This window comes from Dendrobium catenatum, unplaced genomic scaffold, assembly GCF_001605985.2.
Source record: "Dendrobium catenatum unplaced genomic scaffold, ASM160598v2 fragScaff_scaffold_1220, whole genome shotgun sequence".
NCBI lineage: Eukaryota > Viridiplantae > Streptophyta > Magnoliopsida > Asparagales > Orchidaceae > Dendrobium > Dendrobium catenatum.
Genome location: NW_021319682.1, coordinates 7,490,382 through 7,555,367, shown reverse-complemented (window position 1 = coordinate 7,555,367; position 64,986 = coordinate 7,490,382). Strand labels below are relative to the sequence as shown.

The 64,986-nt window shown below is 31.3% G+C and overlaps 1 protein-coding gene across 1 annotated transcript; it reads left to right on the top strand.

Annotated features, from left to right (window-relative positions):
* The first annotated feature begins 17,897 nt into the window (after window positions 1-17,897).
* Window positions 17,898-20,562, top strand: LOC114580709. The gene is made up of 3 exons (XM_028699131.1): window positions 17,898-18,037; window positions 19,299-19,425; window positions 19,543-20,562. Exons 1-3 carry the CDS (start codon window positions 17,898-17,900, stop codon window positions 20,560-20,562), a joined length of 1,287 nt encoding a protein of 428 aa, XP_028554964.1.
* Window positions 20,563-64,986: the final 44,424 nt, after the last annotated feature.

Genomic DNA, 64,986 nt, shown 5'->3' with positions numbered 1-64,986 from the left:
CCACTCCTGAATCATTCACCTTGTTCTTAAAGACCCACTTTGTCCCAACTACACTTTGTCCCTTAGGCCTTTCTACAAGCTCCCAAACATCATTCCTTAAAAATTGATTCAATTCTTCTTGCATTGCTAAAATACAAAACTCATCAGTAAGGGCTTGGTTAATGGTGGTGGGTTCAGTCATTGAGATAAAGGCAGAGTGGTTCACCTCCTTCCTAAGTCCATGTCTAATCTTAACTCCACTAGAAGGGTCTCCTAAGATCAAATCCTTGGGGTGACTTGTAGAGTATCTCCAATATCTAGGCAAAGTGTGAGAAGGTCCAACCCTTTCATCCAAATCAAAATTTTCTACTCCTTGGGTGACTTATCCTACTCCTTCATCACTTTGGTGTTCTACCCCCTTCCCCAAATTTTCTACTCCACTAGTAATCCCTCCAACCTCATCATCATTCTCAACTTCATCTTTCTTAGGATCAGACTCATCAAATACTACATGGGTTGTCTCTTCCACCATTAAAGTTCTCTTGTTAAACACCCTAAAAGACTTCCCAACACTAGAATATCCTAAGATTACTCCATCAGATTTAGGATCATACTTTGTCTATCGTCTATATGAATGTAGATTGTACTGTATGAGTAATTCAAAAATAAATGTATTCATTCTATATGATTTGGAATGAACCTAACTTTATACTCTGTTAGTTGCTTGTATGATTTGACATCATATAATATAAATAATTAAAAAATTAAACCATGATTTGATTAAGTGCATTTTTTAGGAAACTATGTCAAATCATACAATATGATTAGATATCATACAATATGATTAGTAAAAAGAAATTAATTTATATTTTCTCTCTCTCCCTATGTGTGTGCACGATTACCTAATTATCATCACACTTGCATAGAATCAAGAAATAAAAATAGACATAGACATACTCTGTAACATGTAATCCTATTCTTTCTTATTTGGAAGTCTTCATCAATATGGAGTAGTATATGATTTACTTGAAATATTAGTACACACAAAAACAAGTAGAAATATCCAATATATGCTTGGAGAAACAATAAAATCATCAAAACAATAATATTTTATTATCATCAAAAATCATAATCTCAATCTTGATTCCTGAGTTACAATAATCTCACCCTTTTTGATGATGGTAAAAACATATTATTATTTGAATTACAATTTAATTTATTTTCTCCTAAGCTCCCCTTCAATGAGTGATAAAATAAAAATGATGGGGAAAAAGAATTTTTTCCTCCTTTTTTATTAGATTTTTATAAAAAAAACTCTTATACAAACTTGCAAAAAATACACAAAACAAACATAGAAAGTACAAACACCAAAGCAAAAACACAAGACCATAAGTCTTCAAACAAACACAAACTATCTCCCCCATTTGATACAAACTTGCAAGAAATACACAAGGCAAACACAAAAAAACACAAACACCAAAACAAAAGCATAAGACTAGAAGAGTTAAAACAAACACAAACTACCTCCCCCTTTTGATACAAACTCGTAATAATACACAAAACAAACCAGGAAAACCAAACAAAAAAAAAAACAAAAATAAAAACCCAAAACAGGAAGACTTCAAAAAAACACAAACTACCACCCCCTTTTGACTTCAGTAAAAAGAGGAGAAAAAAATGAATCTGAAAGTTGATAAGGGAAAGAATTTTAAAATTTGCAAGGACAACATTAATTTTTAGATGCAAAAACTCATATTTTTAATCAAAGAAGAAATAACGTAAGAATAGTTGACCTAGTTTAATGTTCATCCTAGAAAGCAAAAATATCAAATGGAATATTTATCACAAAAATATTTAAATAAAAACCAAATAGTTTTAAATTCAATAGCTGAAATTATTATTTAATGCTTGGATTTTTCTTGGAATTAGAGATATAGAGGAATGAACTAAATGTAGTGTAGGCTTATTTTATCCCTCTTTATCAACTAGAATTGAGAACTTTTTGTCACCACGGTCACATATCTTTTTATTATTAACTTTATTTGGAGAATAATATGCATATTTTTAGGTTGGGCTAATTTTGTGCCTCTTTTTAAATTTGTCAAACTTTACGCATCTTTTGACATTTTGTTCTTTCCACAACCTAAATAAGCAAATCTTAGCTTGTGTAATTATCTTCCAAGTAAGAGAAAAACTTTCTCATATAAGAAAGATTAAACCAAAAAAAAAAAAAAACCAAAAAAAAAAAAAAACCAAAAGATAACAATAAAATTAACACATTGAATAAGAAAATAAAAGATAAATAAGTCACCTTTTTGCAACAATTATAACTATAAGATAATAGTCTATTAGAACATGAAGATGATCTCCTTATCTAAATCTAATTATAATTTAAATTAATTTTTGAGAGAATTTGTTTTTACTATGCTAATAGCATTGTAATGAAAAAAAAATAAAATTTTCATCTTTTAGATCAACATTCTTAGATTAGTCAATAGTAACTTATAATTGATTTAGGAGGATTAAAAAAATAAGTCAATAGAAACCTTTTTTTTTTTTTTTTAAATAACACAGACTTAAACTTAAAGCAAACATAATTAACCCAAAATAGAAGCTCCTCAATGTAACATCATAAAACTAAATTATAAATACATACATTAATAAAAACAAAACAAAAACTTTGGGGATCTTTATCTGGAGGAGGCTATGGAGGACTGAACTGGGTAAAGTAGCTATTGATGGTAGCTACTTGAGTGTTAAGTGAACCAAATTATCCTCTAAACTAACTCATATCCTCATTATATCTTATGTCCTGCAAGTCCAAACGAGTCTCCATATGATTAATTTATTGATCTATATGTGACTAAAGTTAATCAAATATCTTGATGAAATATTGGTAGAGTTGATGCTCAGGTCCAAGAATAGGAGCAGGTGCAGAAACTGGAGCAAGTCCCTCTTCTTCACCAAACTCATCTACCTCATCCCCTTGATCTTGATGGAAAAGAATGTGAAATCAATCATCAGTAAAATAGATAGGCAGATTATTTTGGGGATCAGGATGAATAAGATTACATTTTTTCTCAAGGATGTAGGCAAAAAAGTATCCTAAGGCCACATTCTTCTTCCCTCTAGTGATAGGGAGTCTGATGTCAATAGGTTTATTGTAGTCCAGAATCAACTAGACTTCATCAATTGGAGTGTTTGACATTATATAGTTTGTAACAATAATAAGCAAAAGAATGATATTGATTTGATCACTAGCTTTAGGAATAAAGGAGATTCTTAAAACATGTTGGATGGTTCTAGCATTTTGATTTAAAGATTGAATAAGGGGTATGTGTTATATTGGATTACAGTAGACCAATCAAACTCATTTCTCAAAATCATAGATTGTGCCCTGACTCCTTCAGTTCTAAGATGTAAAAAATGTGCCTAAAATCTATTTAGTGATTTCTACTCATTCATGAAAGGCATGATGACATTATGGTGTGATTCTCTCTCTTTTTCATAGCAGCAAGAAAATAAAAAAAAATGTTAGATTGAAATGTGTAGATTAATGTGAGAGTGAAAGAAAACTATGTGGAGTCAAACAGAGGTATAATTGAAAATTTGATATCTTCTATAATTAGAAGAGATTATGGAGTAATTTTTGCTTGAACAAAAAGACCATAGGCTTGTTCGTTCTCTCTTAAAACATAGTAATCAACTCATTTTGTTTGAGATGAACTTCCTTTGGAGTGATGTACCTGTTTATTACTGCTTGCCATTTAAAGAGGATTAAACACAAGAGAATCTGAATGTGAAAGATATTATAAACAAATTCAAAGAACACCTTCCAATTTATAAGAATCCGATAATTTTGTATAGTATGAAATTTGTTTCTTACATATGATTTTTAACATCATATAGCATAAACAAAATTGCAATCATAAAAATATAAATCGTGAAGAATAGTTATTATAGTGGAATAACTTTTCATAAAATTACCTTCCTAGTAAGTCATTTCGTATGACCCTTGATCATAATTGATCATACATATATAAAGGTATTAATCTATGATGATTTATTAATAAAGATCATACCTATTGATTGAATTCATCCATGAGAAAACTGATAAGTGGATCATATAGATGAGTAGGTGTTTTTTCGGGATGATTATTGAACAGTAACTACTCTAAACCCTAAATGAATCTTTCATGAAGAATTTTGCAATATATTCGTACAGACAATTGTTTGATATGTAATACAAATGATGAGGTATTCATACTTTATAATTACCATGAAAAAGTTATAAAAAATTTGTCTGTCCAACTCAGAAAAGATATTATTAAAAATTTGTAGAATTAGTAAAGTCTAAAAGTGGTTTGTAAAGTATGAATGGAAATATAATTTTGGATTTGAATATGATGATCAAGATACTTTCTAAAATAAACCAAACAAGACCCATTAAACATAAAAATAAAAATAATAAAAAGATAAATCAAAGACAAAATAAAGAAGTACAAAATAAGACTAACCAAAAATAAAAAAAACAAATTACCATCATAAAAATAAAGAAAAAAAAAAACAAACACAATCACATTTTGATGACTTAAAAATTTTTCAAACATGAATATCAATAACACCCAATCAAGTTTTTAAGGTGCTAAAAGTTTTAAAAGCTAGTGGTTTTGAGAAAATATCTGCAAGTTGATTTTCAATAGCTATATATTGTAGCTCAATTTCTCATTTGGGACAAAGTCCCCAATGAAGTGATGCCTTACGTCTATATGCTTAGTCATGGAGTATTGGATTGAATTCTTTGAAATGTAAATGACACTTATATTATCACAAAAAATTATAATAGTACCAATTAAAAAACCTAAGTTAATAAGTTATTATTTTAATCAAAGAAACTGTGCCACACAACTTTTTAAGGCTATATATTCTACTTTAGCAGTAAAAAAACCTAAGTTAAAAATAGCAATCTGATGAGTATGGATCTTGGATCCATGTTAAATTTAGAGATAGAAGAATAAAAAATAATAAGAAATTTGGTGGAGCTAATAACATAAGTAAATAGGTTTTTAGACCTGTGGAACCAAAGAAGCAAATTCACAATGTGGATCAACAGGTTGAGGCAGAACTAGAAGTAAATCTGAAAAATTCTGTAAAACTGGGAGATAAGGTGAATGCTGGAAGAATACAGGACATACCAATTGGAATTAATAAATTCCAAGCATTGGAAGAAGATCTGGAAGAAGGAGAGTTAAATGAAGAAGTGGAGACAAGGCTTATAGAGAAGATGGAACCACCTGGACAAAAAGACAGTAATCCGTTACTCAGAATTCCAGATACTGTACAGAATTTTGAAGATCAATTGAAATCAATCTCAAATTCTAGTAAAGTGAAACTAGCCAAGGAATTGAGAGCTTTGGGACCTATGGAAGTTGATACAAAGAAGATAAGAGGAACTAAAATAAACAATGGAATAATGTGGGATCATTCCCCTATTATGTCTTGATGATTTCACTTATTTTTTGGAATTGTAGGGGGGTGAGGAAGAAGGAGACCTCCCTTTATCTTAGAGAAATTGTAAAAGATAATAAAGGTTTTTTGATTGGATTAACTGAAACAAAGATGACATCGCTTGATGGAAATGACATTAATCTGATTATGGTTACATATTGGGATTACTTTCATCAACCTGCAATTGGTGTCTCGGGTGGTATTCTTGTATTGTGGAAGAAGGATACAGCATCCTTTGAAGTACGGGCTAACTCCTCCCAATTGATTATGGGAATTCTCAATGTCAACAACATGGGCAAGTGGAACATTGCTACTGTTTATGGAAGTAATGATGCATATGAACATAAATCCCTTTGGCAGCAACTAGAAGAATGTATGATGGGAAATGATCCAGGAATTATTGGATGTGATTTCAATTGTATCCTCTCCAAGGAGGACAAGAGAGGTGGGAAAAGATTCCACTTTTCTTATGGTACTAAAGACATGAAGATGTTTCTTATGAATAATGACTTTCATGATATTGGATTTATAGGTCCAAAATACACTTGGTGCAATAATAAAGAGGGTAATTCCAGAATTTGGGAAAGACTTGATAGATGTTTATTAAATTCCACAGCTCTTCAATGTATCCCAATGGCTAAGGTACATCATTTGTCTAGAGTTGCTTCGGATCATGCACCTATTGCTATCAATTTGGTGGAATCCCAAAAACATAATTGTGCTGTTTTAAGGTTTGAAGATACATGGAAGTCTTATCCGGCCACTTGGAATGTCATTTCTAAAGCTTGGAAGAAAATGGATTTTGGTACTAATGCTGAAATACTTCAAAGAAAGCTGAAAAGATCCTTAAAATCTCTTTATTATTGGAACAAGAACAAATGCAAAGAACTTAATTCCTTAAAAGAGGAATTGAAGAAGGACATCCTACAACTTCAAGTTGAAGAATCCAGTTATGGTGGTTTAACGGCTGATAAATTGAAATCTTTAAGGAGTAAAGTCCATGAACTTAATGTGACTTTAAGAAGACTAGCTACTTGGTGGAATCAAAGGGCTAAGGTAAAATGGCAACAAGATGGAGATATGAATTCTAGATTCTTTCACCAATATGCTTCGGCTAAAAGGAATGGAAACAGAATTTGGCAAATCAAAGATAAGCATGGGACTATGGTTGATGATTTGGAGCAAATTGAGAATGTTTTATACATAAGATGAAAATTTCTAAGAGGAAAAAAGGTTTTATGGCGGTTAAACTGGATATGGCATAAGCTTATGATAGCATGTGTTGGGATACTTTATTTCAAGTATTAAAGATGTTTGGCTTTCCTATGAAGTTGAATATGCTAATTATGGAATGTATTAGAAATGCTAGATTTGCTTTCATTTTGAATGGTAAGAATTCCAAATGGATTGCTGCTGAGAATTGCTTTAGGCAGGGTTGCCCTCTATCGCCATTCTTGTATGTTCTTTGTTCTCAGCTTCTTTCCTTGGCTATCGCACAAAGGGGCCAAGATTTGGGAATTCAGGTTTCCTGTAGAGCAAACAATATAAGCCATTTGTTGTTTGCTGATGATGTGCTCTTATTCTCTAAAGCTACCAAGCGAATTAGTATCAAAATGAGCAAAATTGTAAAGGATTTTTGCTCTTGGACTGGACTTCAAATTAACATTCCTAAATCTCAAATTCTGTTCAGCAAAAGTATGAATAGAGTGGATAAATTTCAGATTATGAAGACTTTAAAGTTTAAAATGGTGGAGGAATTTCAATAATTGGGAATCAAACTTATGTTGAGAAGGCCTTTGAAAGCTGATTTCAAATTCTTATTAGATTCAGTCTTAACTAAATTGAATTCTTGGGGTAGCAAATGCTTATCTATGGTGGGGAGAATGACTTTTGCTATGTCATCTCTTCTTACTTTACCAAACTTTATTTCCACCCATTCTTTGGTTCCTAAGAAGATCTTGTATGAGATTGATAAATGTTGTAGGAATTTCATTTGGCATAAAAGAGATGGGAAGAAAGGCATGCATTACATTGCTTGGAAGACCTTGTGAAAAACAAATGATCAAGGTGGCCTGAACTTTCACTCAAAGCCAGACTGACTTGGATACTTATTCAAAATCAGAATTCCTTACTTCATCATATTATGGATGCTAAATATGGTGATAGTTGGTGGAAAGGCAGCTGTAATGTGGGCAAATCTATTGCTTGGAAAATCTTGAAGGAGGGAGTTGAATACTTGAAACCTTTTTTGAGGTGGAGAGTGGTCAATGGGAGAAACATAAGTGTGTTATCAAACATTTGGTTACTGGACAGATGTATAGATGAATGGCCTATTACAGCGGACTGTGGGAGTTTGGTTGGCATGATGCTGAATCAATTAATAACAGAGAATGGACATTGGAACAAGGATAAACTGCATAAGTTCTTTCCTGATGAGATTATCAATGTAATTTTGCAAATTCCGATTGAAACCAATGCAGTGGCAGAATATAGGGAGGAGATTAGTTTTCTTTCAGGGAAAACTATTACAGCCAGTGCATTTTAGAACCTTAACAAATATAGTATCTGTGATAGAGATAATGGATTTCATAAATGACTGAAAAAGCTGAAATTAGCTGTCCAATTCAATTTTTTTGGTGGAGATTGAGCAAGTCAGCTTTACCCACTATGGAATTTTTGAAACTAAGAAGACTCACTACTGAAGACAGGTGTGTGAGGGGATGTCCTGAAATTGAAAATCTGGAACATATTATAGTTTGCTGTTTAGAGCTGCGGAAAATCCTAAAACATATTCAAAATTGCGAAATTTATATTCCTGTTTTTAACACTTTGGAGGAGTGTTTGGTTGAGCTGAAAGTCATTTCTACAATTAACCCAAATTTAGCTGGAATCTATTGCAATGAAGTCTTCTATAATTGGAAAAACAGAAATGCCGTTAAACATGGGAAACCTGCTATTCCTATAGCTACCATTGCAGCTGAAGTTCTTTTCTCCGCTGTAAATACTGCTAATCCTATCATTCGTAACTAGGGTGCTAATCTCTCTAGGGAGTTCCAAGATATTTGGCACCCTCCACCGATGGACTGGATTAAGGTTAATGTGGATGCTTCTCTTCTTACTTCTTATAGTGCTGGTATTAGAGGATGTTTTCGAGACTTCAAAGGGAGATTATTACTTGCTTTTGGTGAAAAGAGAATACATTGGGATATTAATAGCCTTGAGCTTGATACTGTTATGGAACTTAGGAAGCTTATACAACCATGGATGCTTGAGAGTAAAGGAATCATTATTGAAGGTGATAACATAATTGTTATCAAATTCATACAAGATTCATTGAACAAGGCTAAATGGAAAAATAATAATGGGATGGAGGAGGACCTTCTCTTCTTAACTGACTTCAATAAGGTAATTCTTCATCAAGTGCATAGGAATTGTAATAATGTAGCCGATCTTTGTGCTTCTATGGCTAGAGATAACAATTTTTACTTTGATAGTTCTTCATTCGACAACATTCCTCCTTCACTTTGTTTGTTGTTGAAGAAGGAGTGTGAGCACTTTCTTTAGATTGTATCTTGTTTTTTTCTTATCTTAATGCAAATTGCATTCTTCAAAAAAAAAAAAAAAAGCAGTAAAAAGGGCTACTGAGTTTTGTTTTTTACTAGTCTAGAAAACTAAAGAGTTTCTTATAAATTAACAAGTTATAAAAGTACTTTTTCTATTGACCATATATCTTGCAAAGTCCGAATTAGAATGTCAAATGACTTCAAAAGAAGTGTTGTACCTAGGATACTAAATCCCTAAGTTTTAATTTCCTAAAAGATATCCAATAATTCTTTTAACAACAGTTAAATGGGATTCTTTTGGATTAGCTTGAAAGCTAGTATAAAGACAAACACTAAACATGATATCAAGTCTCCTAGTAGTTAAATGAATTAATGATCTAATTATCCCTCTAAATTTCTTTTAATCAACAATTTTTCCTTTAGAGTCCTTATCTAATTAAACTGATGAACCAATGGGAGTAATTATTGTTTTAGCTTTATCCATTTTATACATCTTAAGGATGTCTTTAACATATTTTAATTGATTAATAAAGTTGTCAACCTCTTTTAGCTTTATGCTAAAACTAGAAAGTAACTCAAGCCTCACATAAAACTAATTTCAAATTGCTTACTCATTATTTTTGAAAAGTTTTCACAAAGATTTTTATTAGAGGATGCAAACAAGATATCATCAACATAAATTTGAATAATGAGATGTCATCTCTTACTATTTTTATGAAGAGAGTGGTGTCCGTACTACCTTTAACAAAAGATATTTCTTGTAGGAATGTGCTTGGCCTTTCATACCATGCCATAGGTGCATATTTTAGTCCATCTAATATTTTCCTCAATTCAAACACATGATTAGGAAATTTTGAATTTTCAAAACTTGGAGGTTGCACAACATAACATTCTCTTTTATCAAACCATTATGAAAGGCACTTTTAATCTCCATTTGAAATAATTTAAATCCTTTAAAATAGGTAAAGGTTAGAAGCTACCTTATTGCTTCAAGTCTAGCTACAAGGGAAAAAGACTCATAAAAATCAAATCTTTCTATTTTGATTGTACCCCTTGGCCACAATTCTTTTCTTATTTCTAACCACTGCACTTTAATCATTCATTATTTTTTTGGAAATCCACTTAGTTCCAACAACACTTTGATTTTTTAGGTCATTCTATTAACTCCCAAATATCATTTCTAATGAATTAACTCAACTCTTCTTGCATAGCTAGAATCTAAAAATTATCAGAAAGTGCTTGATTTAATTAGTGGGTTCAATCATTAAAAAAATGTTGGGTGGTTCACTTCTTTGCTAAGTCCATGCCTAGTTCTAACATCTTCATTCTAATATCCTAAAATTAATTATTTAGGATGAATTTTAAAATATTTTCATTCTCTAGGCAATGTATTTTCTCTTCCAACCCTCTCTTCAAGATTTACATTTTTAATTCCTTGAATAATTTCTTCAACATCTTCTTCTTCTAACCTAGACCCTATAAAAATATTAGATTCATCAAAAACTATATGTGGTATCCTCTACTACCAGAGTCCATTTGCTAAAAATACTATAGGATTTGCCAACACTTGAATATCCTAAAAAGATTCCCTCATTAGATTTAGGATCAAATTTTCCTAAAACTATTTTGACATTATTATGAATGAAAATTTTATATCTAAAGACATGTAGATGTGAGAGTTTGGGTGTCATACCCTTAAGAAGATCATAACGTGTCTTATTCAACTTAGATCTAATGTTCACCCTTTTTAGAACATAATAAGTTGTATTAACTGCTTCAGCCTAAAAATAGTTAGGAAGTGAATATTCAGCCAACATGACTCTAGCGGCTTCTACCAAAAATCTATTCTTTTTTTTTTTAACCACCCCATTCTGTTGAGGGATCCTAGGCGCTGAAAAGTTGTGATATATCCCTTGTTCTCTATAGAAAACTTCAAAATTTTCATTTTTAAATTCTCCATCATGGGCACTATGAATTGAAAGAATTTCACAACCAAACTTTCTCTGAATCTAAGTAGTAAAATTCTAAACTCATCAAATGATTTACTCTTATATGATAAGAATCTAATCCAAATGAACCTAGAATAATCATCAATAATTACAAACCCAAAAACTTTCCCTCCTAGACTTATAGTGATAATATGTCTAAAGAGATCTATATAAAGGACTTCTAAGGGTTTACTAGTTCTAAGATATTTAATTAAATGAAAAGAGGACTTGACTTATTTTCCTAATTGACATGCATCAAGTAGTTGATCCTTAGTGAAATCAAATTTGGGTATGCTTCTAACCAAAATTTTTGGATAATCTTTCTAAGATTGTTCATGCTTGCATGGCAAAGTCTTATATGTCATAACCAAGATTCATTAGTAATAATTTTTATACAAAAGGCATTAGAACATATAACATAATTTAAATAAAGCATGTAAATATTATTTACCCTATCTCCATGTAACACATCAACTCTATTTTTATTTATAATGCAACTTGTAAGCAAGAAATTTATGTTAAAGCCTTTATCAAAGAGCTAACTATTACTAAGCAAGTTTTATTTTAAGCCTTATACTAATAAAATATTATCAATCAGAAAATTCTTTGTGTTACCAATTATACCTGAACTTACCACTCTTCTTGTGGTGTTATCTCCAAGTGTCACTTTGCCTCCAGTCCTAACTTCTAGAAATAAAAATTGATTTGCTTCTCTAGTCATTTATTGTGAACATATATTATCCAGGTACCATATGCTCTTATGAGGGCTTATATGAGAGCATTTTAACATAATTATCAAACAATAAACTTTGGAACCCAAATAAATTTGGGTTCACCTCTTGATAATGATAATCTAGTTTCATATTTGATATAATGTTATTGATGCATCTTAAGTCTCCACACTAAATGTTTTCTATTACAAATAGTGCAAGTATGGGAAATATGCCCCAATATGCCACATGAAAAACATTTAACACCAAAAAAATTATTTACTAATCTATATGAGTTAAAATATATTTTCCTAGGTTTTGACTTGTATGCTTTCGGTTAAGCTTATAAAATTGTTCAAGTGTGGGAGATGACTTATTTTCCTTAAAAGCATTCAATTTTATTTAAAGATATGAGCGCACTTTCCAAAATCAAATTTTCAATCATAAAATCATGTTCCCTTCTATTAGATTCATCCATAGATGCTTTAAAAGAATTTTTAAACTCAATATAAGATGTTTTCAATAGTTCATGCTTCTTATTCAAATCATCAAATTCATCTAGAAAAGGCATGTGATTGCTATCTATTTCTATGTAACAATTCCTAAGATTTTTATACTATTTTTGTAAATTCAAATACTTGATAATAAGATTAACATGCAAATTTTTTATGTTTCTTATATGCATTATGAATTTTCTCAGAAACTTCAAATAATTCATCATAGAACTGGATGTATACCTCCTATTGATCTGAATGATCATGTTAATCTATCATTAAGTACAAATTTATAACCTCGTCTTCTACTTTTATTTCTAAAGAGTCTGAAGTTGAGTCAGCCCAAAAAGTTATTTTCATTCTTTTCTTTCCTTTCTTACTATTAGTTTTCTCCTCAAATTTCTCCTTGATAGTTAGCTTTGAGATTTGGGCACTCAATCTTTATATGTCTAGGTTTTTTGCATTCATAACATTGACTACATTAGAAACTTTTGGATTCTTACCCTTTGTTCTAATGCTAACATCATCATTGCTTTCTCTTAAGAAAATTTTTATTTGCTTAGTCATAAGTATAATATCTTCTTCATCCTCTAGCATTAATTGATAACACTCTAAATTAGCAACTTTTAAAGATACATTTTTCTCTTACCTGTTGTCACCTACATCCATCTATCTTTGATTCACTCCTTGCTCGTAAGAAATAAGTGATCTAAGTAGATTATTGATAGAATATACATTCAAATCTTTAGACTTAGTTATGATAGTTATCTTTACATCATAAGTAGCAGGTAAAATATGTAAAATTTTATTAACTTTTTTTTTTGAATTTGTAAGTTCTTTACCTAAAATATGCAATGAGGCAACAATATGAGTAAACCTTGTATACATATCAGAAATTAACTCATTTGGTTTCATGTGAAATAGATCATAATTATGTAATAAAATGTTCAACCAAGATTATTTTACCTCATTATTTCTTCATAAGTTATACAAAGTCTAATAAAGATTTCTTTTTTAGCTTTGTAAGTATAAACAAGCATATAATCATCAAATTTAAAGCATACAAAAAAACTAATTAAATATTTTACATTTAAATGTACTAATTCTCTTTCTTCTAAAGTTCATTCAGTAAATGGTGTTTCAATTCTAATGCCATTAATAATTCTATTTGGTCTAGTATAACCTTCCTGTACTAATATCCACATGCAATAGTCACGTGATTATAGAAAAATAAACATGTGAGTTTTCCAAAAATCAAAAGGAATTTTATCAAATAAAAGAGGTCTGGTGATTTGATATCCTTCAACAGTATTTTGGTTACCAAAATTAGCCTTGAACATTTTTTAAAAAGTAGTCTAAACCTTAATTTTTGAAATTGGCTTTGGTACCACTTGAAAGTTTAAGTAGGTTGATACACCTTATAGAACTATCCCAAGGCTAACCAAGAGGGGGGATGAATTGGTTATTAAAATTTTTCCTGAATTTTGTAAAACCTTTTTAGATCTTTTAGAGAATTAAATCACTAATCTTGAAATATGTAGTTGTTTATAGAAGTAATTACCATAGAAGATTTTTTAACAACAAAAATTTTAAATGAAAAAAATAAAAATACAAGAAAAAAAAAAATAGAAGAAAACCAAATTTTATAATTGGTTGGTCTAACTTAACCAACATCCACCACCTGGAGACTCCTCCAAAAATTGTACTAAATAATATTGACTCTCCTTTTTCCCCCACAACAAGACAGAGAAGCCCTTACAAAGTCTCCTCCACCAACCTGGTGCGGTAGAGAACCGCCGCCTTTTATAGTTTTTTAGTGATGACAGTGTACCATCACATTCTTTTTCACCCTCCTGGTGAAGGCATAGTACATAGATCTAATGTTGAAAATCTTCTCTTAAGAGCCTCTAAAGAAGTTGGATAGAAACTTGAAGAAGACAAAAAAGATCACCACTTTAGGCAACCTTGTGAACCCTCACAACTCCCCACTAGATCTCTCACTCTTCACTCACAAAATTTTACCCAAAAATACTCTCAATGGTCACTCTCAAGAGAAATTCTTCGCAAAGGATTATTGAGAGAGTTTTTAGGATTCTTTAAACAAAAAACACATGAAAAGTTGTCCAAAAATTGAAAATTTTAAAGGAACCATGCTAAATTCATATTATATTATCATGGATCATCTGGTATGAATAGTTAAAAAAATTAGGGATTCATTTGGTATGAACTTGGATGAGCAATTTCGTACACTATCCATCATCTCTATGAATTCAAACCATACTGTACAAAAAATTTCAAAAATATTTGTTCGTTCAGATTGATCTGGAACAAACTTAATTTTGTACTCGATCAGTCATCTATACGAATACAGATAGTACTATATGAATAGTTTAAAAAATAAATGTATTCAATTGGTATAATCTTAAATGAACCTAATTTTTTTACTCTATTAGTCATCTGTATGACTTAACATCATACAATACAAATAGTTAACAAAATTATGAAATAATTTGATTAACTGCATTCTGAAGGAAACTATGTCAAATCATATAGTACAATTACATACCGTATAATATAATTAGTAAAAAAATCAATTTAAATTTTATCTCTCTCACCATATGTATGTGTGCACGGTTACCCAATTATAATCACACTTTCTTAGACTCAAGAAATTAAAATAGAGATATAGAGGCTATATTATATGAAATCCTACTCTTCCCTGTCTTAAAGTCTTTAGCAATCTGGAGTAGTATATAATTTTCTTGAAATATTAATAGACACAAAAACAAAGATAAATATCTAATATATGCTAGTAAAAATAATAAAATTATCAAAATAATAATATTTTGTTATCATAAAAAATCACAATTCTTGGGAATAAATTCCAGGGTTTTGTTAGATCGCTAGAGAGAGAAGCTCCATGTTTTTCTAGAGAGAAAAATTCTTGATTTTTGAATTCTTGTGTTCGCGGGCTTTGCACTGGCGGAAGATCGTGCTGCCTGAAGTTTGTGCTGCCGGCTGATCGGCGGTACATTTTTGTTTAGATCATGACAAACTTTTGTTCGGCATGTACCAACCGTGGTATTGGTAAGGTTGGAGGTGAAATTGTTATCAGGGAAGGTGTGAGGCCGCTGGTTTGTTAAGAGGCGATTGACGGTAGAGGAAAGCAAGTTGCAGTTGATCGGGAATCTGAGGATATCAATGTTTTTGTGAATGACAAAATTGTTCTTGACAATATTCCAGATGCATCTACGTCGGCGGGCGTGATTATGAAAGTTAATAAGTTTGTGTTTAATCATGAAGAACAACTTAGACGGGATTTGATTTCTGAGATTGATAATTCTGCAAAGGAAGTGGTTGATGATTTTTCTCTAAAGAAGTTGAGTTGGACAAGAATCTGGATTCCTCTGTTTCGCGGGTTTCTTATTTGAATGTTATAAAGGAAAGTTTTAAAGAAGCCTGGAAAAGGATGCAACATATTAAGATCTCTAATGACAAGGTGATAACGGAGATGTCTGAAGATGGTATGGCAATAAAACTCAATGCTGAGAAGGAAATGTTAAATTCAGAGGTACTGAAACACTCTCTGGTTGTTAAGGTATTAGGTGATAAAGTTTCATTTCCTCTGTGCAGCTTGGAGTTGAGGAAGCAGTGGAGTAAGTTCGGAAGTTTTCATATGACTTCCACTGGGTTAAATTGGATCTTATGCTCGTTTAAATCAGCAGACGCAATGGAAGAAGTTCTGAAAGGTGGCCCTTGGTTTATGGGAGGCCATATTGTCGGGATGGATAAATGGTCTCCATTTTTCAATCCTAATTCCTTTAGAGGAATTAATGCACCGGTTTGGGTTCGGTTTCCTTGCTAATCAATGTATTGTTGGGACTAGGAAAACATCATTAGGATTGCATCGAGAATTGGAGCTCCTATGCTATTGGATGGTAATTCATTTAAATGGGGAAAGCGAGAATTTTCCCGGGTATGTATCAGTCTGAATTTGGAAAATAGTCTCCCAAATGGTGTGTGGGTTGATAGGAATGCTAGTCATTTCTTCCAAAGAATTGAATACGAGAAGATTGATTTAATTTTCTACTAGTGTGGGAAGGTGGGGCATGAGAGCAAGCTGTGCCCTGAAAGTGTGAAGAAAGTCCCGGTGGAGCAACCAATTAAGAAAGCTGATCCTAAGAAGAATGTGGATGGGATGGTTGACAGGGAAGGTGCTGAGGAAGCTAATATAACTATGGGCCGTGGATACACATTAAGTTTAAAAATAAGAGGTTTTGGAATGGTAAGGCAAGGGCTGTTGATAAGCTCATGTATCTCAGTTTGATGTAGGACAAATTCAAAAGCTGGAAAAAGTGATGGAGCCATAATTTCAGTGGGATCAGACTGATATGGCTACTGTAAATAATGTTAATAAAGAAGTTTTTGATATTGAGTGTACTGGGGGTGGTTTCTGTTTCAAACAAATTTGATGCTCTATTTAATGAAATTGAAGTAGGGAAAGTGACAGATCATTCTTATATGCATCAACAATAGAAGTTGGCTGATGGTGTTGAGATGCCAGAGGATGTGGAAACAGTTGTTCCTCAGAATAACAGTCTGATGAAGGTTAAACTAGCTAAGGAACTGAAATCATTGGGCCCCTTAGAGCTAGAGCATAGGAAAAAGAGGAAGGAGACTAAAGGAAGTTTTCTAGGTGAGGATGGCTCCCTGCTGGTAAATAGATGAATTCTTTACTTTTCTAGAATTGCTGGGGAACCAAAAAAACAGGCTTCCTTGTATCTCAAGGAGATAGTTAGAGATCATGGTATTTGTTTTGTTAGATTGATGGAGACCAAGTTATCTAGTATTGATAGAATTGAAGTTGATTTTCTTATTGGGAAGGATTGGGATTACTTTCATTTCCCAGCTATGGGCACTGCGGGTGGCATTTTGGTGCTGTGGAATACGAAGATTGTTTCTTTTTATGCTGAAAGAAGTGCTTCTCAACTAGTGATTGGATCTCTTGAAACACCTTCTTTGGGTGTGTGGAAGGTGGCAATGATATACGACAGTATATTGAATAATGAGAGAAGGAGCCTTTAGAGCATACTTGAGACTAATTTGAAGGATTCGGGTCCTGCTATTGTGGGGGGGGGGGACTTCAACTGTATCTTAAATAAAGAAGAGAAGAAGGGTGGAAAGCGGTTCTTATTCTCTAGAGGGCCTAGAGAGATGAAAGAATTTTTTACTAATGCAGATTTTCAAGTTGCAGGTTTTGTTGGACCGAGTTTTACTTGGTGTAACAATAAGGAAGGCTCTTCTAGGATTTGGGAAGGGCTTGATAAGTGTTTGCTCAATTCCTTAGCTTTGCATTTGGTGCCATTTGGTAAAGTTAAACATCTTGCTCAGGTGGCATCGGATCACAGCCCAATTGTGTTCAATTTGGATGTAAGAAAGATCAACAAGAACAAGAGTATTAGATTTAAAGACACGTGGAGGTCTTACCCAGCTGCTTGGAGCATTGTTCAGAATTCTTAGAAGAAGGCTAATTTCGGGGAAGAAGAGGAGGTGCTTCATAGAAAGTTGAAGAGGACATTGAGAGAATTATTTTTCTAAAATAAGAATAAATGCCGTGATTTATATAAACTGAAGGAGGAACTAAAAAGAGAAATCATGGAATTACAAATTAAGGAGGTTGCGGGTTCTGGGCCTGCTAGTGATGATTTGCTCATGCTTAGAAGGAAGATTCATGAATTAAATATAACTCTTAGAAGACTTTCTACTTGGTGGAACCAAAGAGCTAAGGCTAGATGGTATGAGTAAGGTGACTCCAACTTAAAGTTGTTTCATAATTTTGCTTCAGCACGTAGGAATGCTAATTGGATTCGGCAAATTAAGGATGTTAATAACAATCTTGTGGACGAGGATGATCAAATTGAGCAAGTCTTCTTATAGTTCTTTGAGAAGAAGTGGGAGTATGGAGATTGTGAATTATCTGGTTGGTCGTTGCCTTCAGAAAAATAAAAGTTGAATGAATGTGGTGCTGCATTGCTAGGTGCAGATTTTACTATCGAAGAATGCAGGAGATCAGTTTTTTAGCAAGGGAATAATAAGTCTCCCGGAATTGATGGGGTGAATGCCTCCTTTTCTAAATGTTACTGGAATATAGTAGGTGAGACTACATGGAGTGCAATTAAGAAATTTCTTAATGGTAGAGAGATGCATAAAGATAGGAACACTACACTTATTATCTTAATTCGTAAGATTAAAAATCCATTGGTGCCATCTAGCTTCAGACCCATCAGCTTGAGTCAAAGTACGTATAAAATTTTGGCCACAATATTGGTAAATAGGTTGAAAAATGGCTTACCCAGTATGATATCCAAGGAACAAGTAGCCTTCATTCCGGGAAGGTTAATTCCAGAGCATTGCTTATTGGCGCAGGAAATTTTTAATAAATTCAAAGTTTCTAAAAATAAAAAGGAATGATGGTGATGAAACTGGATATGGAGCAGGCGTTTAACAGTATGGGGTGGCTAACTTTGAATCAAATTCTCCAATGGCATGGTTTTCCTGTTTTCTTTTCGAAGCATCTAATGGATTGTGTGGTAAATGCTAGATTTGCTATTGTTATGAATGAAAAGTGTACAAGATGGATTGATGCTCATTGTGGATTTAAGCAAGGTTACCCTTTCTCCCCGTATTTATTAATAATGTGCTCCCAATTGTTGTCTAGTGTTATTGAACAAAGAGGTCGGACATTGGGCATTCAAGTGACTTTAAGAGGTCAAAGTATCTCACACCTTTTGTATGCAAATGACGTACTGTTACTCTCCAGGGTTTTAGATCCCATAGCTCAGTTGATTAGTTGCATTGTGAAGGATTTCTGTAGCTGGACAGGGCAAAGAGTTAATATTAACAAATCACAAATTATGTTTGGGAAGTTTATTAATAGGTGTTAATAATCCTTGGCTTCAAGGTGGTTAAGGAATTACACTATTTAGGAATTAAGATCTCTCTACAATGGTCAGGAGTTACTGATTTTCAAGATTTATTAAGCCATGTTACTGATAGGCTTAATGTGTGGGGGAAGAAATCCTTTTCGTTGGGAGGAAAGATTACACTTACAAAAACCTCTTTGATGTCTTTTCTGAGCTTTGTTATAACTCAATCTCTTGTTCCTAAGAGTGTGATTCAGGAGGTAGAGAAATTGTATAGGAAGTTTCTTTGGCATAAGCAAGATGGGAAGTATGGATTACATTACGTTTCATGGGAAGAAATTTGTAATCCACAAAATGTTGGTGTTCTGGGTGTGTAGTCATTCACAAACAAATCAGGAGCTCTACGGGCTAGATTAACCTGGAACTTTATCCACAAACCTGAGACTATTCTACACCGAACGGCTTTGGCCAAATTTGGTAATAATGTGTTGAACGACAACTGCATAAACTGCTCCTCTAATGTCTGGAAAATTTTAAAGGATGGAGGGAAATTTTTAAAGCCTATTTTTAGATGGAAGGAGGGAAGAGGAGATCAAATTCAGGTTCTTAATGATGTTTGGTTGCTGGATAGATGCTTAAATGAGTGGCATACTTTTATTGATTGTGGTGCTTTAGAGAATTTGAAAGTTCAACAGCTTATTTCAGATACAGGACAGTGGGATGAAGGTAAACTACTCAATTGGTTCCATGAAGATCTAGCAAGTCTTATCAGGAATGTGAAACCAGATGTCCAGTGGGAAGATCAATTGGAGACAGTGTGTAAGTGCTCGGGTAAATCTATTTCGGCTTTAGCTTATGATAATGCCATTAAAGACAAAGGAATTAGTGATGTTGATGGTTTTTATAGTTGGCTTAAGAGCTTAAAGCTTAACTATAATGTGGATTTTTTTTGGTGGAGGCTTAGCAAATTTGCTATTCCTACAAACCACTTTTTAAAATTCCAAACACTAGCAACTGATGATCGTTGTGCTAGAGGATGTCTTGAAACGGAAAATTATGAGCATGTTATTGTTCAGTGTAAATATCTTCAAGAGGTGATTAATAAAACTCATGAATGGGGGTTTTATATTTCTTCATTTCGATATTTGGAGGGTTGTTTTGAAGAGCTGAAAAGGATTTCTGGTACGAATTCTGGTATGGTAAGAGTTTACTGTGTTGCTATGTTTTTAAACTGGAAAAACCGCAATTCAGTAAAACTTGGTAAGGCAGCTTTGCCAAGTTCCTCAGTGGCTGCAAATGTGCTCTCTCTTGCTGTTTTGAAGTCTTCTCCTTATCTAGTTAGCTGGGGTGCTAATCTCCCAAGGGAGTTATTTTCTACTTGGCGCTTCCACCACTAGATTGGATCAAGATAAATGTGGATGCATCTTTGTTGAGCTCAAATAGAGGTGGAATCGGTGGTATCTTTAGAGACCATAAAGGTAGACTTCTTCTTGTTTTTGAGAGGAATAAGATTCATTGGGATATTGCCCAACTGGAGATGGAGGTTATTGTCAATATTATAGATTTCATACAAAGTTGGATGCTTGAGAGCAAAGGCATTATCATTGAAAGTGATAATACTAATGTGATTACATTCTTACAAAATTCTTTGAAGAAAGTTGATTGGGAATTGGATAAGTGGCCGGTCAAGGACTTTTTCTTCTTGAAGGACTTTAACAAGGTTGTTTTTCATCATGTTAATATGAATTGTAATAAAGTAGCTGATTTTTGTGCAACTTTAGCTATTGATGGTACTTTTGTTTTTAATAGTATTTCTTTTGATAGAATTCTGAATCCTTTGATTGATATGATCAAGGATGAGATGCTATCAATTTAGCTTGTATCTAAATTTGTTGCTTTCCTTTCTCTTTTAATACCATTGCTCTTGCACTGTTTAAAAAAAAATCATGATTCTTGAGTTGCAACACTTTTCCTTTTTTTTTTATTTCTTCTATTTCAGTAAGTTCAAAATTTCTAGAGAAGATACTTTAATTATTGAAGAGATAGTATGAAGCATCTTTGTATGTACCAACTTCATGAATTGAAAATGGTTTTAAATTACCTTTAATAAAGTGTTAGAGAGTATTTAATACATTGATAAAGGGTAGAAAGCACCATTCTATATTAATGGAGTCAGTGTCTACAAAAGAGAGGTTTAAAAAAAGCCTTAAAAAATATAATATGAAATTTTTCTTCAATTTTCAAGGTTTTTAATTCTAGGAGATGTGTTATTGAAATTGAAGCTCTATCACCTTTTTCATTGAATTCTTGCAAAATTATCTTGTTAGAAATAATTTTGCGAGTATCAACTTTTAAGTATGTAAGAGCTCTAAGAGTCATGATATTAATCGATGCACCTAGATCAATAAGGACATGAGATAATTTTAAATTGTTTACATTCATGAAAAAAGTATAACGGATGATTATGATTCATAATTCCCAAAGAAAAATCTTCATAAAAATGTGATTCTTGGAACTTTCATTAAATATAACACTTCTTCTTACTATGTTGATGATATATAAGCCATACAAATGTTTAGGTTGAGAAAAGCTTTTATTAAAGCCTCCTTATTTCTTTAGAGAGAACTAGAACTTCATAAATACCTAGTTTCTTGAGCAGCTTTTTGAGATATGCTAAGACATTATAATCCACTTTTAGAACTTTTCGGATTTAGTACACTTAAATCTTTAACTAGTAGAGGTTGATTTAAAATTTCTTTATTAGTTGTAATATACTTTCCTTTATTGGCAGCTAAAGTTCATGGAGGTAGAGCCATACCATTATGAAGGTTTACTTTAACTACCCCATTAGGAGAAGAAATATCAGATTGGTAAGCTTCTTGATCATTGATTATATTTTGATTTTTACTCTGACAAATAGTTTTAATCAGATATCTCTAATTTGATATTGATAGAATCACCTAAAAGTCATAAATTGGGGAATAATTTTTAGATAGAGTTTGTAGAAACTCTTTATATTCATTTAATTTCATTAATATTTCCTAAGAGTTATTTTCTTCACCATTTGAGTTCTTATTTAGATATTCATCAGTACAAATAAATGAGATATATGTAGAATCCATTTTCATTGACTTCTCATTCATGCAAGACAAAATAAAAGTCAAACAATATTAAAGTTTTGAGGCTTTTATTCTCCCTGTTTATAGAAACAACAATTTTATTACATATGACTTTAGTTTACTCCTAACTTCCTCATTTTATTCTGTATAAGCTAGAGTAAGTTACACTTCCTTAAGCTTTCTATTTGAAAATTTATTATGTTTTTCCTCATCAAGAACTACAAGATCAACCTGGATGGGACTCTGTGCTCCTAGGTGAATCTTCGATAAAGGATGTTAACCCTCGGTGAACTATCTCTAGACACACAAAGTGGAGTGGGGGTGGGGGTGGGGTGAATCAGTTGTTTTTAAAAACCTTTAAATACAAATAATTTTTTTTGGATTTTTTTAAATAACTTGAAATAAATTATATTATTATAGATGTAGAATCAAATTAACAACATAAAAACTTATAACTATGGTGATGATGAATTAGTCAATATATCATCAAACATCTAATTTTTTGACATGAAATTTTTAGAAAATTAAAATGCTAAAAAGTAAATTGAAGTAAAACACAGAATAAAAATGACAAAATTTTATAATGGTTCAATCAAACAATGACCTACATCCACTCCCTGAAGTACTCTCAAATAATTTTAGTGTTTCTCCCTTAGCCCCCACAACTAGGCAGAGAAAACCTTATAATCTTTTCACCAACCTGGTGTGGTAGAGAACCTTGACCTTTTTTTCACCCTCTTGATGATGGTAGAGAACCTCACACTCCTTTTTCACCCTCCTGGTGAAGACATCGTACCTAGCACTCCTTTACACCCCCTGTTGAAGACAGAGAACCTTAATGGTCTTCAGACTGATGATCTTCTTCCTAGAGCAACCCAAGAAATCAAGAAAGATACTCACAGGAAATAAGGCAGAAGCTTGCTCACAGAATCCATTCAAAAACCCCTCACACTCCTCCCTTACTTACATACTCTTCTTTCTCCTTCCCAAAGCTCTCCATGATCTTTTATTAAAGATCTGTCTCAAGAAAACCCAATAATACCCAAAGAACTAAAATAAGTCTATTAAGTGAGCTTAAATACAAGGCTTCACAAAAAGCCCTAATAAATTAATTAGGTTGACATTGATTATAAAATATAATCATAGATCATCTAGTATGATTAGTTTAAGTTGCTCTATTAGTACTATATTAAGAATAAGGTGCTATACAATCAGTTCAAGTATTTGAGTTGATTTTCATGTACGATATGAAACATCAACTCTTAGTAATAGTGAAATTGAATTAGATTATCATCCTGTGCGATTGGTGGTGAATAAATATTATCCCACGTAAAGATCGATTCATTCAGTATGATTTGTCTAATCTTATAGTACAATGTAACTAGATTAATTAATCCAAATTTTATCTTATAATTACAAGATCAATTTTGGCATTATTTGGCTATATCATATAGTACTATGCGTATTGTATAGTATGATTAGTTCAAATTTTGAATTTTGAAATATTGCCTAAATTATGATTAGCAACTAAAATCTTGGTCAAAACTAATCATCCTGTATGATCTGGATCATGTAATACAATGAGTTTAAATAGATTTAGTTATGCTAATTAGTTGTTATAATGATTTTTTGAATAGCTGATTGTATAGTATGATATCAACCGTATAATATGATTAGTTCAAAAGAATTTTACTTCTACTTTTTTCACTATCTGACTCTCCTAAGTGTGTGTGTGTGTGTATACGGTCACAGAGTTTAACATCCCCCAAATACATTACTTTGACTCAAGAAATGTTAAAATAAATAAAAGTAAAAAAATACAAACTCTTAAAGACACTTAACCCTATTCTACCCTATCATTAATTGATCACTTTGCATAATTTACAATGGAACTAAAATTTTAGTACATAAGAATACATATGAAATATTAATAGTAATAGGAGATGACATATTAGATAACCCAACAATATTTGTTATCATCAAAATCATAAGACATGGGTCCAGATTTTGTATTTTTAGAAATATGTCTAAAATACTTTACTAAGTGACTTTTTTAAATAATGGGATAATGCATCATCCGACCTGCCATCAAGTATTATTTATAAATGTCTCACCAATCACATGTATAGTGAATACCTATTTTTGAATGGGCTACATTTATTGGGTATCAAAATTGTCCCATTTTTAAAAATTTTGCTGAGTTGTTCCTTGAAAGTTACACAATATTTCAATTTAAGATTGAACATCAGGTGATAGTGGCAATATTTGCACAACGTTGATTTTCCAACTTTGTTTGGCTTCCTTAGATCTGGAAGTTTAAACACATACATTTAAAAAGAGTTTTAAAGATTTTTTTATTTTCTTCCTTTTTGAATGGATATGTTTTACATTTCAGTAATTCAAATCTTTCCCTTTTCTCTTCTAGAGTGAGATATGACTGAGATATAAATTGTTGATCATTCTGTGGTCTTTTGAACTGCTGATACCTAGTAGGATGACTTGGATTTTAGACCTATATCTATATCAACTGCTTTCCCAAATAAATTATAAATACTAGTCCTGATTTTTTTTCTAGTATAGTATTAGGCTTCATCTTTAGCTACTATTTCTAGTACATTATATGGATTTTTCTTTACATTTAGTATTTAGTTTTTTCTTTTTACAAATATGAATGAGTATCCACCATATTGATACTCCTAAAATTTTCTTCAGCTTCTAAATTTATTTTTTCCTTCTCTAAATCTTCATGTTCACTTATCTATCTATTACTCCCCTTTAAATGAACCATCATTTCTTCAATTAATCTTCCTTCTATATTATGTGAGTTGACTGGAGTATATTCTATAATAGATGAGGATTCATCTACAGCTTTACCTTTTCTTTTCTTTCATTTACTACTCTATTTTTATGAGTGATGAGTGTAGTCAAAGCGGTTTCCATTTTAGGCTACCAAAACTTCATCTTATTTAATAATGAGGTTGGCTGATTTGTTAATTTTATCCTCCCATCAAAACAGGAAGATTACTCACTACCATATATATGATGTCAATCAACTCTTGGTGAATGATGACCAAAATAGCGACCAAAAGTTCTACTTGTAAAATTTCTTGAGTGATTAAAAGATAGAGGAGATACATAATTATACCCTCATCAGGCTACTATACATATTTTGGTATTAGTTACTAAACTTCCAGAATTAAAATTAAATATTGAATTAGGAGAATATACTAAATTGAATCTATTAACTCCCCAAAGCAAGTTTTAAATTATTGGCGATGGAGGGTAGTATGGTTTTTTATATTGATTTAGGCCATAAAATATCTCTAAGCTATAGAAATAAATGTAACTACAATGTACTCTCTTGAGCTAGGAAATTAGATGACTATGATGTTGGATTTAAATTGAATGTTAATTAAAAATTGGAGTTGAGTTTGGGAATTGATGACTATTTGATTTTGAATTGGTTGAAATCTAATTTTGGGATGATTAAATAAAATCTCATTTTTGAATAATTAATCAAAATTTGATTTTGAGGATTTAAAATTGATAATAAGAACTTTGAAAACTTTATCGAAAGATTAAATGAATGAAGAAAGATTGTAACGAGGCAGCATAACTCATTTTTAAAGAAAATTACTTCCAATTTAAAGTCTAATCTCCACAAAATATAAAAAAGAAAGCTCATTACCTTGTGGTGTTGGTAGAAACAGCTTGTAGATAAATAAATTTGCCATTTATTTGCTTTATATTTCTTTAACCAAACTTGAATAGTTAGCAGTATGTAATATAGGAGGACAGACTAATACTTTAGTATTGACTTGTAACGATAAAAAAAATTTACTTTTATAATTAATCACAACATAAAGAATGTTCAATTCATCTTGAAGGATAAAATAAACATGCACCTGTCATTTTAGAAATTAAATTAATCAAGGATATGCTTTAGTCTCCTTCCAAAAGATTTTTCCTTTACTCTAGCAAACTAAAATAGGGTTTATTTTAAATTGGGATCTTGGGATCCTATTGATGCAATACTTTAAAGTTAATTACATCTCTAAAGATAAAACTTTTGTTTAAAGTGGGCAATATACTTATTTTTTATTTAACATTTAATTGATTTGGACTAAAGATTTAAAGGTTTTGATCTAACATTTTGAAATTTTTTAAAATTTTATAAAACTTATTTGAATGCAAGGATAATCCACTCATAAGGAAGTTTAAGAGGTACAAGTGCAACTAGTTTTACGCTCGTTTGGAGTGTGCAACCAACTAACCACCTAAGAGCATAATTTTAAAATCATAATTTCTAGGTCCAACACATACATGTAAGAAGGCTACTTTTAAAACCATAATCAAGGTTTTTGGATAAGATTGTAAATCATGGTTTAGTAATATGAGTTGGGTCAAATGCACTTAACTAATATAATTTTGACTCAAAGAAACCATATACTCAAAATTTTATTTTTTTTAGCTAACAATAAAGTTCTAGAATTCTCTATGTTTGTGACTTTCTAGAAATATTTAGCTTCATAATGAACTTAAACTTGTAGGGAATAGTAGAACAACCACATAACATAATGGTCCCCCCCCTATCTATTATCATAGGCTTATGTTCTTTGGTTTAGTTTATCTTAAAGAAATTTAAAATGCACATATGTATGCCACTTTGTGTATATAATATCACTATTATATCATCTTAGAATTAACATACTTGTTCCTACAAAGTTAAAATATGTACACTGAAAGAAAACAATGAAAAGGATGCCCACTACTGTAAATCTACCACCCTTATGAATGTTATGCATGTGAAATGAAGTAATATGAAATAATGAAATATAAATAAAACTTTTAATCATTCTAATCCAATATAAAATATGGTCTGCTAAAAATTTTGGTGGCAAAGCTCCATCATAATAAGCTTGAATTTCTAATCCTATGAATGTGGGTTTAAATGTATTTTCTTATAGTATTTTTTATCAATATCTCCTATAAGATTCTAATAAATAATGTTTCTCAAAGGAAGAGAAAGCATTTCCTTTTATAGCACTATATATATAATTATATAACATTAACCTTTTACAACTCTATGTACAACTTGATCTAAACACATTATAAATACTTTACATTTGACATTTGCTATTTTCATTTACATTGAAAGCCTAAGTACAAAGGCATTGTGTTGTAAGCAAAAACGTATAAGTAGGAAATAAAAGTGCAATGCAGTCCTACATTCAACTACTAAACATGGTGCAATATGTTGATAAAAGTGTGTAAGCATTTATGATTATACATAATATTAAAAATAAATAAAATGACATAAGATGCCCACCTAGCATGGCATCTGCAAGCACACTAAAATAACCTCTGTCCTAGCCTAAGCTGAAGTTAGTTTCCCTAGCAAATCATATATAGTGTGTGAAGAAGGTTGTGTGGCTTACATATGTCCTTAGCGGTTATATTGTTTGAGTTATCTTGATTTGAAATCATTTGTTTATTATAGGATAAAAGATGTTTTGATTTAATTTTAGGTTTTAATGATTTATTTTTTTATTATTCATATTTTAAAATATCTAAGTTTAATTATTTAATTTTGAAAACTATATAACCTAATGACTCCCAGTGCAAAAGCCACTATAATATAAATCCTAAGGCTCATAATATAAAGTATTCATTCCACCATATAGGATAGAATGATTACATAGATTCCTTGAAATTTTATTTTAATATTTAGATTAATTATTTGTAATATAGTTATCATAAATAATATTTTAATTTAAATACATCAAATTACTTTGAAGCACTCAACCCCACATCCATAGCCTTATGAATGAAATGCATATATACCATCCAAAAGGAATCAAATATATGCATAAAAGGCTTTAAATAGTTATTAAAAACATAAAAAATTAATGCATTTGTGTCCTCCAATGGAATCAAATAAAATGCATAGAGGTCTTCTTAATTTAGTTAATGTATTTATTTTGTTAGTTGATGTAATATCTTTATATTTAGGTTGGTAAGTTTAGTTAACTTGAGTTTAGATGAAGAAATTTGTGAAAGATAAATTTAATTTAATATTTTAAAATTGATTTAAGTTCTCTTAATTTAATTTAATTTATTTATGATTTATTCTTATTTATTTATTCCTTTAATTATTTATTTAATTCCTTACATATAGAAGGAACTTTGCTAGGTTTTAATTAATCAAATCAACCTTAAAGGCTTAAGGGATTGATACCATTGTTTAGGAATAATCTAAGGATTAATCTTTGAGAAAATAGAGATTAATTGGAATAATATTTAATTAATTACTAATTTAAGCTTAATTTTAAACTAATTGTTTTTTAGCAAAAACTAAAGAATTATTTTTATTTTAAATCATTTTAGATTTGATATTGTTGGTTTAAAATTTATTTTCTATTTTCATGAATTTTTTTAATTAATTTTGATTTTTAGAAAAATTAGATATGAAATAGTAGCTAAGTTTAAGGTTTGTAATTTAACTCACCTAACAAATTTTAATCAAGATGAAATTAATTATTCAAATTCATCATGTCACTAAGTTTACTAGGTTAAAGTTTCATTCTTATTGGATGTTGAGAGAATTTTCTATATTTTTTCTAAATTTATTAAACCATACATTAAATTATTTTCTCTCGGTGACTCTAGTGTTCAATTTGGTTTGCAATCACAGGTATCTAACCCTTAAAAGAATTTAAATAAACCATTTAAGCTTGGTGATATAATTCTCTACAAATTAGGGAATGAATTCTTAAATTTTAGGTAAAATAATGGTGGATAATTAGAGAAAGTCACATGAGATGATTTGGTCACATGAAATGTTAGCCTTTCAATGACCTGATTAGGATAATAAATGTATTAGATCCATCCCAAGTTAAGAAAGACTAAGTTAGACCTAAAAAGAATGGGTTAGATAGTATTATAAATGACCTTTTTATTAGATTTAAATGAGAATTTAACTCTTAATAGGATACAATGAAGAAAAACTATTCATGTTATTGACCCCATATAATGGGATAAAGGCTTATGTTTAATTATAATTAAATTACTACTATTTAATATAAATGCATAATTTATCCTATTAAAGATAAAAAAAATGATTTTTTTTTGAGGTTTTTTCACTAAAAGGAAAACTTGCAAGAAGATTTTGATAATTATGGAAATAAATTATTTTGGACTAATGAATGTAAATAATATAGTTTTTCTAATAAGATGCTAAATGTTTATATGTGGATCAAAGCATATGAATCCCTAGATATATATTGAGAGTTTAAGGGTGAAAAGAAAATTTTATAGCTTTCCTATAGCTCTTTTATCTGCATAGAACCTATTTAAATTAAACATCCTATGTCTAGGCATGATAGCATTCCAATTCAATACTCCTAATTATTCCAGATTTTTTTGGTCATGTCTATGTTGCGGATCTGTTTTCATGGTTTATGATTTTGATGATAGCAAAAACACTCTTATTTCTCTACGACTGCCTTATCTACTAACATTTCAGGTCCATACGATCAGACTGTAATTTGGATCAGCTCAAGATTAGGTAGACTAGGTCTAAGTCAATTTGTATACTTTTTCCTTTCTTGAGTCTAGTGTATTTGGTGTGGCTCCTGATGCTTTTTAACTTGGAAGATTTTTTGACGGTTCCCTAGAGTTTACTGTTTTTGATAACATCGTCCAGGACGATATTTATATCGACTCAGATGATCTGTTCAAAAGCTGAAACCCTAATTAGGGCATCCTCATTAAAGCAGCCGTCATTATGCAAAACACATCATCCTGGATGATTTTTTATGGGCCAGGACGATAGGCTCAAAATAGAAAGAATCTATCACCAGATCTATTTAAGAATTACTTATTTGGACATCGTCTAGGTGGATCATCCAAAACTATAAAATATTGTCCAGGACGATCAAGGATAATTTTTCCAAAATTTCTTGGGAATTTAAGGAAAGAAATTATGACTTGATTGCACGATCAAATCGTCCTGGACGATCGCAAAATCGTCTAGGCCGATACGCTGGATGATTGAACATCAAACAGCTATTTTTCAGAGCGATGTTCTGGACGATATTCCATGATTTGTTCTAATCATCCAGGACGATATATTATCATACTGGATGATATGAACAAATTTTTTATGATCGTCTCAAATCGTCCCGACTGATTGGGCTTAAATTGTACTGATCGTACATGACGATATACCTATCGTACTGGTCAATAATGTCAGAAACTTGCATTAGCTCATTTTGAGATCTACTATTTAAGCTATGACATGACACTTTGTAAGTGTCTTTGGAAGCCATTGTAGCTTCGTTGTTTTGGGAAAAACTTGAAGAGAGAGCTTGAAAGGGAGTGAGGAAAGGGTGGAGTTTGAGAGAGGGTGAAGATCCTATGAGGGGGGACTCAAGGGAGTGCGGAGGGGGTTCCACACGGTTGCTCTGGCAAGCTCGCACCTGAATACCATCGGATTTTAACTCCTCCGCACCGGGGAAGGTGGAAGTGATTTTGTAAGGGCTTCTCCACCTAGATGTAGGGGCTAAAGGAGAGACACTTAGTTTAGTGAAATACTTGGAGGGTTCCTCCAAGGAGTGGACGTAGGTCAAGGTTTGATTGAACCACTATAAATCTAGTGTATTTTTTTCTTATTATTGCTTCCGCATTTAATTTTTGCATCGTTGATTTCTTTGTGGTGTTTTGGTTTGTAGTTTTATTTTAAAAGATCTTTAACAACCAATTCATCTCTCTCTTAATTAGCCTTGGGCTAGTTCATAAGAGCCTAACATCCCTAACGAACTTTCAAGTGGTATCAGAGCAGTGTTCATAAAATCTAGTTTTTAAAAGCTTTTGAATTTCGATCCATGGCTAATTTTCAAAACATAATGTTGCGAAAGGTTATTCAATCACCAGACCACCTTTGTTTGAAAATATTATATTTGATTTTTGGAAAATTCGTATGTCTATTTTTTTGCAATCGATTGATTTTCACATGTGGCATATGATTTTAACTGGTTATTCATCACCGTCACGTATTTTAGATGGAAATAAAACTGACATTCCTTTTAGTCAATGGAATAGAGATGAACGAATTGATGCTCAATTGAATACAAAATCTTTAAATTGCTTTTTCTGTGCTTTAAATTCTGAAGATTTTATGTTAGTATCCATGTGCGCTACTGTTAAGGAAATTTTGGATAAACTACACACCATATACGATGGCACTAGTGAAATCAAGCAATCCAAGTTGAATATGTTAATGCATGATTATGAACTATTTTCCATGAAACCTTATGAGACAATTTTAGAGATGTATACTAGGTTTATCCAAATTGTAACATCATTGCATGCTTTAGGAAAAGAATTTTCAAATTTTAAAAAAGTTTACAAAATTCTTTGTTGTCTACTGGATAAGTTTGATGCTAAAATTATTATTATTTGTGAATCAAAAAATTTGAATGATTATTCTATTGATAATTTGATTGGCTCACTAATTGTCTACGAGCAATGTTTGGGTCAAAGACATTTGGATGTAGGTGAAATGATTGTTCTAAAAGCTGAAGATACAAAAAAGATAGCTTAGTTGGTGATGAAAGCAATGACTTGACAGGCAAATTAAAAAGCTCACCAAAGCATAAGCATCAACAAAAATGGAAGAAAGGTAAAAATGGTAAGGATGTTAATATTTCTTCTAACGTTATTTGCTTTCGATGTAGGAAGCCTAGACATATGAAAAATCAGTTCACTAATTTAAGAATTCTTCCTGCGAAAGAAAAGGTAAAGCAAAGCAAATTTTAAACTGGAGAAATAATGAAAAGCAAAAAATCTCCTGGGCAGACCTGGTTTCTAAAGCATTAGACCAGGAGAAAGATAATAGTTAAAAGCCTTGTTTGTGTGTTCGTGTTGTGTTTTGTTTTTAGTTATTTTTTATTTTTTGTTTTATCTTTGTTTATTCTTTGAATTTTTTTTATTTCGTGAAAATTTTTCTCTGATCAACACACACATTCACTTTTCTAAAAATAAAAAATCTACTTACTTTTTTCTTCTTGTAATCTTTGGTAAGTTGTGATTGACTTCTCTAAAAACAGTCAAAGGAAGGAAACTCATGTTTTTTTCTCTCAATCTCTATTTCCTAAAAGAGGTTATTTTACTTTCGATTTAAAATCTTTTTCATATTTTAAATTAGTCTTTGAAGCTAAAATTTTTTATCTCCCTACATTTTATTTATCGCATAGAGATCTTTTACAAGTTGTTGAATCTTACCCATAATTTTCTTAATCGAGAATTCGCTTTATCAATTAGATGAATTTACTTTTGTTTTTAAGATTTCAGAAAGGTAGCATATAAAAAAAATTGGCCAATGATGCCAAAAATAAAAGATGCGCAAAGTTGCCAAATTGAAAAATATATACAAAGTGTATCAAAAATCAAAAGATGCGCAAAGAGTGCTATTCAAATTGACAAGAGGCATAAAATGAACCCACAAAATTTAATGCTTACCATTCTTGTACTTCTTAAAAGATTAAGAAAACCCTTGATACTTTCGATACTTGATTTTAAAAAACATGATTCCTGATTCAACAATTCGTGTATTAATCTTCTATTAGATATATTTTATGAAAGTAATTTTGAAAAATTAGTGTTTCTTTTTCTAATTTATTTCTTGATTTAGATATTCAATTAAAAAGTTTTTGAGCCTTTTTAAAGAACTTGAGTTTGAATTATCAAATTCTAAATTTGTAACCTTTTCTAAGTTATGCGTTGTCAATCCAATTCTACTAAAATTTTGATTAAAATTAAGAGGTAACTTTCTCATTTTAAGAATATTTATATTTTCAGTAGATCAGGGAAATATTTTTTTTGTTTTATTGGTTTCATTTTTTTATTTGTGCATCCTCTCTTTTTGATAATGGCAAAGGGGGAGAACGTATTGTTGAATTTTTGTACTGTTGTCAAATTTGTATATTTTTTTTCCTTTCAAAAAAATTAAAAACAACAAAAATACTTTTATCTCCCTATTTTTAAAGTGTTATTCTAGTGAGGGGGAGATTAGGAGAAAATGTTCTTTTTTGAAAATTCAAATTGTAGTGTTTGCCATCATTAAAAAGGGGGAGATTGTTGTAGATCTGTTTTCATGGTTTATGATTTTGATGATAGAAAACACTCTTATTTCTCTACGGTTGCCTTATCTTCTGATATTTCAGGTTCACATGATCAGACTGTAATTTGGAACCAGCTCAAGATTGGGTAGACTGGGTCTGAGTCAGTTTGTACACTTTTTCCTTTCTTGTGTCTAGTGTATTTGGTGTGGCTCCTAATGCTTTATAACTTGGAAGATTTTTTGACTGTTCCCAAGATTTTACTGTTTTTGATAACATCATCTGGGACAATATTTATATTGGCCTGGATAATCTGTTTAAAAGCAAAAAACCTAATTAGGGCTTCCTCATTAAAACAGTCGTCATTATGGAAAATACATCGTCCTGAACGATTTTGTATCGGCCAGGACTATAGGCTCAAAATAGAATGAATATGCTGCCATATCTATTTAGGAATTTCTTATTTTTGGACATCGTCCAGGTGGATCATCCAGGAATATAAAATATCGTCTAGGACGATCCAGGAAATTTTTTCCAAAATTTCTCTGAAATTTAAGGAAAGCAATTATGACTTGATTGCACAATCTAATCATCCTGGACGATAACAAAATCATCCAGGCCGATACGCTGGACGATTGGACATCAGACAGCTATTTTTTAGGGTGATGTTCACGACGATATTCCACGATTTGTTATGATCATCCAGGATGATATATTATGGCACTAGACTATATGAACAAATTTCTTATGATCGTCTAAAATCATCCCGGCAGATTGGGCTTAAATTGTACTTATCGTACAGGATGATATACCTATCGAACTGGACGATAATGTTGGCAACTTGCATTAATGAGCTCGTTTTGAAATCTTCTATTTAAGCTATGACATGACACTTTGTAAGTGTCTTTGGCAGCCATTGTAGCTTCGTTCTTTTGGGGGAAACTTGAAGAGAGAGCTTGAAAGAGAATGAGGAAAGGGTGGAGTTTGAGAGAGGGAGAAGATCCTGTGAGGGGGGACTCAAGGGAGTATAGAGGGGGTTCCACACAGTTGCTCCGGCAAGATCGCACTGCATACCGACGTATTCAAGGCTTTTCTCAAGGGAAGTTAACCAAAGAAGAAGATCTCTTGGGTGTCAAAGGACCCGACGACTCCGCCGCACCTGGGAAGGTGGAAGTGATTTTGTAAGGGCTTCTCCGCCTAGTTGTGGGGGCTAAAGGAGAGACACTTAGTTTAGTGCAATACTTGGAGGGTGCCTCCAAGGAGTGGACGTAGGTCAAGGTTTGACCGAACCACTATAAATCCGGTGTGTTCTTTTCTTATTATTGCTTCCGCATTTAATTTCCGCATCGTTGATTTCTTTGTGGTGTTTTGGTATGTAGTTTTGTTATAAAAGATCTTTAACAACTAATTCATCTTTCTCTTAATTAGGCTTGGGCTAGTTTATAAGGGCCTAACATCCCTAACGAACTTTCAGTCTGTACTTCGCACTACATATTAACTATACACATGGCCATTATATGCTTTAAATGAAGAATATGAGATATTGAAAACATCATTGTATCATTCATGGAATAAGAGTCTACATTAAAACTTGTTATGATTTTTTATATTGTCAGCCCAAAACTAGAGAATTAGCCAGACATCAAAGATTCAACAAGCAAAATCCTTTTTTTTCATTGAATAAAAGAAGTGATACATAATAAGTAACAATAAATTTATTACGTGAGTGGTCAAATGATATTATCCAGACTCCTTCCTCCAACCACAGAGTTGCTTACAAAAATAAGCTATGATCTCTAAAACAAAAGTATCTTGCACTTCCCTAGCCTCCCTTAGAGTTTACTCTAAGAGGGAACTAAAGAAACTAATTTAAAATTATAAAATTTTGTTAAGTGATAGAACTGTCTAAATAAAAAACTAAAAATTTATTTATAATAAGTTCATAGATGGGTTAAAGCACCAAGATGCTTAAGCAGGTCGTGCCAAAGTGGTACAAATTGAACTAGATCCTTGGCACTATATTATTTCCTTTCTTGTGGTTTTGGACGACCTGGCATGTTTAATGATTGAATGTGCACATCTTTTAGCTGAGTTGGTGTGGCCCCTCAAATTGGAAATTGCTTTTCCATGATGCTCCAAAATTTGAGCATTACAATTCTTGAATGTAAATTTTGGAGATGATGCATTGTAAGGCTCGGCACTTCAGTGCTCACTTGCTTGATGTTCTAGAATTGAAGTGCTTAATTTTAGGCAGAACAACACTGACCTTGGTATCACCACGGTGCTAGAAATTTGAAAACATGGTGTACCATGTCTAAATCTTGTGTTGTGGTGCTATGAAAGCATATATTATAATGCTTCTGATGATGGTGTTGCAGCGCTGTTGAACACTTATAATTTTTACCTTTTTTATTATATTTTTTTCACAAATATAACTAAATAACATATTATTTTTGAATTTAAATAAAATAAACAATAAATAATTAATACTTAACAAATTTCCCCTAGTTTAAACTCTTGCTTGTCCCCAAGAAAAGGTAAAAATTGCTGGTTGATCACTTTGTGGAGTACATATTTAATAATTTTGAATATCAAATTAGCTTTCTACCTCTTTCATTCTTAATTGATTTAATTTAAGGATTTAATAAGATCACTTATTCCATTATAAAGTTTTTTATGATCTTCCTAATTTAAGCTACTCATATCTTCTCCATAAACTTAATTATTTATTTTTTGATTTAATGGTTAATGCATTAGTGCATAGTTTTAAAATCCAAATCAAGTTAATAGCTTAAGTGAGATATATTAGTTAATTATTTAGTTATTCAAATTTTGAATTATTATGCATTATTCTTTTTTTTTAGGAGCAATAAAAATTTTTAAAACGGAATATATGGAGTGTAATTTTAGCAGTAATAGTCCTAGTGAGGGGATTGTGACTTTGGGCGATCAAGTCATTAATAAGAGTACACGTTTTAGGTATCTTGGATCTATTGTTCAGAGTGATGGTGAAATAGATGGGGATATTATCAGCAGAATTCAAGTTGGATGGTTGAAGTGGCGGAATGCATCGGGCTTGTTATGTGATAGAAATGTACCCCTCAAACTTAAGGGAAAATTCTATAAGTTGGTAGTGAGGCCTGCAATGCTTTATGGTGCCGAATGTTGGCCATTAAAAGAGAAGCATAATACTAAGTTAAGTGTGGCAGAGATGAGGATGCTTAGATGGATGAGTGGCTTTACCCTTAGAGATAGGATACGAAATGAGCATATACGTGAAAAGGTTGGAGTAGCTCCAGTAGAAGATAAGATTAGAGAGAGTCGCCTTAGATGGTTTGGTCACATAAAAAGGCGGCCTTCCGACGACCCAGTTAAGAGAGTAGAGGTATTAGATTTGACTTGTGTTAAGAAAGGTAGGGGTAGACCTAAAAAGACTTGGTTAGAAAATATTAGGAATGACCTTTCTTTATTAGATTTAAACGAGAATTTGGCTTTTAATAGGACACAATGGAGAAAAAGGATTCATGTAGCCGACCCCACGTAGTGGGATAAAGGCTTGATGTTGTTGTTGTTGTTGTAATAAAAATTTTTATTGCAATAACTAAAAAAGAAACACAAATACAAGCTAGGTATTACACCTAACTAGTTCCTCATTTAACAAATTAAAGAAAGGTGGAATCTTATTAGAACTAATATCTTCCCAAATGAAATCACTAAAGATAGCATAGTTAGCACAAAGATCCACTAACTTATTTCTATTCCTATCAACACAATTTAAAATAACATTATCAAATTCTTTTAGAAAATCAAATTTTTCCATAACTTTACCTCCCGATCTGAAGCTTTGTCGAAGATACTGAATAACATTATAATTATCACCTTTGATGATAATCCCTTATATTGAAACATCCAATCTTTGAGAACTTCTTTTACTATATGAATTGATGAGAGTTCTAGCTGTGAGATATCCCAATGTACACACTTTTTTCCAAAAGCCATCAAGAATTTACCTTTACAAGCTTGAAATATATCTCCAATGCTTGCCTTATAAGAAGGAAATAAAGATGCATATACATTCACTTTGATCCATTCAGGTGGAGGGGGGTGCCAACGATTAAACAGTCGAAGTGACTGATTAACACCCTAGTGGCCCGAGCTTATGTTGCCATAAGAATTAGAGAACGAAGACAAAGAAACTACTTGAGTAGCAATGAACTTTGAACTTTCAGTATGACTCTCATGTATGAACTTGTTCCTTGCCTTCCATATTAAATAAACTGTATTACAAAACAATTTAGTTAAGAAATTGTTGTCTTTAGAGGATCTTTAAGTGCAGCTTCACACATTTAGTAATAACATGATCCATATCCTCCACTGCATTACATCCTCTTGGACATGCCAAATTCTCTTGAATCCTTCTATAATATAAAAAGTGATTTTTTGGAATTGCTTTATTGAATACACACCACCAGAAAACTTCCACTTTCGGCATCAATTTCACCTTCTTAATCCACTTCCAGTAAACAATGCTAACATTTTTATTTAATGCATTCTCCATGACTAAATATGATAGTGATTTCCTCGAATGTATACGGATCATTTCCATCTCATCTTGCTAAAGATTTTGCATAATTTGAATTTGTAAGATCACTTTCACAAGTTCATTACCAAACAAATTATGAAGAAACGTTATGTTCCAATCACCGTCCAACATAAGCTTATCCACTATCAACTCTTCATTTTATGAGATAGTCCCAAAAAGTAGGCCACCTATTGATGCATTTATCCCAAATCGAAATATCAATGAAGACATTTATGGATTTTCCAACCGCAATATTTTATCTTACAATCTTTTTAAGACATTTGGAACCCTCCATAATGATATTCCATGCTGTAGAATTTCCCTTCCTAAAATAAGTTTCCACAATCTAATTACCATATTTCAGTTCTAGAACTCTATGGAGCAACGAGTTCCTATTTTGGAGAAATCTCCATGCCATCTAGGTCCTTAAAGGACCCAATTTGTTAACACATGAGTGTAATCCATGTTCTCCCCATTCAATTGGTTTACACAACACATCCCAACTAACATAATGCTTGTCCAATCCTCCATATCTTTTATTCCAAATGAAATTTCTACACAACTTATCCAATAACTTTAGAACACTTTTAGGAATAAGAGAATGTGTAGAGTGAAAATTTGAGTATGATAACAGAACTGATCTTACCAATGTTAGCTTCCCAGCTAAAGTTAAGAATTTTCTACCCCAAATATTAAGCATTTTTAAAGCTTTATCCATCATGCTTTGGTAATCGGAGCCCAGCAATCTTCTCAACACCACTTTCACTCCAAGATACATGAATTCTTTTACTTCTTTGAACCCCATAATCCAAGTTATAGCCTTCTTTCTTCTTGTCTTGACAAATTTACCAAACATAATTACAGATTTGTTTACATTTATCTTTTACTTTGTCCACTCACAAAAATTTCAGAGAATACCTTTTATTTCCTTCACCATTTTAACATTAGCTTCAAAAAAGATGATCATATAATCTGCATATAGTAAATTAGAGATTCTTCGACCATTAGGACAATTACAAATACCAATTGAATTGCTTCTTTGATGAAAAATATTTGAAAGAAGTTGAGAACTCAGAATGAAAATGTAAGGTGATAAGGGACAACCTTAACAGAAACCACATTTGCCATTGATCCATGTAGAAGAGTTACCATTGATTAGCAATGAGAACATTGGATTTTCTACACATTTCAAAATTATATTTGAGAATCTCTAAGGAAATCCATAGTCTTCAAGAACTTTTCTCAAAGTAGCCCAACACATACAATTATAAGCTTGTTCCATATCAATTTTGAAAGCAACTAACCCTTGAAGCTTTAGAAAATCTAAATTTGAAAGCAACTAACCCCTTTAAGAAATGACAGTTGTTCATTTGAAATTAGTTTAGGCAAAATATTTACCAATCTGTTCAAAATTACCTTGGCCACCACCTTTCCCACAGTCTTGCATAAACTGATAGCTCTATAACTTGCAGGATTTATCAAATTGAGAACTTTCGGTATTAGCACAATTTGTTTTTCCTTCCATTCTTTATTCATCTTACCTGATTCAAAAAATTAATAAATTGCATTACAGATATCTACCTTCACAATCTCCCAATAATATTTAAAAAAAGAGTATATGACTCTATCTAGTCTTGGTGCAATGTTCCCTGCAGCTTAGAAAATGACTCCCTCCACTTCATCCCAGAAACGGCTCTATTCAGCCGTAATATATCGAATTCCTCCAGTGAAACCAAAGGCTCTGGCCAACCGTCCATAACACAATTTCTCTCCTTCTATTTCCCACTAAAAACCACATAAAAATATCTTCAATTAGATTTTGGTCTTCCACCATAGACCCATCTTCATCCTGAACCTTGAGTATCCAATTAGAATTTTTTCTAGCACTTGCAAAGGAACGATAGAACTTAGAATTAGAATCTCCATCCATCATCCACTTGACCTTAACACGTCATCTCCACCAAGTGTTCAATCTAGCTAAGATAGAAGTTATTTCAGATATCTTCACTTTGAGCTGCCAACTCTCTTCATCTGAAAGGTATCCAACCTCTGATTCCCTCAATTGTAAATCTAGAATCTCTTTTAAAATACAATCTTTTAATAGAGAAAAAAATTTCAACTTAGGTTTGCTCCAAAAAAACAAAGATTTTAAAGCTCTTCTATATTTTTTATTCAATATTTTTGAGCAATTCCCCCATACATTTTTCCTCCAAACATTATTGATAATACCAATGGAAGCTAGAAAGGAAGACCAAGCATCTTAAAATTTAATAAAATTGTTATTTATCAATTTTTTCTCAAGTAACTTCAACACCTGACAGTGGTCTAAAGCTACCCTCTCCAGATGCCTAACCACCAATTTTTTATAGGCATTTATAATTGCTAAATTAAAAAAATACTTGTCCAATCTTTATAGAATTCGTACTCCTCCAGATTTGTTATTACACCAAGTGAATCTAGGTCCACAAAACCTAACTTCATGAAGATCATTATTGATTAAAATGGATTTCATATCCTTTGACCCTTGAGAGAATACAAACTGATGACCACCTCTTTTGTCTTCTTTTGATAGCAAACAATTAAACTCACCCCCAACATCCAAAGGGATGTCTTTAGTTGAGAAAGCTTCCAAATCCCTCCAAAGCTCTCTCCTCTTGTAGACATCTTTACTTCCATATACAACTGAGGTACTCCAAGATTCTGTATTAGCTAACAAGAGATCCCCAGATACCATTTTTTGAGATTCATATAAAAATGAGAATGAAACCATCGAATATTTCCACAGAACAAGTATACCTTCAGGAAAACCATCAGATGGAACCTGATAATAGTACCAATCCACACCGATTAAATCATCAACTTCCCTTCTACTTATAGAAGATAACTTTGTTTCTAATAAACCCATAAATAGAACTCCATGCTTCTTAACAAACTCTTTTAGATAAAGAGAAGATTGCTTCTTCTTAGCTCCTCTACAATTCCAGAATAATATCAAAGCCATTAATTATTGAAAGGGGAAGAAGTCCTTTGATTGTCTTTCATCTCCCCATCAAGCTTTATATTTCTAAGAGAAGATTTTATAGGCTCCAGTCCTCTAAGTTCCTTTGTAAGTTTCTTCTTAACACAAGAAGATCTCTCATCCTTCTTATCTGGTTCCATATTCACACCATGTAAACCAACTGGAGAATCAACAATTCCTTCTCCTTTATCATTCAAAAGAGAAATTAATGTATCTTCTTTTTCTAAGATCTCCCCCTCTTCTTCAAAATCACTTAACACATCAAATTTATTCAATTTAGAAGGAATGAAAATATTTTTTGAAACCATACAAGTTTCCATAATCAAAACCTGAGACTTTTCTGGTCCAATGCTAGAGACATCAGCAACCACCCTTGAAAGAGAAATAATAACTTTCAGAGCACCAAAAACTAATGTTTGTTCTTCTACCAAAATTTAATCATCCAACCCCATTTGATCCTTCATCTCCACAGCCGCTACTTTGGAATTATTCATAACTTTAGTACAGTTTGTAGAAATTTTTTTCTTCATAACATTCGAGTCTCGCACCAATGGTTTCCAAGTGCCATTCTTCTTGTATTTTCTTTGCCTTTCATAGTTAACAAGGATCCAAGATCCATAGTTATCATCACCATCATAAGCATCCTCTTTCTCCTTGTAATTAATAACTATTTTAGTATTCACATTAGGAATATCCACTGCCACAGACTTCACTGGTTTAACATAGTCACCTTTAATAGCATGCAATTTCATATCCAGACATTTTTTCTTCTCATGACCAACTATACCACGGTTAAAGCATAGACAAGGCATTCTTTCATACTCAATTTTCTGAAAAAACTTCCCCGTAAGACCTTCTACCCAAACACCAAGAGGTAGCATGTATTCAAGTTTAATACGAACACAAATTCGAGTAAACTCACGTCTACTCTATTGGAACATGTTACCATCAATCAATTATAGAATACCAATTTTCCAAGCAATCCTGTATACATTGATCTTGTCCCAACATTGGAGAGGGGGGTTAGGCATTCTTATCCACACTGGAGATGATAACCCTTTCAATGTTTAAGGGGAAAACATCGGTGACCATTTGTCCATACCAATAATATGCCCTTCAACAAACCACAGACCATTGCTAAGGACTGAATCCAAAGCTTGTTCTTCATTAAAGCACATAATGTCCATCCATTATCAAGAAACGTAAGATGGAATTTGCCATATTGAGCCCACTTTCTTCTTAGTTCTCCACTAACAACATGGGTATGTACATTTTCACTAAATACTTTAATGACTAAAGCATTTTTAATTTTATTAGCATTCTCTTCCTCATTATGCAAATGATGTTTCACTGTAGAACCATCTTCAAATATACAATGCCCATAATCCAAAACAAATACTACGATGTTTTCTTTCTTCTTCCAAGCATTATTTCTAGTGGGTTCTTTAGTCTTCACAATCAATTCATCATACCTTTTGTCTGCATTTTGTTCTCCCGATTCACAAATCCTGACAAAGTTTAAGTCTTCAGATACACTAATCGCACAAGCATTCGGTGAAACCTGCTGCATACTCATGACAGAATCAGAAGTTCTGCCATTACATTTATTTTCAACAGAGCTCTTATTTTCATCAACAGTACTAACTAAAGATTCAGCAATCTTCCCTTGAGTAGCATTTCTCCCTTCATGTGGAAGGATAAAATTATTTACCTCCTTTAAGCCAACAAACAATTGAATTGATTCATTAATTTGATTAACATTCAAAGCTCTAGGTGTAGATTTCTCTTATTTGAAACTGTTGTCAACAATTTCTTTCCCTTTTCCGATATTAGGTAATATCTTCTTAGTTAAAATAAGACAACCTTCATTTATAACCAGAGCTTTGTTGTTTTTCATCTTCAATCTCGCATCCTAAGCTGAAATATTTAAAGTGATACCTATCGCACCATCACCAAACTTTGGTAACGATCAGACAGGAATGAAAGCACTAACAGATGACAGTCATTGAATGTCTCCAGGACCATCAGTCAAGGTAGTCCTGCAAACTTCCTTTGCCATCCAGTAACCCACCAAAAAATTCTCAATAGAATTTAAAAAAAAAATTGAATTCTTTCTCTAGAAATACTAGACCTTCTCTCTCTAAAAAATAATACTCAATATTTTTTTATTATGTATTATTCATTCAAACTATAATATAGCATTTTATTATTATCAACCTAATTTTACACAAAATTAAATTCTTATTTTTATTTTAACTAAATAAATAATCTAAGTGCAAGGATCTATAAAGTGTAGTGTACAACAATTTAATCTTAAAGGAATTTAATTAAATTAAAATAATAAAAATACATAATGCACTAGAATAAAAGAAAACAAATATGAAATAAAACATACCTTTTCATAGAATGGAATAAAGCTCATGGAAATGTATACAGTTGACTAAAAGTGTAAAGAAAGAAACTTAGTGCCTAAGGCACCACTCCCATGATCAATCTCCATCACAATACACAATGGCTCTTATGGCCATCATAAGAGAGCACAATACATCTCCGTATCACAACATTATTGGGATATCCCCCAAGCAAATGAAATGAAAAAGAAATAAAAGAAAATTAGCTATTAATATGCATCACACACACATAGTCTCTCTCTCAAAAAAAAAAACCTTCTAAGAACATCAAGGAAAAGTAAACAAAATCCATCAACATCAACTCAAATCAAAGTCCTCCTCAACATCATCATCATTATATTAGCTCTAGTCAGTGGGTCCAAATGAAAGGATCATAAGTGGGAGTAAGAGGGAACAATAATAAATAAGGGTGCTCAATAAAAGGACTGCTGTTGAACATACCAGCCAAAGTACTACTAAATTTAAAAGTTTAATTATAATTATTCTCTAATGGTCCATGTAATGAGAAACCCTTTTTTTCATCTCATCTTACCTCTCCTTAGAATCATCACAACTTTTAACACTCAATCCAATTGGCCTCTCAAACGTTTCACCGACTCTCCTAATTATTTAGGAGTCCTAAAACTCCTACTTCCATTATTATTATCGAGCCTGCTAGATGATTTAGGCTCATTAGGACCTACCCCTTATTAACTTCCTCTTGCCTTTCTAAACACCAAAAATTTCTTGTTGGTTAGGGAAAAATTTGTTAAAATTTGTTCCCTAATTTAGTCCCCCTCACACTAACATTAATGTATCAAATCTAATTTTGATGATAGCAAACATTTTTATTTTTCTACGACTGCCTTGCCTATTAATGTTTCATGTACATAAGTTCAAATTGCAAATTGAACCAATTTAAGATTGGATAGATTAGGATTGAGTCTACTTGTAACATACGTTAAGTGTCTTTAACTTTTGTTGAGTCTATTATAACATTATGGGTCTTGATTCTAAGTAACCTTGCACACACACACAAGGGAAAAATTTTTGTCTGTTTGATTAGTATTTTTTATTTTGATCACATCATCTAGGATGATACAAAAAGCATCCTGGATTATCAGCTAAAAATAGAAACCCTAATTAGGGCATCCTGGTCAAGGTAGCTACAATTAAGTGAATCGTCCTGGATAATATTAGCATCGTTCAGGATGATAGGCTCAAATCAGAAAGAATTAGCTGCCAGATCTATTTAGGTATGTTTTATTTTTGGACATCATCTAGAACATCATCTTGGACTGTGAAGTTTAATTATGGCTAAATTAATTTGGTAATTAAGGAAAGTAATTAATATTTGATTACTCAATTATCATCTTGGATGATCACAAGATCATCTGGGATGATCTATTTACAAACCTTAGTTTTTCCTAAATGATCCATAATCAACCTGTTCCATTTAGGGTGATGCTCTAGTTGATATGTATTGAATTGAACTAATCATTCGAGATAATTCTGAATAATCAAGTTATTTTTTTATCATCCAGGCATCCATTCAGGGCGATATTCTGGATAATATTAGTCATTTTGTACTAATCTTCCTAGACGATCATGATATTATCTTAGACGATTTAGTTAATTTTCCATCATCCAGACATCCATCCAGAGCGATGGTTTAGGTGATATTCGACGACTAGAATTAATTGTACAGGATGATATCTTATTATGCTAGATGATCTGAACAAAGTAACCTGCTAATCATTTAGACTCTTCTAAATCATCCTAGCAGATTGAGCTAAATTTGAATTGATCATACAGGATGAGCGGTAGATCATTCTGGACAATATTTAATGATTAGTTACTAATTAGGGCTAATTTGGAGCCCTTATTTAAAAGATCTCTTATTTTCTCAAGAGGACATCATTAAATATTGTCTAGAGGAGAGGGAAAGCAAGGGAGAGAGAGAGAAAGAGAGAGAGGACCTTGTGAGGGGGAGTTTTTGATGGGTTTCATAATGGTTTCTCCAAGCAAGGATCCGAGTCATCTTGTCTAGTTGTCATCCCTGATTCCTTGGAGGTTCTAGAGAGGTCTACTTCAGCAACTAATTAAGGTTCTCTGCCTAATTCAGGAGGACGTAAATGGAGTTAGGTTCTCTGCTAGCTTCAGGAGGAAGAAAAAGGAGTTGGATTCTCTATCTGCTTCTAGAGGAAGCAAAAGCATAAGTAGTTGGGTTCTCTGCCTGCTTCTGGAGGAAGCAAAAGGAGTTGGGTTCTTTGCTTCACTGGGGTCGATGGAAAGGAATTTTTATACGGTCTTCTCTACCTTGCTGTGGGGGCAAAAACTAGAGACACTGTGTTTTGTGCAATACTCAAAGGAGAGGCTCCGGGGAGTGGACATAGGTTAAGTTGACCGAACCACTATAAAATATGGTGTTCTTTCTTATTAATCTTTAATATTTAATTTTTGCATTTCATTTCTCTTGTGGTGAATCTTGGTTTGGCTTTGTTTATGTTTTTGTTTAGAGAAATTTTAAATACCAATTCACCCTCCTCTTGGTTAGCCTTCGGACTAGTTCATAAGGGCTTAGCATCCCTACTGAACTTTCAATTAACACATAAGGCATAAATGAAAGAACAATGTTCTAAAGCCATAAAGTAGTATCTCTGATGATATAAGTAAAAGAAGAGAAGATGAGGTTACATACATGTATTAATTTACCCTCCTGAATAAAATATTTAAGTAGAGTATAATCATGAGTTACTTTACTAATGTTTTTACTTGGCAAAAAAATGAGCAAAAATGAATTATTGCCAATCCTTAGATGTTTGATTGAGAAAAGGATATAAAAAATTGATAATTTTATTTTCTATTTTCTTCCAACTATCTTAACTATTATATTAACACAACACTCTCAAGATTTCATCAGGATTCATATGTGTTCCACAAAAATTGGTATACTCATCAAATTTTAAATTTTGAAGCTTATAGAGGTGATTGATAGAAACAGAGTCAAAAGGTACCTAAATACCCCTCACATAGAAATTATTTCATACTGCATACTTACCATTAGAAAAAAATCTCTTAACACATTCATAATGTTATCATAGGGTTCCTCATATAAACACTCCCAACCCTGACTTATAAAGGTTTCCATAAATGGGATACTTGGGCTTTAAAATCCCCTCTTTAGGATTAAATGCTTATTTAATTACAAGATCAACAAATCTTTGCTTAACCTCCGTAGATATGAATTTCCTCTTACCATAAGATGAGGAAGATAACTTCTTACCAAATATATTAGGGGCTGTTACGCACAAATGAAGACTAAAATTGCAGAGATTAAATATAAAAGAAAAATGAACACATGGTGAAATAACTCAAAATTATGGTTTATATATATATATATATATATAATAGAGTGCTACGACACTAAAAATTTTAACAAAACCGTGCTTAAAACACAAAATGACAATCAAATAAAATAAAAAAAATGCTATGGTCAAGCATGCAACCTAGCGTTGTGATGCTCACATAGAAAATCAAAGTGTTAACTTTTCTAATAGGCAATTGTTGCGGTGCTTGATAAATTTGAGTGCCATGGTGTTACTAAAGACCACCGCCATAGTGCTTTAACTTAACTACTAATGAATATGACTTAACATCATGGCATTTGTAACAGTGATGGGGCGCTCACAAAATCTTTATAATTAAGAAGTTTTTATATTATGATTAATTGAATGCACTAACATTAAAAACTTTAGAGTTAGTAAATTTGATGTCACAACACTCGAAAGGTAGCATTGAGGCACTTGAGAAGGTTTAAAGGACTGTAGTGTTCTATAATGCAATGCAGTGATAGAGAAATCCAGTGAATTTTAGTATTTTGGTTGGCCTAGTCCACTTGGTTTTTAGGATGATGCCAAGTAACCATGAGATATACTCACTCATGTGAGCATAAAACATGCAAGCTTTAGACATGTATGATGTTGACTTGGATGGGTTGTCTCTACGGGTTGCTTCATTAGGGTTATGATGTTGACTTTATTATAGGATGGCCCCTCTATTTGGTGTCCTTTCTAGTTGGTTCCATTTTTTTTTTCCTTTCATCCTTTTATTTTTGGCTATTGACTTGGTTCTTGATGGTTTTATCTATTGCCATATTAGTTGTGATGGCCTATTATCTACTAATGCTTTCCTTTGCTCTTTTATACGACATCTCCTTATGTTGGAATGAGTATGGGATTAGAATTGAGTGGCATTGGGGTCATAATCATGAAGGTTGTAGTAGGTTTATCTTCCTGAGCTCTTTTGGCTCTAATTTCATTATCATTATGATCACCCATTTTCAGGATTGTTTTTATTTTTTTGCTAGTTCTAGTAGATTGATTAGTCTCTATATTGGCTTCTCCTTTTATTGTGGGCTCTATCATTTGTATTAATGCTCTACTATTTCTATCTAGTTTGTTTGGGTCGCTATAAATTTTGTTTATAGGGGGTTAACTACTGCTTTATGTGTTATTATTGCTAAGAAATATAGCATTGTGTTCACTTATGATGATGGGAGTATCCTTATTTCCTTTTTTGATTAAGTATCTTGGGTACCTTATCTTAACTATTTTTTCCCTTTATATTGCATCCTTTTTTTTCCTTGTTTGGTTTTCTTTTGTTCTTGGTTTTTATCGCAAGTTAATGGGAAAGTGAAGTTGATGGATATTTTGTTTAATTGTTGGAGAAAGACTGCACTTTGTGTTTACGTAATTGTCTTTCCTTTTTGGGTGTTGTCCTCTAGTAGCCCTAGAATGCTATTAGGTAATTTTGTAACTTATAGCATTATGGACCATCAGCTCTTAAGTTTTTTTTAGGATTTTTTTGTAGCACTTTTGAGTATTAGTGAGGTGAAGGTCCCCTTCATATTAAAAATTTTTTTTTAAAAAAATTATAATAATAAAACATGCAAACTTTGAGACTCATAGTTTAAAACACAAATAGCATGTAAATGTTAGACAATAAATGGGCAAAACGCCTACCAGACTTAGGATCAAATTGGTATTTTGGTTGTCCTAGTCTAATTAGCTTTTCAGATGAAACTAAGTAACCCGGGATATGCTCAGTCACCTGACCATAAAATAAGCAAGCTATGAGACTCAAATTTAAACATATAGATGACATTTATAGACATGGATGGTATGGTTTGACACATTAGGGAATATAAGAAAAAAAAATAGTTTAAATCGTGATCCAACAAGACTATAAAAAGAACGAACATAGAACAAAAATTTAAATAAACAAACATTTATATGAAATATAGTAGCCCAAGCAATTAATTAAATCTATATGTATTATAAAAAAAAAATATTAGTCTTCATTTAAAATGAAAATGGAGAGAGACGTCTATCCCTAGTGGAGTCACTAGAAAATTTTGTGGATAAATTTTTTGTTGCTTATCTTTCTTTTCCCACAAGATTTATTTTAAATATATTTTAATAATTTCTTTCAATTAAACATGCATAGTTAAACATTATGCCACACTGATGGGTAGATTAATGTTCTACTTACAATTTAAAAGAAAGAAATTACAATTTATTTTTTAATCAGATACATCATAGGGAATAAACAATTTTTCTTGAAGTATGAAAAACATATTTCCTATTACTCCAATTAGAAAAATAAATTATAAATTTATTTCCATAATCAAATATAGAGGTTATTCAATTCTCCATAAAAGAGAACAAAATATTCATCTATCTTTTGATTATTAAATTGTATTTAAAATATAAATAAAGCTATATGCATTCACAAATTTTCCCCCTACCTTAGAAAGAAACTAAGATAGGGTTTATTTTATTTTGGGATATAGACTCCCTATAGAGGCTAGCCCCTATAGTTAATTACATCTCCTAAGAGAATACTCTCGATTAAAATGAAGAATATATGATTTTAAAATTCATATAAGTTTAAAGAAATGCTTGGGCTACTTAGATTTGATCCATAGGATTTAGATTATAAATTATTGAATCTGATTTGGAAATTAAGATTTGAATCAATGAAAGAATGTGTAAAGAGAAGGGTGCATATAATCTAGACTCACCACATCTCTAGAGTGAGCTTCCAGCTAATAATTGTAATAACAACAATTGCCATATGAATGTAAGATTTAGTAAGCTTTATCCTAAGAGTGAAGGATTTGTTGTTAAAAATTGAATCGAATGCAATGCAACATGCTTACAATAAAATAGAAAATACTCATGTGATGCATATGATACATCAACAATAATGTCTTAAAGAGCTTATTTTATTAATTTATAAATTTATAAAGTACAATGTGAATATGCATTAATGTAATGGTGGTTAGGCCCCACCAATAACAAACCTGGATTTTAATCCATTCATAGACATGTATAATCAAATAAAACTCCTTATTTTCTTCAAGTTCCAAGTCTTCTGTGGAATTCAAAAAAGAAATATCCTCTTAGAAAGTAACCCCACTTGTATATGAATAAGCAATTCTTTTTTACTCTTTTATAACTCATGACACTATTAAAACTTGATATATAAATATACATGTTTCTTTTAATGTAAATCATCCACTAGGAACATTCTACTTTGCAAAATTAAAAATGATTGAAAATAAAATGTAGGCATGAAATTGCATTGTGAGTAGTTATATATACAAAAAAGTAAAATAAAGTGAATTACATGGTCATGAATTCATTCACTCTAATCTCCGATACACTGATAGGAAAGTAAATATGACATAAATTTTTATAGAAATTATGCAAACACACATGGGTGCCCCCTTGGAAAAGATATCCATAATTAAACCAAATAAATCCACCATCCTAACTTAGGCTAAAGTTGGATGTCCTAGCAAACCATTTAAGTGTGTGGAAGAGGTTGTGTGGCTATGATATGTCAAGGTTTTTAACTTTAAAATGCTAAAGTTGTTTATTTAGGCTTAATGAATTTATAGATTCATAACCCTTAAAGTGCAAGGGTTATTAATTTATAAATCTTAAGGCTTTCAAATTAAACACCAATCCCCTATGCATGACAAGTGATCATGTAAGAGCCTTTGAAGATTTAATACAAATGTAGAAGGGTCCTTATAATCCAATACAATGTACCCTCCAGATGGAGTCAAGTATGATGAATAAGGTCAATGTATTAATCAATGTTTGAAGATCTCCCAATTCAATGCATTAGTGCCTTCTTGAAAGGAATCATACACAACATATAAGGGATATTTTTGTCATTTAAAATATAATAAATGCCATAAAAATGAAAGCTAAAATGCCCTCAAAAAAGAATCATGCATTAGGTATAAAGGCCCGAATTCATTTAACTCAAATTAATTATCAAATTAAATTGATCAAAATAAATTTTAATCAATCAATTTATTAAATTAATCTATTTTAAATGAATTAGAATTTTTATTTTTCTGATTTTATTATGATATTTAGAATTTTTAATAATGATTAAATTTTTAATTAATTATTAATGAATTAAGATTAAAATTTTTTCCAAAATTTTATTTAAATTTAAATTATAAATTAGTAAATTTAATTTAATTTTATTTGAATTTTAATATATTTTTTGAATTTTATTTATTATATTCAATTAATTTTAAATTTAATTATTTAGTTAATGAATTAAAATTAATTTTATATGAAAGTTTTCTTTATCTTTAAATTATTATTCTCTGGTTTTATTTTTTTATTTGTTTCATATTTTAGAATTTAATTTTTTATTTTAATGAATTTATTTAATTCGTATTTAATTAATGGTAATTAAATATTAATAAAAAATTTAATGGAATTTGAATTTTAATATTTAATGATTTTATATTGATTTAGAATTGATCGAGGTTAATTTTGTGTTGTTAGTGAGTTTTATTTGAATTATTAGAATTTATTGAATTTACATGCTTAATGAAAGGTTTATTGAATTTGAAGGTCAATTAATGTCGAATCAGAGTATATATAATCATGGGGTGTATGAAACTAAGCTTTCTATGTTAATGTTTCATAAATTATGGATGTGTGTAATGAATCCTAAAATTTCCTATGTTAAGTAATACTCGCCTTTACTTATTTTTAATGTCACTAGAGTTTGATAGGTTTGCAATCATTGTTTCTAACTTTTTATATACACATTATTAATAATAAACATAGGCAATCATAACATAAATAGTGTCCCAATTCTCTATGGAATGATCATAATGAACTATCAAAATCATAGTTCACATAGTGATCTATGAATTTGAAAATTGAACTATAAGGAAATATATGCATTAAATTGGATTGTGATCATTGGAGGATGCAAGGGACATCCCCAAATAAATGTCCATCTAATTTGAAGTTATATCCATGTATAATTTGAAGATTACATACTAAAGTTGCATTAAGTAACAATCTTCCCTTAAGCAATACATGATAATGTCTTAAATTTATTTTTCAGTGAAAGATGGACTATACATTTGGAAACTACTTAAATGATTATAAAATTTACAATGATTATCCAAATGTTTAGTTCAAATAATGCACTATACACTTGGAAATTCATTTATAGTTATAATTGAGCTCTAAAAATTCACCAAAAATTAGAGGGTATGCACTATATCCCTAATATAATGACATTTAAATTTAAAGTCCATCAAGTGTTTATTTAAACTATAATTAAAGATATTTAAAAATTCTTATATTTTAAATTACAATATATATATTAAATATGAGTCACTAATTTTATTTTTAAAATATATGAAATTTAGTTACAAAGAAAATTAGTATTTATACATTGAATTTAGTTGAAAAATAATTTTTTTTATAATTATTTAAAGTTTAAAATTGATTTATAATTTCAAAACATAAATTTATTATTTTAATATTTGTGGTAGTGCAGCTTGTCTTTTATGCGGCGGCAACTTGGTTAACCATGCACCAGTGTGTGGTTATCCTCTTAAATAAGTATAGTGTAGAGGACATTGAATATGTGTGGTTTATAATAGACGGACGAGATGTAGTTGGACAGATCTCATATGTCTAACTATCTGTATATGTTGAATCAAATGTGTTATATGATCAAATAAGAGCTCTATGTATGTTTTACACATATCAAATAGTTTTGATTTCATCTTCTTCAATTGAATAAAATGAAACCTTAGTTTCATGTTTTATTTCCCCATATATAGTGAAATAAATTACATATTATTTGAGACGTTTATAATAAAAGATTACATGAGCGATGGGGAATAGTTTTTTAGGGTTAGAATTATATCCTTAGAAACCTACTTAGAAACCTAGAGAAGACTTAGAGTTATGCATTTACATGTGTACAAATGCTCTCAGGAGATAATTAACAGCTTATTTTCTTTAGTTTAAGCTCCTATATGACTTTGTAGAAGACCCCAAGATTGGATATCAACTAGATGAAGAGTTGATGATGTTGGGTGGAGCTAGCTTTGGCTTGCCTTTGATCTCCCTATCGGTAGAAACCAAAAACCAAGAAATAGCTAGGATAATGAAGGTAAGTCTCTGGAAATGAAAAGTGAAATGGAAGGAGCATCGTGAAGTAACTGGAGTGAGTGTTAGGTTGGAATGAAGGTTTAACATTTTTTGGCCTATTCCAACTATCAGAGTTATTATGGATTGTCTAGATGAGTAAGAGTAGTTCAGTGGATATGTTTGACAAATTTCTATAGTCATTAGAGTGTTACGGAACATTTTTTAGGTGAAAATTGACCTTAGGTCATTCTCACGCATGTAGGGACCACTATACTTTAAGGTCAGGCCAGCAGCTACGATTGATTAATATGAAGTTTAAGAAAGTTCTAAAGCCATGTTGAAAGGTTGGATGGGCCTGGTTAGGATAGAAGATTTTATTTGAAGAGTGATGACCAACAATGGTCTTTTGGCTATTTGTTGAATTATTTGATCGGTCAACTGGTAAAAAAAGCTGGTTGAGATGGCATCTTAAAAATCTCTATATTCTACTAAGGTGGATTGGAGAGGGTTTAAAGGTATAGACCTTGGAGTTTCAAAAAGGTAAGCTTGATTATTTGAGAGCTTTTTATAGTTTTGACTAGTTTGACTAGTCAAATCTATCAAAGCAAAGTAGGATAGTCTAATGCGAGCTTTTTAGATGCCAATGGAATTATTTTCAAAGGGCCTAAGTGAAGGGGGCTTTTATTTAAATGAAGAGGTTCATGGGTGAGATCATTTGACAACCTTTAGTGATTTGACTTAGTTAAATCAAACATGTTTTAACCTATGACATGCTTAAGGGTGTTTGAATCATACGTTGGAATGGGATTGAAGGGATGTGTTAAGTGTATTAGTATGTTAGTGAATGTATGGTGAGATTTAACCAAGTTCTAATAAATTGACTTTGTTAAATCCATTAGGTTTTTTCTCACCCATTGTTTAGATAAGTTTAATCCATAAGATGGATTTATTTTGTAAGCTTCATGATGTTTGGAGATTTTGATATGGATATGTATAATGTATTGGCCCAATTTGACTCGGTTTGGCCATAATCAAGTTTAGTTGACCTAGTCAACCGATGGCTAGGTCAAGATGACCAGTCATACTCAAATCACTATGAGGATTGAGTAGGAGAATTTGGTAAGGTTCAAAGTTCATTTTGAGTTTTGATTGGATATAGGTTGGGGTTGATAATCAGTTAAGATAGCTTGTGTTAGCTCAGCTAGTTTAGATTGGTCAATCATTGGTTCAGAGAGCTAATGATGCAAGATTTAATATATAAGACTCCTAATGAAATGAATTGAACCATTACTCAGGTCAAAGGTGCTAATGTACTGAGATAGACAGTGTATTAAGTTGTTTGACTATAGTGCAAGGCTATAATTAGAGGTGATTTAAAGCTTGACTGGGTGCTGAGTATTTGGTGGTTAATTGGAACTTTGATTTATTGATTTGAGAAGAAGTGAAAGGTTAAATATTAAGAATTTGATTTAAGGTGTGATTGGTTAACTAGAGGCTAGATAAATGATTGAATGTTGGATGTTCATTTGTTGAAACTTTAATTTGTTATATGTACGCATGTTTAGTTTAATCAAATGTGATTGTTGATGATTGATCATTGATTTGAAGATTGAATGATTAATTGAGTATATATATTGATAATTTAAGTTTTAATTGAATATAAGCTGACCATCAATTCATGATAATTTATAGGAGGCTTATTATCAACCGTTAAATATTTAATCAGGAGTTTGGATAGGTCCTGATAACTTCATACAAAAATGATGTCAATAAATGGGACATCCGACAAAGATCTAAATTCCCTATCTCTATTTATAATAGTGGCCAAGAATATTATGTAACCATACCTCAAAAACCTATCCACTTGCACAACAATGATCAAACTTGACAGAACACTTCTAACTCCCTAGATTATACATTTCTCACTGTCTAGAAAAAAAATAACTCACTTATTCAAATAATTAATCTGAGCTTCATACCGACTTAACCAATCTATATATAAAGTAATATCAAATTTATAAATTTGAAATAATATCATATTAGACCTCCACTTCCTACTAAATATTTTAATATCAAAGAAGTAAAACTTACTAGCTAATATACCATCCCTAGTTGGCATAGATAAGAAAAAAGATAGTAATATGGAAGATAAATGCAGTAAATCTAAGTACCTAAAAAAAATGAGTTATTGGTTCTATAATCAAATAAAATATGATAGGGCACATTAGAAACTTAAGTTGTACATATAACCACATCTAGAGAATCTAGCCTAATGCTAAGTCAAATTATACACATGTATCTGAATTAGAGGTAGAGCAATAGATCTATCATACTCTATCTCACCACTCTTAGATAGCCTCCCTTCCATTGAACCTACTATAGAACTGGAACCACAATCATTAATAGATGATCCTTAGACAAACCCATAAGATTGAATTGTTCTCAAACTCCATACTAATCTAGCAAAACTCATATATATTGGATTAGTTAGTTGGGTCCTACTTTTGAACACTTAATAACCTTGTATCATGTTTGTCTACATCAAAAAAACCATCATGTCATCCTGTAACACCAACTGAAAAGCCTCTAACCACAACTCTTGTATATAGGTGCCCAACTAATAAAACCTCCAAAAATGGCCATGTTTCCACTATTAGGAAAAATAATAGGCATAGAATTTCCACCATTCCTAAACTCTCCAGGTCAAAATGAACTCTTCCCAGATAATCCACTACCAAAAGCATCTATACCAAACAATATCTTACTAGCATTCCACCACTAATGATAAGCCAACAAATTATTTTCTATCATATATGCTTGCTCTATTATTTTAGAGATATCAAAATTATTAAATTTATCTAGTGGTTATCTCAGACAATCTTGAATCCCTCTCAAAAACTTGAAGCATCTCCTTGGGAGTGCTAACCAGTTATAGTGCATACCTATCTAATATAGAAAACTCTTTTTCATATTGCTTGAATATCCTGCTCCCTTGAACAAGCTAAAACAAAATGTCTCCTACATCAGATAATATGTTGAAGGGGTTGCAAACCATGCTTGAAATATATTTGTGAACTCCACCCAAGTAATCAGGGAGTTTAGCCTCCCCTAAAACTTCTCCATCTATTTGCCTAACCACCCATTATCTGAGTGCCAAATCACCCCTCTTTTTTAAAAAATAATAGCTAATGATACCAACCTCTCAAAAGGACATTGCATCCCATCAAAAGTATTCTTGAATCTCATGCTACTATCCTATGATAATCTAGGCTTAATAGTTCATTCAAATCTTTAGGGATTAAATTTTAAAAATAATTATATGTTCCAATCAATATCATTAGATCTAATAAAATAAATTATGCTCTCTTCCTTACCCATCAGTTGGCCTACTTGACTACAAACTATGAAATCGAGTAGGAATTGACATTAGGAGTGGTTCTCTATATAGGTGCTTCCTGACTAGTACTTTATCCATCTATCATATTTGAGTCTAGCGGATCTATCATACACCCATAGAAAATGTAAGGTTGAATATATATGTACATAAAAATAAGCAATAATTGATACCAAAACATTGCATAGAACTACCTCACTTAACTATATATCAATTTGTACAGGTCGATTTTGCAATCAGTTTCCCTAAAACTATGGCTTTTATACAAAAATTTTGTTACAATCCAACCCAATAAGACCCATCGACTAACCAAACCTATCATGTTGACATAATACAGGCTAGCCCAAGATCTATATTTTAGGGTTTGTTTAAATTTCTTTATATATATATGCTAACATAGCTAAGTAGGTCACACTCACCAATCTAAATTTTAATTATTTTATTTATTTTACAATATATTTAAATATGAAAGAAGTTCTTGAGAAATTTTAAAGAGCATAATATACATCATAGATAAGTAAAATAAACTGGATTGTGTAGTGAAAATAAATAAGCTTGTATTGTATACATTAGAACAAAAAATAACAAATCTGCCTCAAGCCCTTATGACTCTAGATGCTTAGCATGTATTTAGCACTAATGTATATGTAGCACCAAAATATGCACAAGGAACCATAACAAAATAAAACTTTCAACCATATTAGATCTCCTTATAATCATATAATTTAAATAAAAAAGTATATATAACAATGTAATGCATTAAAAGAAATATAAAAAAATTGGATTCAACATTTCACAAAATATTCCATTGGAAAAAGGTTCAACTAGAGTGCATAAATTATCAATTTTAGAAATTAATCAAATTACTAAGGATTGTTTAGAGCACTATTTTGAAGCTTTAACTATACTACAACATTCCATTCGAAAGTTTGGATTATTTTTTAGTAGTAAACATTAGTGTACTTTTCAAACTAAGAAATTTTCTAGAAAATTATCTAAATATCAAAAATTGTTATCTCTAAAATACATAGAAAACTACAGAGTGAAAGTTTAACAATTATAAAATATCACCATTTTTAATACAAAAAAGTAAACTAATTAATTTTTTTTTAAAATCTATGTATTTTTGAAAAATAAGGCAAGCAAAGTGTAACATACCTCGATCCAAGCAAATTTTAGAACAAACCCTACAGTAAATAATAGATCAGTCATCCAAAATAACTTTTTCTCTCTAGAATTATACTCTCTCTCTACTAGGCTTCCAAAAGGAGTTAAAATGATTTCTTTTTTTCGTGGAAAATGATATTTTTATATAAAATTTCAACATAGCAGTGTGGCCCTTAGTCTTGGTGTCATAGCTCTTCCTATGAGAGAGCAATGCATCATAGAATCACCATAGCACCATAACATTGAAATACATTAACCTAAAGATTGAGAGCTAAAATCCATGATAACACATACCTTGACACTATATCACCTAGGTGAGAGATTTTAGGTTTTTAAATCATGCACAATGACCCCTTCGACATACACCATAACACATTCAAACATTCTCATATATATCAAACATTTCCAATCACTTATTAGTGGGTTATCATATATAAATTAATGGATTACCTTTCACAAGTATGATTTAAAAAGGTAGAATAGTACTCATATTTCATAGGTGTTGCGGCAATCATCCATGATTACCATCAAATTCACACTTAGATCTTTTTAGCATACTATTTTAGAAGCACTATGTTGTAGGTACAAGTTCCTGGGGATGAATGTCTAAATAAATATGAAGAGGAAATATTCATCTTATTATATCACTTAAAATTGGGATTAAAGATACCATTATATTGTGAGTTTAAAGATATTCTAAACTATTAGGGGATCATCATTTCTTATATTTTACCAAACTTTGTGGCTAGCATAATCTACTTCATTTACTTCTAATCAGAAAACATGTTTTAATGGACTTTTTTTGTTACATCTTAAATGTGAAGGCATTCAATGATATTGCATCACATTTTCCTTGTTGGTGATTATGATAAGTTGCTCAAAAAGCATGGTGTGAGATTGGAGAGCAAAGTTTGTGTTTGTCTACAGCTCAACTAAGTGGTTTGTGTTGATTATCCGAGTGCCTTCCATAAAGAGGAAGGAAAAAATCTCTATATTTAATAAGGTGGATATGAAGACGATGAACTTCCTTTTTGAGAAGTCGTTAGCCACCTAATAACATCACATGTACGATCATATACACATTTTCTATAGTAAGAATCCTTTACTTTCTTTGTTTCATATAAAAAAATTTTAATTCTTCTAGTTGCTCTAATGCATGTTCTTCTCCTTGTAGATCACATGTGAAGAGTTAACTTCCCTTCAAACCCTACAGAACTAAAGTACTTGGGCATGGCCTCTCCCTTTGGAAATGAGGTACGGGCTGAGAAGGATGAAGTTGTCCCTCAATGAGCACCAAAGTAGCGTAGGAGTTACTAATTTAAAGGATAAGGTTGGAGGTTATGCCATTGCTCTCCCTAGACTACACATTATAAAGAATACCAAGGTGAGGAAGAAGCTATAGGTGCCTTCAAAGGTGAAAGGAGAAACTAGTCCCCTAGCATCAAAAGCATTTGTGGTGCCTCCCTAGCACTTAAAAAGGGTATCAACATCATTAAGTAGTTGGCTAAGAAAAGGGAAAAGGAAATAAGCTTCTTTAAATCCATTGGAAATAGTGCTAAGAAAGTGCGAGCAAGTCCTCACTAAAAGTTAAAGTGGAGGAGAGGCGTTAAGTAGAATAGTCAAAATATTCTTCTAATTCTTCTTGCTTTTACATGGAAAACTCACTCCCTCTAAGAAGGTGCTTAATAAATTGACACTTGATGTTCATAAGGTCATTAGAGGAAGACATCAATCATTACAGTAGCTTACAACCAATCATGTGGTACTGTGAAGGTGGTCTCTTTGAAGAAGGGATATACAACTTATTAGGGTTACTTAAAAGAGGTGAGGTTTCCATGAATTAGCATTGAGGATATGGTTAATGAGCTATCGTCTAGGTTTACTAAGAGAGAGTAGGTTGTTAAAGTAGAGTTGGATAAGGAGTCCTCTCTAAGCAAGGTAGAACATAAGGGTTAAGAGATTGACGAATGCTGAGGATACCAGGGTTAGCTAAGCTCAAGCAGACAAAGGACAATTACACCACCTTATTAAAGTCTACAAAAAACTAGAACATCCTCATCCAATACTAGAAGGGGAAGATTAAGTTATTTATGAGGAAGATTTTCTCTATGTGCAAGTTAAACCCAAAGTTTCAAAATCTAATCATCTTTTTTATGGATGTTAAATAAAAAAATTTCATGAAAATGCTTAACATTTTTAGCATGTAATCTATAGAGGGTTGTACATGGAGAAATTACATAAAAATGGAGACAAAAAATGGAAACTTTGTATAAATGATCTACAAGCTCAAATCTTTATAGAAATGCAAAAAAAAAAAAAAAAAAAAAAAAAAAAAAAAAACAAAATTTTCCCCTTAACTTTCTTATTTATAGGTATCTAAGGGGTACATTAAAGTCTATATCAATAAGGAAATTAAAAATACAAGAATTAACAACTCTTAATATATATTTCTTAGGACACATATCACAAGCTAGTTGACTTGATGGACGATAATCTCTCTTCATTTTATTTATCTATCTTGTGTCATGTTTCATTATTTTGAGTGTGTGAGGATGTTTAGATTTGAGCATGTTTACTGGCAAGGGCTTAGTCGAATAAATGTCTTAAAATCCCTGTGGACCTTTTTTGGAGCTTTAGATTTCCTAGGATTGGGAGGCAAGTTCATTTTAGTTATAGGGATTATACATAAAATCCATTCTGTTAGGGTTTTGAAATGGTTTGGATATGACCTAGTAAGAATTGTATGGTTACATTTAAATATTTTGTATTTATTGAACGTCTCTTTATATTTTCCAGTGCATCAATTAATCTTAGAACATGTCCTGAGGGTTAAGTGCAGAAATCTCCATTGCTAATTTTTTTCCTTAAAAGTGTTGTTGAGCTAAGTTATAGAGTATGTGTTACTAAACACTTTTTATTTGTATGCTAAAATTGAGTAATTCGAAATTTCGGGGAGTGTTGTGGCCATGTTGGTGAAGTTGTGGTATTGTACACTCTATATTTCTAGGAAATTTGATGTGGTACAATGTTTTTGGGTGTTTGAGTGCCACGACACTAGGAAATGAAATTTTATTTAAATGGAAATTTCACTAAATTGTTTTTAAACCAAAATAATTCCCACTAAAACCAATTAGATATAAAGAGATAAAGAGAGGCTGAAGTCCTTAAGAAAGAAGGATTGATTTAGATAGCTTCATGCTGACTTTTTTTCATCAGGCTAGTTCAGGAAATTATTTAGGTTTAGGTAGGTTATATTAACCCTATCTTAGTTATTAATAATTTGAATCTTTTAGATTTTTAAATTTTAAATTTTAAATTTCATTAAAAAATTATGTAGATTCTAATACCCTATAAACTTTCATAATATGAATTTTGAAATGTTATATATTAAAATATTTTGCATATTTTGGTATATTATTTGTGATGTTTACAAATTTTGCATTCAAAAAAATATTTTGATATTGATAAATAGTACTATAATATAATACAAAGTTTAAAATGTAATGATGTATAATACATGGTAATTTGATTGTGATTTGAAAATTAGATAATATGTGTATAGGTTTACTCTGAATTTTTTTCTATTTTGTGATAAGTTTAATATTATTTACTATATATAAAAATATAATCATTTCCACCCTTATATGTCTTAAATATGTGAATTAAAAAAAATTGTTAACACACAAGGAGTTTTGATGTCTACTGATTGGAGCAATAAGGGCCTAAAATTTTGAATATCTATGATGCTTATCATTGGAAGTTATAAGAGTCTGTTATCTAATATGCTAGCAAAGGGAGTCATAAGATCTTGAATTTTGAATTTTGATATCTAATGAGAGATATAAGGACGTGAGAGGAATTAATATTATTTATTAAGAATACTTAATGTGATGTGTTTAATTTTTATTATCAGTAATCTGGTGTGTTGTGTTTACCATTTTTAGTTTCTAAATTATTAGGACTGTTCTAAGATACTATAGATTCAAGGGAAAGTGTTATGGCATGCCAAGAGGGGGGAGGTGAATTAAATTTTTTAAAAATTTCTTAAAATAAAATAATATATGAAATAGAAAAAAAATTTAACAACAAAATACTATAAACATAATGAATATTTTTTTAAGTTTATACATGAGTTCAGCTAAAATATTCAACAACCAAAATTATCATGAAGATATGCAATATGAGCAAAAAGTAAGAAAGTAAAAGTGTAGGAAACTAAACAATGCAAACTAATGATTTTATAATGGTTTAATAAATAGTCCTATGTCCACTCCTAAGGTCCTCCTTCATAAGAATTTTATTATGTAGAAAACTCCTTTAGCACTCAATTAGACAGAGAAGCCCTTCTTCCTCACAAGGTGGAGAATTACCTTTGCATGACTCTTCTATCCCTTAAAAGTCTCTCTCCTACCTACCAGTACAGTAGTAACGCCAAACCCTCCTACTCCTCATAATGGTAAAGATGCTCTCCCTCCTTTTACTCGAACAATTATTATGTCCTCCGACTGAAAGTAGAGGAACGTCCAACCGGAGGCCAAATCGCGCCAAAAAATGAGAAATACCGAGCAAATACCGAACAATAACGAGGAATACCATCACGTGAAGACCCTATACAGAGTTATATCGAGCTATACCGAGCAATACCAAGTTATACAAAAGTTGTACCAAGTTTTTCCTAGAAAAAACTCGATACAACTCGGTATTGCTCGGAATAGCTCGGTATATCCCGGTATTGGTCTTCACAGAGTGGTATTCCTCGTTATTATCAAATAATACCTATCAATACCAAGTAAATACCTAGTTTTTTGGCTGGATTTTGCCTCTGACTGGACGTTCCTCTACGTCCTTACACCGGACCTAATAAAAGTTTCCTTTTACTCCTTACAATAGTGGAGATGCTGCTACTCAAGCTTTCCCTGGCTAGTACCAAGTCTTTACATGAGAGTTCTATAAGGCCATTTGAAAATAATTCACTCAATCTTTGAATAACAAGTTCATGTTAACAAACCACTTTTGTGAATCCCCTTACACAATCCTTGAATTCCCTCCAGGATTCTCTAAAGCTCATCCATGCTGAGAACAATTTGCATAAAGTTTCTTCAAAGAAGTTACACACTTTCTCTCCCAAAGAGCTCTCTTATTGAAGTCTACATTGTGATTATCTCAAAGAATCTTAAAAAATGAATTAAATTAACCTTTTTAAATGAAACCCTAATTTTTATATTTAAATGTTATAATCATTTGATATTAGGTTCATACTATCTGATGTAGTAAACACCAAATCTAAGTTATCTCTGACTGAATTGTACATTTTTTAATGTATAGTATAATCAGCTATTTTAAATCATGAAACATAAAGGATGGATCAATGTTCATCCAATGAAGGCTCTATTAAATAATATAGCATGTTGTATTTCATAAAGTTTAATTACTACTCTAAATTAATCCTTATTTGATTTCTTAATCAATAGTAGAGTTAGGCAATATTAAAAAATATTGACACAACATGAAATCTTTCATATAGTATGATTAGGTCAAATTTTTAAATTTAAATTTCCTAATTTTTAATAACTATGAATCCAATATTAGAGTTTTATTAAAATACCTTATCATCATATATGATATTAGGTTATATAGTATAATTATCTATAATAAAAATAATTTTCTAAAACACTAATTTAAATTCTAAAATAATTGTTTGTACATTAATATTTTGATTATATAGGATAGTCTAATAGAGAATATTAAGTATTCAATTTTTTCATCACCAATTTTGTGTTTGCTTAGTCACCTTGCCAACATACACCCAATATAAATTGATTCAAGAAGAAGAAAAATTATATACTCTTTTAATACAAATTATAACTTAACTCATAGTTATACTTCTCATGTACTTTCCTCAAACCTAGTTTTGTCTATATTGTACCTAAAATATCAGTAGAACACAAAAGAAAAATAATTTAAATAATGTAGAGAATATTAAAGGATCAAACTAATAATATTAGTAATCATCAAAATAATAAATTGGGCTCACAGATTTCAACATATTGTACCTTTTTGAGAAACTCGTTGTTATTTTGTTCTTTCACTATTCATTCATAAGTTATGTGCAAATGGTCTATTTTTCATTGTGTTCTGTTATGCTTAAATTATTTTTTATATATAAAAAATTAAGGTAGGTTTAGTGTAGCCTAGTGAGTCATGGTTTGCTTATGCATGTTATTCTGCATCTATTTCATGTTAGGGCAATAGAAAAAAGCAAATTGAGTAGAGAAATAGGTTATATGTTCTTATTTTGTTACTCAATCTTCTGTAACACATTTTATTTTTAAAGAAACATTATAATGTGCATATTTTTAAAAATAAAAACATATTTGATGATGATTATTTTATATATTATTCGAAGTAACTTAGTGGCTCTATAGTCTATAAATAATTAAAAATTAAAAAAAAATTCCTAATAGGTTTTGGGAAAATCTATCATGTTATTGGAAGTTTGTGATGGTGGTTAAACTTTTAAAAACTAGTGTGAGGCTAACCAAGAGGGGGGTAAATTAAATATTTTAAAAAATTCTTTAGGAAAAAAGAAATCCCTTAAAAAACTGTTCACGCCCATACAAGAGAATCATCATAGCGGATGCGAAAATAAGAAAATTTCATAATAATAAAATAAATCAAAATTTTCAACCACTCATATAATTATAGAAAAAAAGTGTAAAAAATAATTAGAATAAGCACACCAAAATTTGTAGTGGTTTGGTCAATCCGCCCAACATCCACTCCTAGGAGACTCCCTCTCCAAGTATTACACTAAACAATAGTGACTCTCATTTTGCTCTTACAGCAAGGTGGAGAAGCCCATATAGACACTCTTTCACCAACCCGATACGGCAGAGCACTGTGACTTTTTTATAGGAATAGAACCTCAACTCTATTTTCACCCTCCATGTAATGGCCAGAGAACCACAACTCTAATTTCACCCTCCAGCTGATGGTAAAAGAACCACAACTTTATTTTCATCCTCCAGATGATGGTCAGAGAACCATGATCTTTACTAAACAAATTCTTCTCTGGAGCCACAAAGAATCCAAGAAAATGCTTGTAGATTCTAGGCAAGATTCTGTCTTGGAGCAACCTTATGAATCCCCTCACAACTTCTCCCTCACAAAATCTCCCTCTCTTCTCTGACAAAGCTATCCTGCTACTCTCCCTAAAGGCTCTCTCCCTTGTGAAACCTTAATTTTCAAAAGTTTCATCTTATATTCATACTGTACGTACACGTATGATTTTAATTAGGGCGTACAGTACAAACCAAATTGTATCATACGATAAGTACATAGATAGTGTCATTTTTAAACTCTTGTATCTAGGGTTTTATAGAGTATAATAGTTAGTATAGTATGAATTAAAGTCATATAATATGAAATAAAGTTGTATAGTACAAAGCCAAATTACACAGTATGATTTACTTAAAAAAACTCTCTCAAAAACATGTTTCCCTCTCCTTCTAGGTGTGTGTAAGGTTACTTAGC

Coding starts and splice junctions, on each gene's coding strand:
- LOC114580709 (XM_028699131.1), top strand. CDS start 17,898: ATGGAATTACAAATTAAGGAGGTTGCGGGTTCTGGGCCTGCTAGTGAT. Junction 18,038..19,298: donor CAAAGAGCTAAGGCTAGATG/GTATGAGTAAGG, acceptor TGTTACTGATAG/GCTTAATGTGTGGGGGAAGA. Junction 19,426..19,542: donor CTAAGAGTGTGATTCAGGAG/GTAGAGAAATTG, acceptor CTGGGTGTGTAG/TCATTCACAAACAAATCAGG.